This window comes from Lissotriton helveticus, chromosome 9, assembly GCF_964261635.1.
Source record: "Lissotriton helveticus chromosome 9, aLisHel1.1, whole genome shotgun sequence".
Lineage (NCBI taxonomy): Eukaryota > Metazoa > Chordata > Amphibia > Caudata > Salamandridae > Lissotriton > Lissotriton helveticus.
In genome coordinates, this window is record NC_136070.1 from 1281752830 (window position 1) to 1281824918 (window position 72089).

The window sequence follows — 72089 nt, forward strand, 5'->3', positions numbered from 1 at the left end:
TGATAAAAACATCCATCCTACCATTATGGGCAAAAATTGTAAACGCCTCCCTGAGGCAAGGCTCCATACCAGACTGTCTTAAAATAGGGCAGGTTACACCTATACTAAAGAAATCTGACGCCATCCCATCAGATCTCAACAATTACCGCCCTATATCTAACATCCCCACTTTGGCGAAACTGCTGGAGAAATGTGTACAAATACAATTATGCAACCATATTGAGAACTACAACCTCCTAGACATTCACCAATCCGGTTTCCTCCAAGGGCACAGCACAGAATCTGCACTCACACACATATTGGATGACATACTAATAATGCTTGACCGCAACAAATCCTGCCTAACGATACTGCTTGACCTATCCCCCGCCTTTGACACGGTTAAACATGACAACCTACTGTCACTATTGGAAGGAAGGATGGGCCTCTCGAGCACAGTGTTACAATGGTTCTCCTCCTTCCTTAACCCCTTCCATGCTGCCGTCGGCCATTGGCCGACGGCTGCACTACCTCGCTGGTGCTGCCGTCGGCCAATGGCCGACATGTCCCACCCGTTTTGCGGAAGTGTCGCACTTCCGCAAAATCGGCGGCGCAACGGAGGGGTTATAACAGGACTCAAAGAATCAAGATGAAGAATGCACTCTCTCAACCATCCGGGGTCGACATAGGCGTTCCCCAGGGTCAGCCCTTTCACCTATTCTTTTCAACCTACTAATGGAACCCCTGGCGAACGCATTGAAATCAGCGAATATCCTATATCACCTGTATGCGGACGACACACAGCTGTATTTGAAAATCTCCACTCCAGAAGACTTCATCTCCCTCAACGCTATTCTACAGAACCACCTCATGCTTAATACAAAAAAACTGAATTCTTTCTCATCTCCCCACCCAATCATACACCAAAGATAGATCAATGGTTGAAACACCTGACCTTCCTTGACTGTTCTCCCCTCATCATTGACTCCGCGAAATCCCTGGGAGTGCCCATAGACAATCATCTGAATATGCAGTCGCACATCAATAAGGCCACCAAGGAAGCCAATCACCAGATTAGTTTACTAAGGAAACTTAAACCCTTCCTCCCTCAGACCGACTTAAAAATGGCAGTGCAAGCCCTAGTGCTATCAAGATTAGACTTTGGAAGCACCCCTCTCTGTGGTCTCCCCAGATACAAGCTGGCTCCGCTGAGGGCTTCACCTAACGCTGCAGCAAGATTAGTATCAGGATCTAAAAGAATAGACACATTTCTCCGACCTAGTAAACGCTGAACTGGCTGCCTTATGAGGCAAGAATACAACTAAACGTTACCTGCATGATCCATAAATCACTACATAACAACACACCCAGTTACCTAGCCCTAAAGATTGAACGATCCGGAGGTTGCAGACAACTACGAAGCGCAAGTTCTTTACTTCTGAAACCACAATCCTTTCATAAAAAGAGTACTGGTTGAAGAACTTTTTCAGGGTACGCTCCAAAGATTTGGAACTCCTTACCTCTAGTGGTTCGGGGAATCTCTTCCTTTACCGGCTTCAAATAAGAGGTAAAAATACTCCTAATGAACAAATTTACGTCCTAAGATGATACGATCCTCAAATAACTGGTTACCTCGTGTGGATTGAAAGAGAACATTATATGTTTGTTTATTTCCACAATACTGACCTAAGGCTCAATAACTGTATAGAATGTAATGTTCTGTTGCCCTCTGGGATCATCATGTGTCATCCACTGGTCACCTATGTTATCTTATACCTATGTTAACTTATACATTTTACCTCTTTTGTAAGTAATAACAAATATCAAATGCATGTATACTACCTTGTTTCTTATGTCGTTATCTATATTCTATAAAGCGCTCTGATACCCTCGTGGGGCACGTTCGCGCTATATAAAAATGTATAAATAAATAAAAGGACCTACAGCTTCAGTTCACAGGGACCTTCCAAGGTCACACATTTGTTTAGCAAAAAAAGTTAGTAGCCCACCCAGATCTCGGGTTGTCTGTTCCCTTCTTCTGAGATTAATGCCAATAAGAGCAAACCTTTTTTTGACCAATTGAGCTTAAGACTACCTTGTCTCATCAAGGATTCCTCGTCATCCAATCTTGACAGAAAGGCAAAAAAGTAATCCCGAGGTCCCTTGACCCACAAATAAATGTGCGTCATCCACGTAGGAGTGATATTGTAAAATTGCAGGGCATATTACCAAGGGTGGAGGTAGGCAATTATCGCCAGTTTAGCGGCCGTTTTCGGCCGCTAAACGGCGATAATTCTATCGCTCTATTAGCAAGCTGTCGCTAACTGATGTTAGCGACAGCTTTTAGGCGATAGCGAGCGGTTTGGGGCCCACTTTGCATGTCAGCAATATTTATCGCTAATGACATGCAAAGTGGGCGTACCCAACCAGTTAGCGACTGTAAGCAGTCGCTAACGTCGGTATCGCCTATTAGCAAGGCAGGCGTAGCGATGGAAATATTCCCGCTATCTTCAAAAACCAACGCCTGCTCAGACCAGTTCTTAGCCATGTTATCCAATGGGAGGTGGATAACATGGCTAAGAGCATTTAGTCGCTAATGCCTGAATATCGCTGTATTCTCAGCGATATTCACGCACTTTGCCTGATTTTTATCGCTTTTGAGATAAACCTTGCTAATAGCAAGTTATCTCAGCAATAAAAACCGGTGATGCGCGGCGATAAAAATATTGCCGCTAACCCTACTTAGCGATAAATATCGCTATTTGTTGGTAATATGCCCCTACGTCTTTAAGGATTACAAAGAGGGGATTAAAGAAGATTAAAGATGGGACCCCTGTGGGCCTCCTGGCCTTACTTCTGCTACTTTAATTGGGCTTAATTTGATACATCGAGCTCTGTCTGCCAAAGCATCTGACGCATCCTAATGTCTTAAGCTGAGCTTGTTCCTTGAAATGCAAGAACCACAACGTGTCCTCTTTCAACAAACAAGCAAATAAAAAGATAGTTATGAAAAAGTTTGTATTGACCTAATGTTGAGTGCTATTTTATTACATTTTACAAAAAGAGGAATCGTCTGCATGACAAATATGAAATGTTTTCATAAATATTTACCAACTTTCACCTTCTTTCTGTGAAGGGGGTAAATAGTTTTATTAATAAATAAAGTTATTATGCATGGATAGGTTTTTTCAAATGTTCTTTCTAGCTTTTTACTAGACATTCGTATCATTTACAAACTTAAAATTGTTTTAGAGACTTGAATATAACGGAATTGTTTGGGAAGAGTTTTTTAGTTAACCATTCACAGCATTTTAGTTTGAAAAGTCCTTAAAGTTGTTACTTGTTTATGAATGTTATAAATATCTTTACAAAAGTTAATCACATTTGAATTACATGGTAAATAATGTATATGTTAGTCATGCCTTTTCCCAAACTGCCTCGGCGTTTTTAAAACGCATGAAAATGTTCCTTCTGAGGGCCACACATTAAAGCCATCTTTGTGATTGACTTTGGGCCTAAAAATTAATAACTGTTTATTGCTAATGTAGTGTTGTTAAAAAATGCCATATTCCTGATTTATGGGTTGACAATTTGAAACACAAGCACACAGTTTTATTCCATAATATCAAAGTTAAAACAAATCAAAATTCCATATTTCGTAACTGCTGATGTCTCTATTAAAGCACTTCTCAGGGTGCAGGCTACTAACACATGTTTGCACACATAATGAGGCAAAACACAGGAAATGACTTATTTTTATATGGCACTAAATGCCACTTTTTCTGCAGTTTCTCAGCAGTGAAATTAAGTATGTTACTATTGCATACATTATGGAGCGCAATTTGCCACCTCTGAAGGACGGAAACATCCCTTGCCAGACCCACAACTTTCAAAAAACAAACATTGCCAGAGTCAAGCTTTCATTACAGTGAGCCATTCTTTTTGCTTGCTGGTGTAGGTCACATAAGATTTGTATTTCTTTCATACAAAGTACAGTCCCAGAGAGGCCCAGGCGTGATAGATGCCAGTATTGAGAGCAAGCCGATAGGTTTCAACCTTTAGAGGAATATGACAATGTGGGCATTCATCAGGAAGTAAAGCTGGCATGGACACACATTCACAAGCAGCAATGGACGCTGAATGAATGCAGCTGCTGTGGTAAAACCCCAATTTGTCAACAAAAGAGAGTTGTAGGCGCAGAAGCTCAAAGGCGCTTTCTGCTTTTGAAGTGTGAGCTACAATGTCCGCCAGGAGCTGCCGCCTGCTCTTCTGAAAGGCAGGCTAATTGTGTAAATTAATCTATTAAATAGATGTTCGAACAAATGTTCAGATGGACATTTCAAGGAGAGGTCAATGCCAGGACTGACCAGTGTTGCTTATTTGACAGTGTTCCTTAATTTAAAGCTGCCAATAACTCATTCTTTATCTGAAAAAGAGCATGCAAATATAAATAAGCATTGGAAAAATGAATTGGCCACCAGCCTTTTTGCCTTTGTCAATGCTTGTTTTGATTTGTCATGGTTTTTGCAAAGCCTTATTGTTGAGGAATTTGCCAGCTCCTCATCTATCTCAAAATAAAATGTCTAGAAGTAAAAATATGTATTCAGTTTGTGGTAAATAAATAAATAATACCCTATTTTTGACTAGACATATATCATAACAGATAGCTCAATAAATAAGAGTCAAGATTCGAGGTAGTAGGAGTTTTTGCAGGTTTAATACAGCATAAGGACAGGAACAGGACAACCTGCATAGACAGGGGCCCAGCAGCTGCCGGGGCTAGATCTGGGATGAGCGCGCTAACTTTTAATAACAATACATGAGCTTATATACATAACGCAAACACATAGCATTACATTGCAGTAGGCGTAGCAGTGGGTGGAACAGAAGGCGTGACGCGTAGCAGTCGCGAGAGATAAGAGTAAAAAGAGGTGTAACTGGGCGTATACATAGACATGTGGTGCAGACGTAACAGAATATGTCATGAATGGGCGGAAACATTGGAGGGGGCTACCTAAGGAGCCGGGACCTCTAACCTGGTGGTGCGCGCAAACTGGCAATGACGTGTTACTAGGAGAAGCTGGGGGCTATGAACTCTGTGCTAGGAGCAGAGACTAAAGTCTGGAGGGTCGGAGCGACATGCACCTAAACCCTATCTAGTATCTGATGTTTGGAGAACATGTTGATATAAACTAGAAGTCAAGAGGGGAAAAGCTAACTTGATTCTAAGACTGGACCATGCATTATTCTACATGTAGTGCGTGATGAAGAATATTAAATGACCAGTAAATGCAGTATTTCTCTAACATGGAGCCGCATAGGCTAGACAATGACGGAAACTATTGATGCAGTTCAGTAGCTTAGGAATGCAGAGAAGGAGTACTGAACTGATAACTGGAATCATAACATACTTTTGGCAGACTCAGAGGCAGAACCAAGCTGCACCGGGCACTGCGAGGCAGGAAGTAAGTGAAGGGTCGAGGATACAGGTGGGGGCTGTATCGCTCCTCAGCGAGGCTTCAGGAGACAGGAGCTGAATCTGATGTCCGGGCCTTTTTGAGGCCTAGAAACGGGGACTTTATAATGGAATAACGTGCACACTGAGAAACGTGGCAACGTAACTTTACATAGGCCTGATATTCGTAGTATTCACGAGGACTGGAAAATGACATACCAGAGGTGGACACAACTGTAATTGCGTCATTAATCAGACATGGGGAATAACATATGCATATTTAATCATGCACACATAACATACGATGGATGAGGCGTAGGGACACAGAACATGACAAAATTTACTTTTCCACATTCCCTCCTTGTCACTACGTTTCCATCAGGAAACATCAATATTCATGATACCATCTATCATTTCATACAGTATCATTTGCTCATCTCGAATTATCCTGGAACGGGATTTAGAACGGGGCTTAGGACTAGGAATACAAGAGGTAGCACAAATGCCGCAAATCGCAGGGCCACATTGTATACAGAGGCAGCAGCTGAATATGATCGCTACTGCAATACCTAGAAAGGACAGGACTTTCCATCCCCATGCGGAAATTATATCCCAGAACCAACCGGACCATGTCCAGGTGCCTGGATTCTGGTGTAACAGATGGGCAATTTTATGGAGTCTGGTTATAGCTGAATAAACAGACGGCGCGTTATTTGGAATGAAAATGCAGCAACTAGATCCGATGACTCTACAGGCCCCGCCCCTATCGGCCAGTATGACGTCAAGGACGAGACGATTCTGGAGCACAACAATTCTCATAAAGGATTGCTCTTCAGTTAAGTTACCTAGAGCGGAGGCAGTCTCATCTACTACAGCTTCAAGGGTTCTTGTTAATCTACGAATTAGCTTACTGTTTACAACTGTGCCTAAATAAGGGAACACACCTTTATCAATATCAATGAATTGCTCTGCAGCAGTTTCAGTATAATCGACAATCGGGAGATTTCTCTTGTGTCTAGTATGTACTAGGAAGGAATTCCTATGGTAGTCAGGTGGGGCTAGAAAAACTGGTGGCAGTAGGAAGGCAATATAACAGGTTCCCTCCCAATCGAGGGGCAGATGAACATATGCGGTTTGACCACAAACAAAATATGAATGACGTGAAGCTTTGAAAATAGATTTCCCACTGTCACTATACTTGACAACAGTAGTACATTCACTATGTCCTACATGTACGGAACCCTTATTTCGGACACATAATTCGCCTTTGACTGGTAGTACTGAAATAGCAGGTAAGTCTGGAGTAGTATCAGACTGAACATTCAAGACCATGAAATTCGACGAATAGTTACCTAAATTATACACTTCATTTTCTAGATCTAAACCTGTTCTGTGGGGGAAACCTTGCTTGTCTGGGAAACATGTACTGTTAAGAAGAGACATATCTGTTGAGGATGACGTTAACGTGGACCATGCTCCACACGAACCATTATGTGAGAATGGATAAGGAAAGAGTGGCAGAACTCCCTTCGGTGTCTGAAAAGGGGGGAGTCGACCACACACCCAACAATTAGTGGCATTGCTGGTCTGGTGTGAGTAATGTAGCATGCGGATAAATGAGTTATTACGCATAGCGAGGCGGTAGGAATATTCGTGAGGAGGCAGATCACTAAACGTGTGCTCTACTGTAGCATTAGCAGACTTATTTACATGAAGAACTGGGAAATATAGGAAAAATGCATAACTGGTGCAGGAAATCATAATGCTGATGAATAATATGAAACTTAGAAAAACGATACATTGAATTGAGTTTTGCCTGACTCTCTCACTATGGGGGTCTATTTTATACATGTCAGAAACAGTCTAACCGTTTCACCTAGGGGAGGACTTATACAATCAAACTGACTGACTTATTTTACTAGACCGGAGCTTTAACTTATACTCCTGTTGCGGAGTTTTCTCTAACAGGGGAGGGGTTGTAGCAATGTCTTTTGCGGGACAGTCCTTGAGAGCAATATTCTGGCAAGTCTTTGTATCCTGGGAAATGTTCTTAAAGACGGGTTTCAGTCCTTTAAAAAGTTTAACGTGAGAAAGGTGTATCCATCCTTTTCGGCCTTCCAATTTCACGGCTGTACGGGTGGTGAGGAGGACCTGACGGGGCTCTTTCCATCGAGGCTCCAGCGGACTTGATCTGTCAAAGTTTCGGACCATCACCATGGAACCTGGAACGATTTCATGCGGTGCCACCTCGGTATTGTCTGGAAATGCGGCAGCAACCTGTGAACGACATGAGTTGAGGGCAGACATCAAGGAAGCTAGGTAATCTGTCAGCATATTACATGAAACATCAGTAATACTTCGGGGTCTAGGAGTACCCCACATGTTAGGGGGACGGCCGAATACAACCTCATACGGGGACAGACCTGATCTGGAATGTGCGACCATGCGCATATAAAACAAAGCGACTGGCAGAGCTACTAGCCAGTCCACACCCTTATCTTTACATACTTTGGCGATGCAGATTTTCAGAGTCTGATTATGTCTCTCGACTAGACCGGCTGCTTCAGGATGGCGTACACAATGAAACTTCCACTGGTACCCTAACAACAGGGAAACGTGCTTCATGAGTTCAGATGAGAATGGCTGACCGTTATCAGAATATACGACTCTAGGGAGTCCATATCGAGGGAAGAATTCACGAACCAACTGCTTGGCAGTGGTCGCGGCTGTGTAATCTGGGACTGGATATGCTTCTGTCCATCTGGACAAAGCGCATACAACTACAAGGACATACTTGAAACCTCGACATCGCTCCATCTGAATATAATCCATCTGGAGGACTTCAAAAGGGTGGTCAGGAGGCTGGAAACCACCTTGTTCCACCGGGACACTTTTACCTGGATTAAACTGACAACATATCATACAGGTACGGACTTTCTGCTTGGCTGCAGCTCGTAAATGCTTGTTGAACCAAATGTTCTGGATACTGTCTAACATAGCTTTTTCTCCTAAATGTGCTGGACTATGTGCGGTATTAATGATGACTTGAACCATAGAGTCGGGGAGAAACCATGTGGCTCTACCCTTCGTTAACCATCCTTGATCTGTCTGGACCCCTCCTTGTTCAGACCATTTCTTGATTTCATCGGGAGTAGCATGTAACTGGATATCTATGACATCTTGTGTAGGGTCCTTAACTGTCATACATGTAGCCGGATCTGGAGTATGTATCATGTTAACTGGAATGTCTAGAGTCTGTGCTGTAAGCTTGGCTGTGCGGTCTGCTAGATCATTACCTTGGGAAATAATGTCAGTAACTTTCGTATGTGCTTTGCATTTCATGATAGCAATGGATGTCGGTAAATGTATGGCATCTAACAGAGCTTGAATAAGGAGACCATGCTGAATCTTGGTTCCATGAGAAGTCATGAAACCTCTCTCCTGCCAGAGCACTCCGAAGTCGTGTACAACTCCAAATGCGTAACGTGAATCTGTGTAAACATTAACTTTCAGGTTCTTGGCGTGTATACAGGCTTGTGTCAGAGCAACTAGCTCTGCTGCTTGAGCGGACAGGGTATCAATACGGTGTGTTTCAATAACTTCGGTATCAGTAGTCACTGCATACGCGGCGACTAGTTCTCCTGTGCTAGTTCTCATACATGAACCATCCACATAAAGTGTCAGGTCGGGGTCTGGTAACGGAATGTCTGTCAGGTCTTGTCTTGGCTTTGTCATAATGTTAACTACTTCCACACAGTCGTGTGCGGCAAGATTTGAACTAACTGATGGTAACAGTGTAGCAGGATTCAGGACGTTGCAGCGTCTGATTTCTATGTGTGGCTGGAACAGTGTCAATTCATAACCTGTTAAACGTGCAATTGTCAAGTGCTGAGTTTGTGTTCGGTTTAAAAGAACTTCTACTGAATGTGGGACTTGTACTGTCAGGGAGTGTCCTAAGACTATGGAATCACTTTGTCTGATAGCTAGTGCTGTGGCTGCAACTGACTTGAGGCACGCAGGCAACGCCTGGGCGACTGGATCTAATGTGCTCGAAAAGTAAGCACAGGGCTTGTATTGTCCTGCTTGATCTTGTGTGAGAACAGATAATGCTGTACCTTCACGTTCAGTAACGAAAAGTGTAAAAGGCTTACTGTAGTTCGGTGTAGCTAGAACTGGAGCTTGGCATAGGGCTTTCTTTAACTCGTTGAAACTAAGTGTATGTTCAGATGTCCAAGGGAGGACAGTCGATACGGCTGCCTCCTGTGTCGTTAACTGTATCAGTGACTTGGCTAGAAATGCATACTGGGGAATCCATTGTCTACAATAAGAAGTAAGGCCAATAAAGGCACGTACCTCCTTCTGGGTTCTGGGCTGGGGAAGACTCGCTATTAACTGGATACGGTCTGGTTTCAACTGCCTACCCCTCTTGGACAGCAAGTGTCCTAAGTAGACCACTTGCTGGACACAGAATTGAAGCTTCGAAGGGGACACCTTGTGCCCCATCTCGGCTAGGAAATACAGAACCGTCAGTGACGCTCGCTCGCAATCACGTTCCGAACGGGCTGTGATCAGTAGATCATCGACATACTGGAGCAGGGCAGTGTCAATTGGCATGTGAATATTGTCTAGTTGTCTCTTGAGTGCTTGACTGTAAATACTAGGGCTTTCTGTGAAACCTTGAGGAGCGCGTGTAAACATATAGCTCCTTCCATTTAAACAAAATCCGAAAAGAAACTGGCTGTCTGGATGAATTGGAACACTAAAAAATGCATTCTTGAGGTCGATTACTGTAAAGAACGTGGCTTCGGAATCAATGGCTGTCAATAGAGAAGAGATGTCTGGGACAACTGGGTACTGAGGAATAATACATTTATTAATTTCTCGTAAATCAATCACTAATCGATATACTGGGGGTGCATTAGGATCAGTACGTTTCATGACTGGAATGATCGGAGAGTTACATACATTGGAGTCAGTTTCTACGACTACTCCTTGAGCGATGAGCTCGTCAATAATTTTGGATAAGGCTGTTACAGCCTCGGGTGGCAATCTGTACTGTCTGATTCGGGGTAACACTACACCTGGCTTGAGAGTCACACGATAGGGTGTGATTTGCATGTAACCTACATCAGTTGGACCTTGCGCCCATAAATGCTGCGGAACTTTAGACAATCTGGGATCAAAATCTCGTAATACATAGTGACCCTTAAAGTCACGTAGGAACAGACGTATTCCCTCTGGGGAACAGCATATGACTGCACCCAACTCTTTCAGTGTCTTAATGCCTAATAGATTTTCTGGACATGACTTAGTAAGTAACAGATCAGTAGTGCGGGACAATGGACCTACTTCTAGAGTAACTGGCTTTGATATCTCGTTAACGATAGGTTTTCCTGAAAATCCAAGGGAAACATTTCTTGAGCCTGAGAGCGGAGCCCCTGGAACTTCGGCATGACTAATTGTGGTCCTACTTGCCCCTGTATCAATCAAAAACTTTCTGTCTTTCCCTAATACTTGACTGTGAACATAGGGACCTTCTTGATCTACAGGTATCTCGATGAGAGGCAAGCCTACCTCCCTCTCTAGGCTGTTTCATGAATATGGCTGGTACTCTGGATACTCGGACTGTGCATACTGGTACATCTGCGATGTAACGTGCTGTGTTGCAGCAATAGGCTGCGGTGCTGGAACTGTCTGCGGTGCATTCTGTGGCTGAGGAGTCTGTGAAACTTGTTCTTGTCTAGGCGGATGTGGTCTTTCTTTAGTCTTACCAGTAGCTATGTTGTGTTTCAGGACTGCACACTCATTTATAAAATGACCTGGTTGTTTACAATAATTGCAGTTCCCTTTAACGGGAGCTGCAGGATGACTGGCTTGATTCGGACCCCTCTTCTGACTGTCTTGAGGAACAGATTGTGCAACTAGCACTTTCATTTTCGTGTCTTTCATACGTTTTCTTTCGTGTTCTTGCTCTTCCCTGATTCTATTCTGGTGATACTGGAGCATCTGGAGCATCTGGGACGGAGTATTAGCTTGCCAGGTGCTTTCGACTTTCAAAACTCGATTTTTAATTTGTGGGCTTGAATTCTCGACTAATTTAGTAACAAAAAGGTGAGGGTATGACTCACTACTTGTCTTGAGACCACTGTTAATACTGAAACATTTTTCAAATCTAGAATAAAAATCACTAATATCTTCATCTTGTTTCTGTTTACAGGCTGAGATTGCATCCCAGTCTTCTTTTCTAGTTGTCAATAATCTGGGTAAAACTTGAATCAATAATTCTGGTAATTCTTTACATTTATCTCCAAGACCGGTACCTGGTACTCGTGCCTTATCTTCAGCTTCTAGAGCTGTCCAATCGATCTTTTTCTCTCCCACCTCCCATTCTTTTTCCTTTAGCTTTTCATACACCCCTGCGGGCAACAGGACCTTTAACATTTTAATGATATCTGGGTAAGTGTATTCTCCCATACGGAGCATGTCTTTTAATTCTCTATGGAACCCTGCTGGATCTTTATCATGACAGGGAATTAATTTCTTCATTTCAAGGAGTTCCATCTTTGTGATCGGAGTGTATACAAACACTCGCTGCATTTCGCCACCCGTTCCTCTGACTGGGTGGACTTCTCGTAACGGATTCTGTCTGTCTATGTAGAATGATTTACTTTCTGGGGGTGAGACATGAACAAAATGCGGGTTCAAGAATGTTCTATATTTGTGACGCTGTTCTAGAATGACACTAATTAAATCGGTACCTAGACCTCTCCATCTGTACTGGAGTAACTCGTTCAGGATATCATGTAACGGGCCTGGATCAGAATGTTGACCCTCATACAGAGTAATGAGGTGCTGAATCATATACATACCCACCAGTCGCTGCTCGGCTGGGGGCATTTTCAGGAACATTTGTGCCACTATTTCGTCTGGAAAAGTGGTAGAATCAGTAATCCATCGGACTGCTGATCGGACTAGTTCTTGTTCATGCATATTACTTAACTCACTGTAACCGATTCGTGATTTCAGAATGTGATCGGTAGCTTGAAATACTTGTTCTAGGGAACCTCGTTCTGTTGCTGGATGATGGAAAATAGACTTGTGTTCTGGACGTAAATGGCGATCTGGAAATCTAGGTTTCCCTACATACGCTATTCTGGCAGTATTCTCGTCGTCTTCCTCTTCAGGATCAGAGGTACTTTCTTTCTCGCTTACTTGTGCTGCTTTACGCTGTTCGTGTATCTTTATTATCTCTCTACGGATTTTCTTGTACATACTTTCCATGGCACTAATGGTATTGTGCTTTCCTTCGGCTATATTATCACTCCACTTTGTCAGAGTTTTCATTTCGGCTGGATCTTTAGACGGGTAATCTTGTTCTCTTATTAGACAATTAATTAAAAACTTTAATATCATACGCTGAATCTCGGCTTTCCTTTGAGACATGGCATCACTAATACTTTCTGGATCATCCCCTGTACGGATGAAACGATATATTCTGTCTAGATCTTCTTTCATATTCGGCAAAGTGACTAGATACTCGGTCACTCTCCTTACGCGTACGGAATATAAAACCATATTAAATTCGCCTGGAACTGGGTCATAGACACATTCGCCAAGGGCTTGCCTGATTTCCGTAACAGACTTATTACTTTTAGGAGTACGCTGTGATGCTTGAGCATGTAATTCGAGTGCTGATAAACGCTTGTATGGCGGCGGGGTTTGAGGAAGACCTCCCCCTGCGGCCCCTAAACTGGAATCATCAACTGATGCTTTTCGTCCTGGCAGGGTCGGTAATTGTAACGTGGGCAGGACTTGTATGGCGGGCTGACCCGGGGGAGCTGTTAAGGGTACCCCGGTGTCTGGAGGAGCAGGATGTGCCTGATTTACAGGGACTGGCGGAGCGCGAACAGGATTTGCATATTCGGGGACTGTGTCGTCCAGATAGGACGAAATAAAAATATCAGCTGCGGTCGGTTTGTGACGTAGCTTGGTCGGAACTAATGGTGGCGGGAAATTACTGGATGCCTCTGGGGTTGCTTTTGGCAAGCCCTCGGCAAGAAGAGGATACATACCCTTAATGAGGGCATGCCTCTGTCTGTCTGACTGTTCGGCTCTAACTCGTTCACCTATCTCGATTAATTCTCTTTCTTGGGCTCGTTCTTGGGATTCTCTACTTAACTCTGACTTTCTGACTTCTTTTTCGGTTCTTTTATGAGCTTCCTTGCGCCATAACTCGATGGCATCTTTCTGTGACTGTCTGGCTTTCTTTTTCCATAATGCTTCTTCTACTCGCATGATACATTCGGCATCCCATGTACCCGATACGGGCCATCTATACTTTTCTTCTAACTGTTTGGTATAATCTACCCATAAATCTAGATATAATATGGCGCTTATGCCATGCTTCTGATACATAAAATGACCTGGACTGTCCCTAGGCGGAACAGGAACTGCTGCTTCCAGCAGACCCTTTCTAGTTTTTAGCTGACGTAATTTTGAGAAGAGCGGCATGACTGGACTATAATCTGGACATAATACAATACACACTGGACTATAATCTGGACATAATACAATACACAATGAAAACACGAAATCACGTCGCACTCATACCACAACATTAAAATACATGAAGAACATTATGAATAACAGTTCGAACAGAATATTACCTGGAATACTGAGAACAGAAACACAAGAATTTCTCGAGAACGGAACAGACTAGAACAGAAACTAGATGCACTGCTGAAACAGCACGAAACTTACCGGTCTCTTTAAAGAGACACGTCAGGACCCGCATCCACCGAAGTGGACACTTCGTTTGTGGGACTGTGTACCACCAACCCACAGACCAGAGTCAATTAGATTGACCCTGTCTAGATACCACCCTAGTAACGGTACTCACCGGGCAGCAAGAACGGAAGGCCTCGGACTGGACTGCACTGCTACGACGACGGACGACGAACTTCGGACCTCGGACTTCAGTTACGGGTGGACCTCCGGATACCTCGGACCTTGGACTCTTGGCTTGGGCTCTGGTCGGGACTCGCCGCGTTCCTCCACCGTCTCGTCTGGATGCTGGACCGCCTCCTCCGTCTCCTCCGTGGGCCTGAGGGATACTTGAGCAGAAATATCTGCCACTGCGCAGAAGAGTTCCGTCACGACTGCAGAGGGTCAGGGGGTCGGCGTGGCCTCACCGACGCGTGGGGAAAGGGCAAGTCCCTATTCGGGCGCCATTATGTGGTAAATAAATAAATAATACCCTATTTTTGACTAGACATATATCATAACAGATAGCTCAATAAATAAGAGTCAAGATTCGAGGTAGTAGGAGTTTTTGCAGGTTTAATACAGCATAAGGACAGGAACAGGACAACCTGCATAGACAGGGGCCCAGCAGCTGCCGGGGCTAGATCTGGGATGAGCGCGCTAACTTTTAATAACAATACATGAGCTTATATACATAACGCAAACACATAGCATTACATTGCAGTAGGCGTAGCAGTGGGTGGAACAGAAGGCGTGACGCGTAGCAGTCGCGAGAGATAAGAGTAAAAAGAGGTGTAACTGGGCGTATACATAGACATGTGGTGCAGACGTAACAGAATATGTCATGAATGGGCGGAAACATTGGAGGGGGCTACCTAAGGAGCCGGGACCTCTAACCTGGTGGTGCGCGCAAACTGGCAATGACGTGTTACTAGGAGAAGCTGGGGGCTATGAACTCTGTGCTAGGAGCAGAGACTAAAGTCTGGAGGGTCGGAGCGACATGCACCTAAACCCTATCTAGTATCTGATGTTTGGAGAACATGTTGATATAAACTAGAAGTCAAGAGGGGAAAAGCTAACTTGATTCTAAGACTGGACCATGCATTATTCTACATGTAGTGCGTGATGAAGAATATTAAATGACCAGTAAATGCAGTATTTCTCTAACATGGAGCCGCATAGGCTAGACAATGACGGAAACTATTGATGCAGTTCAGTAGCTTAGGAATGCAGAGAAGGAGTACTGAACTGATAACTGGAATCATAACATACTTTTGGCAGACTCAGAGGCAGAACCAAGCTGCACCGGGCACTGCGAGGCAGGAAGTAAGTGAAGGGTCGAGGATACAGGTGGGGGCTGTATCGCTCCTCAGCGAGGCTTCAGGAGACAGGAGCTGAATCTGATGTCCGGGCCTTTTTGAGGCCTAGAAACGGGGACTTTATAATGGAATAACGTGCACACTGAGAAACGTGGCAACGTAACTTTACATAGGCCTGATATTCGTAGTATTCACGAGGACTGGAAAATGACATACCAGAGGTGGACACAACTGTAATTGCGTCATTAATCAGACATGGGGAATAACATATGCATATTTAATCATGCACACATAACATACGATGGATGAGGCGTAGGGACACAGAACATGACAAAATTTACTTTTCCACAAGTTTAAAAAAGGCAGACATTGCCAAAGTGGTCCCTGGCATTTAAGGGAACTACTATTTTGTATATGGAGGACAGAGTGTCATCACTCACTCTGAAGTTAACCAATGACTGAAGTGGGCGGGCCCAAGGCCCCATGATGCATGCTGTAGTGGGCGGGAGAATAATGTGAATGACACATTAACAAGCGAATGGATGTCGAAGGCTGGCTAAACAGCCATAAAATTAAGTATATTGTACATATATTATTAGTAAAATTAAAATGTCTTGGGTAACACAAGAGCTAAACATGTATTCAAACCTTCCCGACATCAAACAAGAACCAACTCCATTCCATTAATAAAATATGCTCAACATTCCAGGGTGCCCGCCTGAACATTCCCAGGGGGGGTGCGCAGCACTGGCAGCAGCACATCAAGGCTGCCAATATATTTCACAGAATTGTAGACTCGAATAATGTTTTTTTTGTTTAAAAGAAATCTAAGCAAAATGTATTTGCAGAAGGAAATAAGGATTCTTGAAAATGGGAAACATCCTTTACAACGCAACTTTTACCATGCAGTGCCTTTACGACGCAACTTTTACAACGCAAACCATTACAACGCATTGCGCTGGGGGGCGCTCTAGGATAGGTAATAAGTTTAATTTACTATCCAACACCTTCCCTAGTGTCCACGGGGACTGGAGTTGGAATAGTAAATTAAACTATTCACTATCCAGCACCCCAAAGCGCTATGCGTTGTAAAGGTTTGCGTTGTAAAAAATGCGTTGTAAAGGCATGCGATGTAAAAGCATGCGTTGTAATGTCATACATCCCTGAAAATGAATAAAATAAATCAACAATTCAATAGAAATAGAAAATTCATCTTCTACAAAATCATTATTTTAATTGGAAGAAGAGAGCACAACTAAATTCTCCTGTGTCACTCCCATGAGTTTTGTGGATTCCGTTCAATTCCTTAGGAAGACAGTAATTAGCTTAAATTGTGCTATTTCCACACTGTCTTAGCATCACTGCTCCAACACATGGGAGCTCACACTGTGGCCACCAAAGACCCTGCATAGCCCATGGTGGCAATCTTAACTTGACAGTCTGTCTTCAGGTTCTACTAACTTCATAGTCTTTCATCTATTTTAATCATGGGAGAACCTCAGTCCAAGAAACCAAGGGTGGCGATGGCCGTCCTAATTCATAATGCTGAATTACAGAAAAACAAAAACTGTAAAAATCTGCTAATTATTCCATGTAATTATTGCAATTTTAAAGAGCAAGTGAGGTGTCCGAGTGTTACAAAATGTCCGAACACAGCTCCACCGGATCAAGGATTCGGAAACACAACTAAATATATTGATGGAGACATTCTTGTCTAAAAGGTATTTTGACAACAGATGGTTGACTGATGATGGCTGAGGCATGTCTCCTATTGCCGTAGGTCTCAAGCTGCACCTCGCTGACGAGGCCCGGTAAGGCTGAGGCATCTCTCCCATCGCCATAGGACTCAAGCGGCACCTCGCTGACGAGGCCAGTAAGGCTGAGGCATGTCTCCCATTGCCGTAGGACTCAAGCCGCACCTGACTGACGAGGCCTGGTAAGGCTGAGGCATGTCTCCCATTGCCGTAGGACTCAAGCCGCACCTGACTGACGAGGCCTGGTGAGGCTGAGGTATGTCTCCCAGTGCCGTAGGACTCAAGCTGCACCTCGCTGACGAGGCCAGTAAGGCTGAGGCATGTCTCCCATTGCCGTAGGACTCAAGCCGCACCTGACTGACGAGGCCTGGTAAGGCTGAGGCATGTCTCCCATTGCCGTAGGACTCAAGCTGCACCTCGCTGACGAGGCCCGGTAAGGCTGAGGCATCTCTCCCATCGCCATAGGACTCAAGCTGCACCTCGCTGACGAGGCCAGTAAGGCTGAGGCATCTCTCCCATTGCCGTAGGACTCAAGCTGCACCTGACTGACGAGGCCCGGTAAGGCTGAGGCATGTCTCCCAGTGCCGTAGGACTCAAGCCGCACCTGACTGACGAGGCCCGGTAAGGCTGTGGCTTGTCTCCCAGTGCCGTAGGACTCAAGCCGCACCTGACTGACGAGGCCCGGTAAGGTTGAGGCATGTCTCCCATTGCCGTACGACTCAAGCTGCACCTGACTGACGAGGCCTGGTAAGGCTGAGGCATGTCTCCCATGGCCGTACGACTCAAGCTGCACCTCGCTGACGAGGCCCAGTAAGGCTGAGGCATGTCTCCCATGGCCGTACGACTCAAGCTGCACCTCGCTGACGAGGCCCGGTAAGGCTGAGGCATGTCTAACATGGCCGTACGACTCAAGCTGCACCTGACTGACGAGGCCCGGTAAGGCTGAGGCATGTCTAACATGGCCGTACGACTCAAGCTGCACCTCGCTGACGAGGCCCGGTAAGGCTGAGGCATGTCTAACATGGCCGTACGACTCAAGCTGCACCTGACTGACGAGGCCCGGTAAGGCTGCGGCATGTCTCCCAGTGCAGTAGGACTCAAGCTGCATCTGACTGACTAGGCTCGGTAAGGCTGTGGCTTGTCTCCCATTGCCGTAGGACTCAAGCTGCACCTCACTGATGAGGCCTGGTAAGGCTGACGTATGTCTGTTATTCCCATAGGACTCAAGTCGCATCTGACTGACCAGGCCTGGTAAGGCTGATGTATGTCTCCAATGGCCGTACGACTCAAGCTGCACCTGACTGACGAGGCCCGGTAAGGCTGAGGCATGTCTAACATGGCCGTACGACTCAAGCTGCACCTGACTGACGAGGCCCGGTAAGGCTGTGGCATGTCTCCCATTGCCGTACGACTCAAGCTGCACCTGACTGACGAGGCCTGGTAAGGCTGAGGCATGTCTCCCAGTGCAGTAGGACTCAAGCTGCACCTGACTGACGAGGCCCGGTAAGGCTGAGGCAAGTCTCCCATTTCCGTACGACTCAAGCTGCACCTGACTGACGAGGCCTGGTAAGGTTGAGGCATGTCTCCCATTGCCGTACGACCCAAGCTGCACCTGACTGACGAGGCCTGGTAAGGCTGAGGAATGTCTCCCATTGCCGTACGACTCAAGCTGCACCTGACTGACGAGGCCTTGTAAGGCTGAGGCATGTCTCCCATTGCCGTACGACTCAAGCTGCACCTGACTGACGAGGCCCGGTAAGGCTGAGGCAAGTCTCCCATTTCCGTACGACTCAAGCTGCACCTGACTGACGAGGCCTTGTAAGGCTGAGGCATGTCTCCCATTGCGGTACGACTCAAGCTGCACCTGACTGACGAGGCCTGGTAAGGCTGAGGTATGTCTGCCATTGCCATTAGACTGAGCTGCACCTGACTGATGAGACCCTATAAGGCTGTGGCACGTCTCTCATTGCCGTAGGACTCAAGATGCACCTGCCTTAGAGGCCTGGTGAGGCTGAGGTATGTCTGCCATTGCCATTAGACTGAGCTGCACCTGACTGATGAGACCCTATAAGGCTGTGGCATGTCTCCCATTCTCGACCCCTCCCCATCATCTCAACGCTCTTCAACATCTATATGGCCTTTCTCGCCACCATCGTCAGACAACACGGACTCCGCATAGTATTCTACACCGAAAACACCCAGCTAATCCTCTCCCTCACCAAGGATCCAATCACCATCAGACTCACCTTCCAGGAACAAAGGAACAACATCACATCCTGGATGAGAAGCTACCTGAAGCTCAACTCGGAGAAGACAGAGGTCCTCGTCCTGGGACCCTCCCCCTCTGCATGGGACACCACCTGATGGGCCACCACTCTCTGCAGCCTCCCCACCCCCACGGACCATGGCCAAAATCTCGGCATCGTACACGAGTCCTCCCTCTCCATGACCCAACAGTTCAACGCTGTCACCTCCACCTGCTTCAATACCCTCTGCATCCTCCAAAAGACCTTCAAATGGATACCCCGGAATCAAGGAAGACTGTCCTCACGCACTCATAACCAGCAGTCTGGACTACGGAAACGCCCTCTATGCCGGGATCAACAAGGCTCTACTCCACAATCTCCAGACAATATAGAACACCGCCACCAGACTCGTCCAATGCATCCCTCAACACGAACACATCACCCAACACCTGATAAACCTCCACTTGCTCCCCGTCGAGAAGAGAGTAACTTTCAAGATACTCACCCACGCCCACAAATGCCTCCACAGCACTGGCGCCAATACCTCAACAACAGAATGTCCTTCCACGTACCCAACAGGGACCTCAGATCCGCTGACCTCGCCCTCACTGGACCCCCACACATATGCAGAGCAAGAACAGTTGGAAGAACCTTCTCCTTCATTGCGGCCAAGACCTGGAACGAGCTCCCGATCAACATCATACGTGCCCCCACCCTTCACATCTTCAAGAAGACCCTCAAGGTCTGGCTCTTCAACTGACCGGAGCTGCTCCCTCCTCCAGCGCCTTGAGACCTTCACGGGTGAGTAGCACACTTTAAAATTCCCTGATTGATTGATAGGACTCAAGATGCACCTGACTGACAAGGCCCAGTAAGCTTGAGCCATGTCTCCCATTGCCCTAGGACGAGAGCTGCACCTAACTGATGAGACAAGGTGAGACCAAGGCTACTCTCCCAGTCCCGTGGGACTCAAGCCGCGCGTGACAGGCGAGGCCCGGTAAGGTTGGAGCATGCCTGGGGTATTTGGTGCTAGCCTTCGGATGGAGGGGGCCTATCAGTTTCTGCATGCCTGTCCCTTTTAGGATGGGGCTAAGGCAGACTTGCATATTGTTGGGCTCTGCCTGTAGTGGCACCGGCAACCTAAAACTGATGGAACGGTGGAATGGAATGAGGCTAGAGTAATTACCCTAGTTTCGAATGAGTTAAGGATTTGCATCCGTCACTTTTCTGGTGTCCAGGGCGGTCACCATAAGAGCGTCAATGACTACTAAAAGTGTCAGAAGTGGTCGTGAGCATGTGATCCCATTCGGTTTGGTTCTTCTCTTTAAATTAACTGTTTGTCAGTCACTCAATCAAGTGCTTTAAGTGTTTTTGATGTCCTAACAGTCCATCAGCAGTATTTGATGGGACCACGAGCTCAGGCTGGTTTGCCACTGGAACTGGATTCCTGGGGCCTCATTTATGAGAAATAACGCATCGCTGCATGAAAGCAGCGATGCGTCACTTCTCAGTGCGCACTCCTTGCGTCATGATTGGTGCGTGTATTTACTGCATGACGCATCATGTCGCAAGGAGTTACAGATACGTCAGTATTTCTGACGTATCTGTAGGCGCAAAAGTGACGCATTGCTGGAGCGTGTCACAAAAGTGACACAACTCCAGCAATGTATCCTTTCACATGGGCAAGTTCCATGTTGTTAGTGCCTGCGTCAGTCTTACGCCTGCCATGAAGCAGGCGTAAGATTTTGACGCATTAACGGCCAAGAAATGGCGCAGTGAAATCGGATATATTTCACTGCATCACTTCCATGACCCTTTCTTGCGTCAGAACGCCCCCCTTCATACATTATACCTGACGCAAGTATAATGTGGCGCAGGGGTTTACAAAGTGACGCATCTACCTAGATGCGTCACTTTGTAAATATGGCGCAACAAGGTGCATTTTTTACGCCACTGGTGCGTCACAAACAGTGATGCACCGGCAGCGTAAAAGTGACGCACGGCCTCATAAATGAGGCCCCTGATGTCTGAGAGTTTTGTAACAGAGATTTTCAATGAGAATTGTCATGAGAATGTACTTCTCTTGTGAAAGGGTTTGTTGTGAATCTCACTTTGGCTGCTGCACAACCCTTCAGATGTAAGTAGTGTGTCTTTTAGGGGTGGGAGGATTCTTCCGTTCCACCAGTGGAATTGGCAGAATTTAAGCCACCCCGTGTTACTCTTTAACGTGAAGTTCTGGCCCTATTATGCCAATCGCCGTGGAATTTTTCTCTCCAAGGCTCCAGTATATGCAAGCAAGAAAGCAAGATTTAGCGCCCCCTAGCAATATTTTTCAATGCGGGCAGTTGCTGGGGATCACAAGCGGTCGCAGCCAGAGAGCTGCAGTTCGAGTAGAATTGCTGCAGTTCATGTCGATTTTCTACTCGAGCGGCAGCAAGATCTGCAAAAATGGTGCCGTTTGTTCTGTCTTTGAACCCTGCTCTCCCTACTGGCACTAAACTGCAGTGCGAGCTGCATATTTTCTGCCCCTTGGCGGAATTCCGCAGAATATCGCAGAGTTTTGCAGTAACTGCAGAATTCCGCAGAGTGAAACTCCGCAAGTTCCGCCCACCCCTAGTATTCATCAATTGGCAATCCTCACACGCTGTGAGCTGACCTCACGGCTTCTTTATTTTATAATAAAAAAACACACATACCAAAATACACAGGAAAACTGGGGTCAGATCATGGTCGTTGGGCCCTGCAAAATGGAACACCTGCGCCCTCGCTCGTCCTGATGAGACAAGACCTTTTTCATAGCTAGATATTTCTTGTGCGCATTGTGTAAAGTGTAAACATTTGGGGCAACATTTATGAGGCCGTGCGTCACTTTTACGCTGCCGGTGCGTCATTTCTTGTGAGCGTAAAAATGTGCCTTGTTGCGCCATATTTACAAAGTGACGCATCTAGGTAGATGCGTCACTTTGTAACCCCCTGTGTTTCATTATACCTACTCCAGGTGTAATGTATGCAAGGGGGGAGTATTGACGCAAGAAAGGGTCGTAGAAGTGACGCAGTGAAATCTATGAGATTTCACTGCGCCACTTCTAGGACACAAATGTGTCAATTTTTTACTCCTGCCTCACAGCAAGCGTAAGACTGACGCAGGCCCTTTCACATGGGACTTGCCCATGTGAAAGTACACATTGCTGGAGTTGCGTCACTTTTGTGACACACTCCAGCAATGCGTCACTTTTGCGCTTACAGATACATCAGAAATACTGACGTATCTGTAACTCCTTGCGACATGATGCGTCATACAGTAAATATGACGCATCATTGGTGTCGCAAGGAGGGCGCAGTGAAAAGTGACGCATCCCTGCTTTCACGCAGCGATGCGTCACTTTTCATAAATGAGGCCCCTGATTGGCTAAGGGATATCCTTCAGAATTGTGTTTAAAACTAGACATGTTTCGGTTATAGCTTGGAAAAGAGGCGCATTCAGCAGTTTTTAGAGGGGAGCTTGTCTTGCCCTAGTGATGAGTGACGTAGGGGTGGGGTAAGCACGGAGGGCTGTTCCGGTGCATTCCTTTGCACAAAACAAATGTCACTCAAGGGGTCAGGCCGTTTGTTTTGCATTAAGAAAGACATAAGTGTCTGCAGAGCAGCAGAGGGGTCAGCACATGCGACAAACACAGCATTCCATTGGGGGCCGGGTTGCTTCAGGCCCCGTGCCCCCCATCGGTGAAAAGCCACCGTGGGCTTTGCACAGGTGTACCCAGGGAGGGGCGCGAGCGGTCACCACGTGTTGTTTTTAGTTTGAAGAATAACACGTTTCTTTTCTACTGGGATGTGTACTCAACGGAAAACCCAACTGAAAATGCAATGAAAGCATCTATTCTATCGGAAAACACCAACCGCCCTTAAAAGGTCTGTGGAGAAAAGACACACAGCTGTGTGTTTTTATTCCCTGGTTTAAAATGTCTAAAGCTAAAAAAAAGGCAGGGAAACAGGATCATTTTGAAAATCAGATGAACACGCAGTGCGGTTCAGATCTTTCCTAACTTTGCAAAAATATTTGCGTTGTAAAAAAAGTTGTGTGTCTTTAGTCTAACATTTGTCATAAAAACGAAATGTAACTTAAATATTTCACCGTGCTGTTCGTGCAAAGTGTGTTCTATTCAAAGACCCCCCCAGACATAAATGTGCATTTGAAATCGTCAATTTGTAAAAAAAAAACAATGGCTAAAACGTGAACGACGTTAGTCTTAAATCAACAAACATTGCCAAAAGCCACACTTCAGCAAACAATGCTTCACATCCCACTCGACGTCTGCACCATCAGTGGAAAAGAATGTTGTGCAGTGATAGAAATATCAGATTGTTTTCTAAAGAAGAGTTTATGTTATATAAGGTTGTTATCCTCTCCTGGTGACCCTCAAACGTCTATCTCACCTGTAAAAATCTTTCAAAGACTCTTGTGTCCCATTTAAAGATCTGGGGGGGGGGATTTATAAAGGTTTTGAGTCACCCTTGCACCAAGCAATGGGTGCAAGTGCGACACAAAACCTACGTCGGAGTCTAGAATAACGCAACGCAGCGCAAATCACTGCGTTGTGTTACTCTTCCTCCTGGGAGGTGGTCCATGGGTGGGGCACGGGTGTGCCAACGCTTTCACCCATGGGTTCTGAGCATTCCCAGACTTACCATTACCAGTAGACCTGGCAGTGCATTAGAATGCTGCGCCTTCCCGGGGGGGGGGGGGGGTAGGGGGGGTGGAAATAACAAGGAGAAATATGTTCATTTCTCCTTGTTTATTCCTCTTTCTGTTTGTGTCGCATTCTGCAGCACACACGGAGAGAGGCATGTACCTCGGGGATTGTTTTTGTGCAGGAAGGTCTCACTTTCAATACTATGGTGCCAGGGTGCTGGTGTTGGCGCTAGACACCACGATGTGCGCCAGCGCTGGGAAATGACAGCGACGCACCGTATCTTGTTAAGTACGGCGCATTCCTGCTCTTTCCCCATCTTTCAGTGCAACTCAACAGGTGACTTGCCGCGCGATATCTTAGTAAATATGCCCCTTGATTGCATATATGACCCAATCCTGCCGCCTGCTTTTACCCCTCCTGTCCAGACAATGACCTCTCACCTCTTTAAAAGGTTTGTCTGACTTCCAACACACTCGAAAACACTGTGTGGGATGATATAACCCCGTGTGGTATTGGTGCTCACTAATACAGTTATTCAACTATTACATAATGCCTATTTTAGGTGGTCAAGGGAGGAGGATTCTTCTGCTCCTCCAAGTTTATGACCCCCGGGTGATCTACTAGGGGTGGGCGGAATTTGTGTAATCGTGTTACGCAAATCTCCGCGAAACTGTAAAAAATCTCCGCAAACACGCTGAATTGCTTGTTCGGGATGTTTTTTTACTGTTCACAATTGCTGTTTTCGTGCCCGGGGGGAAATATCTCGCGAACACGCATTTTGAGAACGCGAACAAGCAAAAAATTTTGCGGAATTGCGGAACACAGAATTTGGGACAATTTTGCATTCTCTGCAGAACGCGAAATTACCAAAATTCCGTGAGCAGAACCGAATTTACCGCCCAGGCCTAGGATCTACCTAATACTTAAACGCAAGCCCAAGCACACATACAATATTTTTCTTTCTGTAGTTGCTCCAGCCAACACGTGTTTCGTTGTCCGGGATTAACCCACGACTTCCTCTGGGCAGGAAACACAATTATAGAAACACATTGTAATATATTACATGGGAACATCTTCCATTTACATCCGTGATTTGGTGGTACCCACATTTCAATTCATATCAATATACACTGATACAATGGACCTGTAATGTGTCACAGCAAATAATAGGACCTTTTCTTATTGCTACTTAGAGTTCTACAGCACATTTCAGTTATTGATTGAAGAAGTGCATTCTATCAATATCACTGCTGGTGCAGAAACGTGGTTGAGTCCAAAATCCTAGAGCACATTGTTGTATCAAGCTTGAGTGCTCTTATCCATATCCTTGCGGGTGCTAAGAGATAGTACACCTGGCACATAGTGGGGATATAATAGTTTATATAGCTAGAAATTCTAACTTATATAATCTCACCTTTCGTGCACGCACGTATTGTGGCGTCCAACACCGGCTCCCAGTAAGGCCGCTGTGTATGAGAAAACGCAAGTGATTCAGTTACATATCCGGTGGGAGTGAACGCTGAACCGTTTTTTGCCAACGGATCAGGCAAAAAGCATCCACAATGTTGGGTGGAGGAAATCCACAATCCACGCCATATAGAGTGGAATCAATTAGAATTCCGCCCCATACACATAGTCATACAGTTGGTGAATAAGTGTCCGCCATGTTAGGTAGTTTAGAACCACTAAGTGTTATGTACATTAATGTGGGACATACTTTAATACGTCGTTATGGTTCCACCAATACTGGGCAAGTCTCTGATGTCATTGCATATGTCTGAGCGCTACATTCATTAATACCTACTACTATATGACCACTCTTCTATAACTACATTACGACGCGATACGGGGTAAATGTTCCATTTTTTAAAATAACATTAGGATGGATCATGCCCACCTTAGCTGCTGTTTGACCATTAACTCCTGTAAACTGTGCCTTTTAATCACTGTGATCTCTATTGACTCATATCTGCCAGTAAACCCGTGTTCTGTATTTTATCTTGTACTTTTATGGTTAAACCAGGTCTCTGTCAGGTAGGCGACGTCCGGGGATGTTGTGGCTGAAATAAAGTTTTACTACTGCAAAGAGTGGGGTGGTCGAATGGGCTGTCTGCCAAAGATATGCTATGAGCATGTTTACATTTGTATACCTTTTTTCTGTATTAACAATTGCAATGTAGCATTTTTACCTGCTTAAAGCACACTAAATCCTGAGCATTATTGAAATTGTACACATATTTTACATTTGTTGCCTATTTTTATCCTGTGCTGGATACTGCACGTTTAGACTTACTGTTCTAGCAAGTCCTGAAGTTGGCACAACAAAGCCAGAGCTGCACACAGCTGACTCTGGCTGACTGTAATTCTTCGACGTATTCCCACAATCTTCCCACGAGAAGTGCCCGGCACCCGCTCGTTAGTGCCTATCTGTAGTTCCCATTGTACATCATGTTCCTTCCTCTATTCAATCGCATTCAGAAAAGTGTATAAAGGTGGCACTAAAATGTATGGAATTTAGAATTACTTGTTCCAGCTGACCAGGAGGCAACACTCTGGTCCGTTGAAATGTCAAGCCACGTGCAGCACGCCTTTCATGATTGCTGGCAAATTTGCATTAATCTATGAGCTTTCCAAGTGTTTGTTTCCTTGTACAGTACCTGGTGCGTTGTGTGGTGGGAAACGCCTTTGCTGCTTGAAGAGAAGGCAGGCGCTAGACTGCCCCCAGTATGGCGAGTTGGCTACCCAGGGTAGGAGTTAAAGGAGATATTTTTCCATGGGGCTGGGGTAGAGCATGGTACAGTGCTGGGTTTGCTGATTCAGCGTGCCAGTGTAAGTATGTTAAACTAAAATGAGGTGGAGTCTAACCATGTTATCATATTGTTTTGTGCTCCCTTCAAATGTATTGTTTTGTGCTCTCTGTGCTGCGTTAAAGCGTCCAAAGGCGTTGTCTGGGTAGGAGACAATGGGACAATAGACTGCTTGAGTAGACAAGAATGGGAGGCGTTGTATAGCAAACACAGTGGGGCTGATTCTGATGCGGGTTTGAAATGGTTTCCAACCCACTCGAATCGGCAAAAGTCCAACCGACGGAGTACAATGCATCCGGATGCTTCCAGATACGATTTGGTTGGACTCCCATTGACTTCAATGGGAGCATATGTTCCTAACCGCATCATAATTGGGCCCTGGGTCGTTCCCGATCCGATTTGGAAGGAGCAAATGCCATCAGGAGGCCTTCTTAACCTCATCAGAATCAGACCCAGTGTGTGTACAATCCATGGCTTAGCCTGAGCAGGCTCTAAAATACTGCAGGAGCAGGGATGAGAGGTATGAGTACCAGGACCCGAAGCACAGACCCTTGAAGGATGAATGTGTGTGAGAAAGAGACCCTCTGATCCAGCCACCTCAGCTCCTTCATGAGCCACTATAGATGCACGACTGAAGACTGACCAACCAGCAGGGCTCACTGGGTGTGAGCGTGCAGCAGTGTGAGCGTGCAGCAGTGTGAGCGTGCAGCAGTGTGCAGCAGTGTGAGGCGTGCAGCAGTGTGAGGCGTGCAGCAGTGTGAGGCATGCAGCAGTGTGAGCGTGCAGCAGTGTGAGCGTGCAGCAGTGTTAGCGTGCAGCAGTGTGAGGCGTGCAGCAGTGTGAGGCATGCAGCAGTGTGAGCGTGCAGCAGTGTGAGGCGTGCAGTATCTTTCCTTACTCCTTCCACAAGATCAGTTAGCGAAATAACCAAGCTACCCCTTACTCTGCTTCCCAACCCCAATTCCAAGGGGTGAGCTGTGGCCACAAGGTTAGGAGAACCTGTTTAGTTTACCGTGTATGAATGAAGGATCAGTGGGGAGGGCACATAGATCTAAATGAAGTGAGCCCCCTGCTGAAAGGATTCCTGCACATGCTATGTACCATCAGTATGGCAAAGCCACACGCAAATCTTTGGACCGGTGGGTGGGGCTCACTAATGAGGATGGGGAAAAAACCTTCCCTGAACATGGTACGTTTGACCTGGATTGGTTAGTCAAACTACAATAGAAGTTGAAAGATCACACAATTAAAAAAGAGGCTGAATAGTCTCCAGAAATTGTACATTTGCACAAGAAAACCAACAACAGCAAACTAGAATCCTAAAACTGTGGCATGAAACAGACCCTGATGTGGCATAAGACAGACCTTGAAGAAACTGTAATATCAAGCAAGCCAGACAGAACAAAGTTAAGTATTTAGGTAATGGGATTTCTAGTGAAGGCATCAGGCCCAAACTCAGTCATGTGCAGAGCATTTCCAATGCACCTGAGCCGGGGACTAAAGAACAATTGTTGTTGTTCATAGGGTTGACTGAATTCCATGGTAAATTTGTACAGGATTATTCTACGAAAGTCCATCCATTACCACAGTTAATGAAAAAAATGCTACATTTGTGTGGGGTAAAGATCAACAGTTAGCATTTGGGGCCAGATGTAGGTAAAAAATATTTACCGATTCTTAATTACCGAATTTTACCGAATCGGTAAATAAGAATCGGTAAATAAGAAGGGGGGGTATGTAGGAACATCCAGATGTTCCAATTACCGATTCGGTTAGAATCGGTAAATAAGAATCGGTAAATATCGAATCGGTAATCACCGATGGGTATTTACCGATCGGTATGTCCAATGCATTCCTATGGGGCAAAAGTCCCATAGGAATGCATTGGAAATACCGATCGGTAAATACCGATCGGTAGATACCGATCGGTAAATACCGATCGGTAAATACCGATCGGTATTTTCCGCTTCGGCCAGCAAACAAAAGTGAAACTCAACACAACAGCCAATCAGGTGCAACCACCCTCCCCCTTCCTGGCAGGAAGTGTGCACACAGGCAGCTGCAACTAATTAGAAGGTTCTGGAAAGGCAGTTGGAGCAGAGAGACTGGGAGCAGCAGCAGCAGCAGGCAGAGCTCGTGAATTGAGAACACTTTAAAATGGAAAGCAGCAGGGAAACTGAGCAGGCAGAAAGGAAAAGGAAACTTAAATTCAGTAGTACTGAATTACAGGTGCTTGTTGAGGAGGTGGTCAAGGTACACCACAGACTTTTTGGAAAACTGTCCCTCACTGTGGCAGAATCAACAAAAAGGAAAATATGGCTGGACATCCTAGATAAAGTGAATGCTGTGGGAGTGACCACCAGAGTGACTGAAGACTTAAAGAAGAGGTTCTATGACCTAAGGAGCCTCACAAAGAAAAAATTGGCTGATCACCACAAACAGTCACAGAAAACAGGTGGAGGAAAGAACACTGCACCCCCACTCACCGAGCTTGAGGAGCTGGTAGCCACAACCCTGGAGTCTGAAAGTGTCCATGGACTGGGAGAAGTGGACAGCTCGGCTAAATCTGCAAAAACAAAAGGTAAGATGCATGCACAGCAATCCCCCTCCCACCCCCATCCATCCCTCACCCCTTGCAGCTCAGTTACCCCAGTCCCATGGTGTGTGTGCAAAACTGTAGCAATGCATCATGGTACATGTAGTCAGTCATTGAAAGAATATGTGACATAGCACTGTAACGAACAAGAAATTTAAATGATTGCAGACAAAATGAAGGGCAGGCAGCATGTTCAAAGTGCAAATTGATATGTTTAATTGTAGCGGCTGTGACACATTTGCACCTAGCTGATATGTGCCCATATGTCCACAGGTCACACATCCAGAAGGCAGTCCGAGGAGGCAGAAGGCACGGCACCCCAGAGGGATGACAGTCAGGATCCAGGGCCCAGTGCATCCCAGGACACAGGGGTTCCGAGTGGGCAGCCACCCTCCCAAGAAACAGACATCAGTGAGGAAATGCAGGGATCCCCAATTCCCTCACAGTCACCACTATTGGTGTCATCACCAGAAATGCCTGCATCCCTTGAATTGGTAACACCTGTTGCACACCCTAGCAGGAGGCATGTTGTTTCCCCACTGCTGGAAATGGAGACAGGTGCTGAGGAAATGGTGGGTGTAGAGTCACATGACTTGTCTGAGGCTAACATCTCTGTCACACTGCAGCCCGGCACAGAGCCTGTACCACCTACCACTAGAAGGCGCACAGTCCAGGGAAGGGGTGTAGGTGCACGTGGGGAGGGGTCCAGTGTCTTCCAAGGCCTGGAGGGATCGATGGTCAGGATTCAGAGGATGCAGGGCAAGGGCATCATGGCCTGTCAGAGACAAATGAGAAACATGAACATTAACATTCAGGACATTGGCAAGGGCATACAAGAGCTTGTGGAGGTGAACAAGTGCATGGCAACAGGCATACAGCAACTGTGCACTAAACTTGACTCTGAAATTGCTGCAAGGCGCAGGGACAAGCAGCGCGCACAGAGAGCAGAGAAATCCTTACACCGCCTGGCAACAGCCACATCCCTGCTATGCAGGCGTAGCATCAATAGTCAGGAAGTCCTGACTAATAATAGCAACCAGTTAACAAGGGGCATAGCTGGAATGACCGGTGCGCTGGAGGCCCTACTCAATGCACAAAGTGCACGAAGTTCTGCTCTTGACGTGCCGGACAGTGAACCTAGCACCAGTAGGAGCAGCACAGCTAGCCCACATGGTGTTGAGCCAAGGAAGAGCAGCAGGCGACAGGGTGAGGCTACAGGCCAAACGCCCAGTGAACAGGCTAAGCCACAAACACCTGGCAGTGCAAAGCGTGGCCGAAAATGAACAGTTTTTACTATGGCCTACTGCCTGTGGACATTTGTTTCATAGTTGTTAAAGTTTCATTTGCACATTTGTGCCATTTAAACAAGCCTAGTGACAATATGCAACTACGGTGGGTGGGTTCAAGACCTGTCTGAGTGTGTTTGCTCACTGTGAGCATTGATGTCAAATGCTTACTGTTGCTCTTTTTTTCTTTACCATCTGTTTAAGGAATCTAAATAAACAGAAGCTTGTGCTTTGACTATAGCTCAGTGTCTTCACTTACTCAGAAATAGTTGTGTGTAATCTCCTCACGTCTGTATCTGCCATCACTTGGTGTTGACACTCCTGCAGGATGTCTTTCAGGCACAGCATTGTCGTCGTCGTGATCCTTATAGTCAGTTAACTCCACCTCAGTCCCCTTCTTAACAGCCAGATTGTGCAACATGGCACAGGCAGCAATGCTCTTACAGCATGTGATGGGGGTATACTGCCTTGCACCTCCACTCTTGTGCAGGCATCTAAACCTGCTTTTCCAAATTCCAAATGTTCTCTCAACAACATTGCGTGTGCGCTTGTGTGCCCGGTTGTATCTCCTTTGGCTGGGTGTTGAGGGGTTGAGGTAGGGGGTTAGTATGAATGAGCGAAGGGCATATGCACTGTCTCCTGGAAAGAAAAGGGAATAATTTACTCACATGCATACATGTACTGCTAATTGCAATAGGTCTAATAGGTGTTGCACACTGTGTCTTACCTAAGAGGTAGCCTTCACCAAATTCCCCTGCAGTCAGCCGTTCATAGATGCCACTGTTCTGAAATATATATGAATCATGGGTACTTCCCGGGAATTTTGCTACAAGGTCTGTGATGTAGTGCTTAGCATTGCAAATCACCTGCACGTTGATGGTGTGGCTTGACTTCCTATTGCGGTAAATGTATTCTGTGGCAGCAGGGGGACAAATGGGGATGTGCGTGCCATCAATGCATCCGATGATATGGGGAAATCCTGCCATCTGGTAGAAGTCCGATTTGGTTTGTACCAGTTCTGCATGGGTGGATGGAAAAGAAATGTAATGGTCCATCCTGTGCAACATGGCGTCAAGGAATCTGTGAAAAAACCTTGAGAGGCTGCTCTGGGTCACCCCTCCCACCGCAGCAACCACGCTCTGGTAGCTCCCTGACGCCAGCAGGTGGAGGCTGCACAGCACCTGTACATGTGCTGGTATTGCATGTGCCCTTGGGGTGGGGTGCTCCAACAGAGGTTTGAGGTCCCTGATGAGCTCAATGATGGTGTCTGGAGCCAACCTGTACCTTTGCAAAATCTCTTCCTCTGTGAGCATGAACAGGGTCACCCTCTGCCTGTAGACCTGCTCCTGTCTCAGCCATTCCCTCTCTCCTTCCTCCTGTAGCCGTAGCCGTCTTGCAAATACATAGAATGCCGCCATTTTGCAAACAGATTTGCATTTTGGGTCCATTTTTATAGGCTGTACCTGGTTTACACCTGATTTGAATCCATGGTAAATACCGACTCTTAAATACCGATTTTGGCCCAAAATCGGTATTTCAGAGCCTCCCTACATCTCAAACTTCAATTTTACCTATTCTTAATTACCGATTCGGTATTTTACCGATCGGTAACTTTACCGATCGGTAACTTTACCGATGGGTAACTTTACCGATCGGTAACTTTACCGATCGGTAACTTTACCGATGGGTAACTTTACCGATCGGTAACTTTACCAAATCGGTATTTTACCGATCGGTAATTTTACCGAATCGGGAAATTTACCAATTCGGCCTATTTTCTGTCACCTACATGCCGATCTCCAAATACCGGTCGGTAACGGCCGAATTCGGCCGTTACCGACCGGTATTTGGCTACCTACATCTGGCCCTTGATGTTCTGAGAAAGAAGATCATTTGTGCACCATTCTTGAAATCATATGTCTTTGTCAGGGAATGTATTGTATCTGTAGATACCAGTACAGTGGGATTGGGCGCTGTGCTGATGTGGTGTCATATGCTTCAAGAATGCTGTGTGACTCTGAGTGTAATTATTCCACTATTGAGAAGGAATTACTAGCTTATCCATGAGCGGCTCAACAATTTAGTCAGTTTTTATGGAGAACCAAATTTCGGTTAAGAACTGATCATAAGCCATTGATTAATATTCTAGCAGCTGGTGGGGGGGGGGGGAGAACATTAACAGCTCGCTTAGCAAGACTGGCCGCTAAATTGCAGGAATACCAATGGGTGGTTGAATATGTTCCAGGTCATAATAATGTTCACGCAGATTGTATGTCACATTTACCTTTATTGGATGTTACTGAGATTAAGGATATGGAGGTCTGTGATGTAGCTCATACCATGGATGATGTAAATCGAGGCAGGGTGGAGGTACATTCCACTAAAATCATTTCTGAAGAGAAATGGAAAGAAGGCATGCAAGAGGATTGTCTTTTGAGTGAAGGTCAGACGTTTTTACAGAAAGGTTGGCTGGAAGAAAAGAAGTTGAGTGGAGAATTGGCCTCATTTTTCAAAATTAGTGAGGAGCTTATGTTTTTGCATGGTAAAATTGTTCCACCACGGAAACTTAGGGAAGTGATTTGTGCTGTGGCCCATGAAGGACATATGAGAATGACCGCTACTAAAACAAGCATTGGAAATGCAATAGGTCTCGGATTTATTTGAGTTAGAGCTAATGGCATTGTAAATGGCAATGTCTTTTAGCCATGTGTTATGGAGTGTATGCATGTGGTGTGTAGTGGAATTATGTGGTTTGGATTGGAATTGTTCACCCTACACACTCACACACTGTTTACCCTGCACACTCACACACTGTTCACCCTGCACACTCACACACTGTTCACCCTGCACACACACACACTGTTCACCCTGCAAACACACACTGTTCACCCTGCAAATACACACTGTTCACCCTGCAAACACACACTGTTCACCCTGCACACACACACTGTTCATCCTACACACACACACTGCTCACCCTACACACTCTCACACTGCTCACCCTGCACACTCACACACTGTCACCCTTCACACTCACACACTGCTCACCCTACACACTCACACACTGCTCACCCTACACACTCACACACTGCTCACACTCATACACTGCTCACCCTACACGCTCACACACTGCTCACCCTGCACGCTCACACAATGTTCACCCTGCACGCTCACACACTGTTAACCCTGTATACTCACACACAGCTCACCCTGCACGCTCATACACTGCTCACACTACACACTCACACACACTCTGCCCTCAACAGCACTCTGCCCTCAACTGCACTCTGCCCTCAACAGCACACAGCACTCTGCCCTCAACAGCACACAGCACTCTGCACTCAACAGCACACAGCACTCTGCACTCAAAAGCACACAGCACACTGCCCTCAACAGCACACGGCACTCTGCCCTCAACAGCACACAGCACTCTGCCCTCAACAGCACTCTGCACTCTGCCCTCAACAGCACTCTGCACTCACACAATGTTCACCCTGCACGCTTACACACTGTTAACCCTGCATACTCACACACTGCTCACCCTGCACGCTCATACACTGCTCACACGACACACTCACACACTGCTCACCCTACGTAATGCGAAAAGACCTAGCTCTGCCCTTTGGCCTGTGCTTTAATCGTACAGTAGGTTGTGAGTAGTTGCGCTTTATTGGTTGAGGCGTCCCCTCCTTGCTGCTTCCCTCACAGAGGGCCGGCTGCCTCAATGAAGCTCCCAAGACACGTGTTCAGCTGTTCTTTGTTTTAGCTCCTGTGTGTCAGTGCACCGTGTAAGCGCACAAGCATACCCTGCTCTCTCTGGAACAGTCACTCTGCACTCTGCCCTCAACACTCTGCCCTCAACAGCACTCTGCCCTCAACAGCACTCTGCCCTTAACAGCACACAGCACTCTGCCCTCAACAGCACACAGCACTCTGCACTCAACAGCACACAGCAGTCTGCCCTCAACAGCACACAGCACTCTGCACTCAACAGCACACAGCACTCTGCACACAACAGAACACAGCACTCTGCCCTCAACAGCACACATCACTCTGCCCTCAACAGCACTCTGCACTCTGCCCTCAACAGCATGCACTCAACAGCACACAGCACTCTGCCCTCAACAGCACACAGCACTCTGCACTCAACAGCACGCAGCACTCTGCACTCAACAGCACTCTGCCCTCAACAGCACTCTGCCCTCAACAGCACTCTGCACTCTGCCCTCAACAGCACTCTGCACTCACACAATGTTCACCCTGCACGCTCACACACTGTTAACCCTGCATACTCACACACTACTCACCCTGCACGCTCATACACTGCTCACACTACACACTCACACACTGCTCACCGTACGTAATGCGAAAAGACCTAGCTCTGCCCTTTGGCCTGTGTTTAATCGCACAATAGGTTGTGAGTAGTCGCGCTTGATTGGTTGAGGCGTCCCCTCCTTCCTGCTCCCCTCACAGAGGGCCGGCTGCCTCAATGAAGCTCCCAAGACACGCGTTCAGCTGTTCTTTGTTTTAGCTCCTGTGTGTCAGTGCACCGTGTAAGCGCACAAGCATACCCTGCTCTCTCTGGAACAGTCACTCTGCACTCTGCCATCAACACTCTGCCCTCAACAGCACTCTGCCCTCAACAGCACTCTGCTCTCAAAAGCACACAGCACTCTGCACTCAACAGCACACAGCACTCTGCACTCAACAGCACACAGCACTCTGCACTCAACAGCACACAGCACTCTGGCCTCAACAGCACACAGCACTCTGCCCTCAACAGCATCTGCACTCTGCCCTCAACAGCATGCACTCAACAGCACACAGCACTCTGCCCTCAACAGCACACATCACTCTGCACTCAACAGCACACAGCACTCTGCACTCAACAGCACACAGCACTCTGCCCTCAACAGCACTCGGCACTCTGCCCTCAACAGCACTCTGCACTCTGCCCTCAACAGCACTCTGCACTCTGCCCTCAACAGCACTCTGCACTCTGCACTCAACAGCACTCTGCACTCAACAGCACTCTGCACTCAACAGCACACAGCACTCTGCACTCAACAGCACACAGCACTCAACAGCACACAGCACTCTGCACTCAACAGCACTCTGCACTCAATAGCACTCTGCACTCAACAACACTCTGCACTCAACAGCACACAGCACTCTGGCCTCAACAGCACACAGCACTCTGCCCTCAACAGCACACAGCTCACTGCACTCAACAGCACACAGCACTCTGCACTCAACAGCACACAGCACTCTGCCCTCAACAGCACTCTGCACTCTTCCCTCAACAGCACACAGCACTCTGCCCTCAACAGCACTCTGCCCTCAACAGCACTCTGCACTCTGCCCTCAACAGCACTCTGCATGCAACAGCACTCTGTACTCAACAGCACACAACAATCTGCACTCAACTGCACACAGCACTCTGCCCTCAACAGCACTCTGCACTCTGCCCTCAACAGCACTCTGCACTCAACAGCAGTCTGCACTCAACAGCACTCTACACTCAACAGCACACAGCACTCTGCACTCACCAGCACACAGCACTCAACAGCACACAGCACTCTGCACTCAACAGCACTCTGCACTCAACAGCACTATACACTCAACAGCACTCTGCACTCAACAGCACTCTGCACTCAACAGCATACAGCACGCAACAGCACTCTGCACTCAACAGCACACAACACTCTGCACTCAACAGCACTCTGCACTCAACAGCACTCAACACTCTGCACTCAACAGCACACAGCACTCAACAGCACTCTGCACTCAACAGCACACAGCACTCTGCACTCAACAGCACACAGCACTCTGCACTCAACAGCACACAGCACTCTGCACTCTACAGCACTCTGCCCTCAACAGCACTCTGCACTCAACAGCACTCTGCACTTAACAGCACTCTGCCCTCAACAGCACTCTGCCCTCTACAGCACTCTGCACTGTACAGCACTCTGCACTCAACAGCACACAACACTCTGCACTCAACAGCACCCAACACTCTGCACTCAACAGCACACAGCACTCAACAGCACTCTGCACTCAACAGCACACAGCACTCTGCACTCAACAGCACACAGCACTCTGCACTCAACAGCACACAGCACTCTGCACTCAACAGCACACAGCACTCTGCACTCAACAGCACACAGCACTCTGCACTCTACAGCACTCTGCCCTCAACAGCACACAGCACTCAACAGCACTCTGCACTCAACAGCACACATCACTCAAAAGCACTCTGCACTCAACAGCACACAGCACTCTGCCCTCAACAGCACTCTTCCCTCAACAGCACTCTGCCCTCAACAGCACTCTGCCCTCAGCAGCACTCTGCACAATACAGCACTCTGCACTCTAGAGCGCTCTGTACTCTACAGCACTCTGCACTCAACAGCACTCTGCACTCAACAGCACTCTGCCCTCAACAGCACTCTGCACTGAACAGCTCACAGCACTCTGCACCCAACAGCACACAGCACTCTGCACTCAACAGCACACAGCACTCTGCACTCAACAGCATACAGCACTCTTCACTCAACAGCACACAGCACTCTGCACTCAACAGCACCTAATGCTTATAGAGTGGTCTGTATTCCGGTTTGTACGGAGGACACATGGGTTGTCGACAAAGGGAAAGAATGAATGGAAAGCAACAAAAGTGCCCAAACGCCTTGGATGGCATCCCTATGAGGCAAAAAGGGGCCTCGGAGAGGCTCTGTGGCACTGGCATACGTATAGTGTACAGGGGCCACTTTTTACAGACGCCTCACCTTGAATCCAACTGGTACAGAGTTTGAGGAGGATAGCATAACCTCACAGCGATCACACAATGAGCCAATGGAGAGCCCAGGATTGAAACTGAACATGGGGCCAACACTGGGGTTTAAGATGCCAAGGAAAAAGGCACAGGTGGGATTAAATGCACAGAATGCTCGTACATTTATTGTTTAAGCGCTGAGGTATTTCACAGGTACGGAGTAAGTGTTAGGAGGCTCAGGCAGGAAGGGTAGGGTTCACTTCATCCAGTGGGTTCTCTACTGTGTAACCCAGACACCAGGCTAGAGGTAATTTGTTAAAGCTTTTGCAATAAATTATAAGAAACACACCTCTGAGAAGCACCAACATTTTTTTTTTCATTTGAAGCACTGATACCCAGTAAATACCCAATACAGGAGATAACAACAATATTGAAGTAAAGTAAAGGACTGGGATGCGGCCGTGCAGGAGGGACTAGCACAGAGTTCAGGTCTGGGAAGGTTATTGACGGAGGACGAGTGTCTGCTCACAATTTGGAAGGCGTGTGGGGCCCTTGGGTTTCTGTGGCTGAATACATGATTTTGTTTAGTTGTGTCTAAATATGTTTTCCTGTCCGTAGAGCCTCCCCCTGCACCCGAACAACGCACGCAGAATAAATTATTATCTTGAAATAATATCACTGTAAGTAATCTCTGTGACCCCCCCCATTTCTCACATGTGGTCCTGTTTTAGATCTAAAATAACCTTTTTTTATGGATGTTACGTTAAAGCAAACATATTTCTCTGCAAATTGTCTGTAATCGACACTCACACACCACTCAGAAAATTAAATCAAAGGAAAACGCAATTGAAAACAATCTGTTTAAAGAATTTTTCTGGGGCATCAGGGCAAGGTCTCTGCAGAACAAAGCTGGGTGGAATCAGTGTGCGCAATATATAATTGTACTACTGTGACTGGTATGGTAGAATTGCTGCAGCTGATACAGTGGAATTCTTGATCCGGAGTTCGTCCGGCTTCTTGCCCCGTTCACCTTTTCAGCAGTGTTTAAAAAGCTCCATTTGTGCCCGTGCCGGGTGGCAGAGGGCATCTAAATACCACGCCTACTTGCCTCTGGCAGCTTTGCCGAGGGGGTTGTGTCTCCTCCCTGCTGCTTGTCGCTATCAGCTGCCATTTGTTGGAGGGCTGCCCACCCAGCTGTGCAGAACGGGATCTGACAAATTAGGCTTGGAAGGAGCCACTCATAGACGGCTGGGGGCTGCTTGCTGCTGGGCTCAGGCACACTGGGTGCGTCGGTGGGGCCGTGCAGGAGGGACTAGCACGGAGTTCAGGTCTGGGAGGGTTAGTGACGGAGGACGAGTGTCTGCTTACAGGTTTAAAGGCGCGTGGGGTTCTCTGCTTTCTGTGGCTGAATTGCAAGATTTTAAAACAACACAGTATGATAAAATGTAATCTTCAAAAAACCGATAAAATATAATCTCGAAAAACGGACATACATTAAGCAGCTGCTAATACAACAAGGAAGCTGCGCGCTGAGCGCTGCAGAATTGTGAACGCGCCCGGCCATCTGGATTCACTAACGGGCCACCCTGACAGCTCCTAATTATAATTTATGTACTTCTTTGCGCGAGCACGAACGAAATATGCCCAAAATGGCGGAACAAAACTACATTTACCCTATCACTTCAAGCCTATTAAAACGAAAACACAAGGAAGACGAATCACTGACCAGATGACAGAAAACGCTAAGGAATGTGTGGAATTCCTCTCACCAAGGCCCTAGGAGATACTTCTTTTTTTTCTCCTTTAACATTAGTTCTCGAAACTCCTCCCAGTTTCACTGGGGAGGAGTCCGAGCCCTAAAAAGGATAAGAGAATTCTACTGGTGGCCTGGTATTGATGGCATGGTTGACAGATGGGTCAGGGTATGTGCTCCTTGTGCAAGGAGTGACAAGTCTGTCAAACCGTTATTCGTTGATGTTACTCCTATTGAATATTCTCTGGACTGATGGAGGAAATTAGGAATTGACATTTTAGGACTGTTTGGAATTCATCCTGGCAAGGATGTGTATGCTTTAGTGCTTGTGGATTACTTTTCAAAGTAGCCAGAGCTGAAAATAGTAGAAAAGATTACCTCTGCGCAGACAGTTGAGTTTTTGGATTACATTTTTTGTCGTGAAGGGTTACCTGAGGAACTTATTTTCGACAATGTTCCACAATTTGTAAGCAAGGAATGAGAATTGTTTCTTAAACATGTGGTGTTCTACATTAGAGGGTGTCTAATTATCATCCTCAAGCAAATGGTCAAGGGGAACGTTTCAACAGGGTCATTAAGCAGCCTATTCAGCTAGCTATTAAGAATGGTATGTTGTGGAGGAAAGCATTACGGGTGACCTTGTTGACATATCGTCACCCAATTCTGTTACAGGGTTGTCCCCGTTTGAGATGTTGCGAGGTAGGAAACCAGTATCTAAACTTATGCCCTGGTGGTTGAAAGAGAAAAATGTGTATGATACTGTTATGGATTTTACTAAAGTCAGGGCATGTCAAGAGGTATCAGGAGAAGATGAGGGGTGATAGTTCTAAGAATCAGTTTAAGGAGTCGAAATTGAGAGTAGGGGACATGGTCTGTGTTAAACTGGGCGTATTAATAAACAAGAAATGGTCTAAATAAGTCTGATCCCTTGAGTGTAGTTGAGGTTTTTAGTGAGAGTAGAAGATGGGAAAATATTAAATTTTAGACGTATTTCTGTGTGTAAATTTCAAGGAAAAGTGTCAGGAATTCAGATGTGCGCCTACATTGCTGTGTGCTTGCTCATGGGTCCTCGCGCTATAGTAAGGCGAGAGAACAAGTCTTGAATACAAAACTACATCTCCCAGACTCCTCGGTGGAGGGGAGGTATTATCTGAATGCACGACACGCTTCCTGTTGCGTGTAAATCTTTGGACTCCTTGTCGCTGCCTGCTAGTGGGGAAGCTCTCTGCACGTCACCTTGATCCTGGCTTCTGATGAAGTGAAGCTGCCGTCAGGTCCACCGACTCAAGGTAGGACCTGGACTCTCCCTTTGGGTTCATTCAGTAATGGAGCGCGCTGCCTTCCGCCGCCCTGCCGTTTGGAGATTAGCGTTTCCTTCTTTTGGCATTGGAGCGGAGCGCGGTAGTTTAGGCTTTATAATGGCTTCAATGGAGGATGTACTTCAGGCCTTAGTTATGGTCCAGCAAGAGTTAGCCTCTTCTAAGGCAGAAACAGCAGCGTTAAGGGAAAAAGGCAGATAAGTTAACTAGTAGAAATCCCTTTGATGCTTCCTCCCCTCAGATACAGGTTACAGTACCTCCACCTATCCCTTTGGCTAGCCCAGAGCGTTATTCTGGAGATCCAGCTAAGACACAAGTATTTTTAACTCAAATCATGCTTTATTTTTCATGCAAACCAGCCTCCTTCCCTAATAACCACTCACGAGTGGCTTTAGCTATATCTTACTTAATAGGAGATGCGGCCAACTGGGCGGTACCCCTGGTAACGAAGTACGACGCCATATTGTCAGATTGGTCGGCATTTCGCACCGAGTTTGAAAGGGTGTTTGACCGACGGGCCACCACATTTAGTGCAGATAGAGAACTTCTCACCCTTAGACAAGGGAGACGTGATTTAGTGACCTATCTTACTGATTTTATTAGATTGGTGGCCGAGACGGCTTGGCCCGAAGAAAAAGAATGTCTCTTTTCTATTAAGGGTTAAGAGACGGACTAAAAGATATCATCGCTCAAATTGATCCACAACCGGTCACATGTACCGATATGATCAATTTGACTCTGCGTTTGGAGGGTAGATTAGCTGAAAGAGGGAGTGAGAGGAGAAGGTGGGACAGGGGTTCCTTTGGATCTGAAGTCAACCCTCGTAGAGCTATACCCTCTTCAGAACCAGGCACTGAGCCCATGGAGATTGGTGCAGTAAGGGCACCATTATCCAGAGAGGAGAAAGAGAACCGTAGAGCGTTGGGGTTATGTATGTACTGTGGGAAGAAGGGGCATTATGTAAAAGAGTGCCCCACTAAACCAAAGACCTCGGGGGTATGGAATCGGAGTAAAAAGTTAGCAGTCTCTGTTATAGGAACACCCGAAATTAAGCCAGAGACTCCTCAGGAAGGGGTAAAAGAGATACAGCCTTTGAAAATTCCTTCTTTAACCATTCTAACCTTGCAAGACACTGAGACACATATCATTCTTCCCATGAGACTTGAGAGTCAGCTACAGGAACATCAGGTCAAGGTTATGATAGATTCCGGGGCCACTGGTAATTTTATAGACAGTGGGTTGGTGTCCACCTTATCCTTAGATAGAGTGCCCCGAGACACACCTGAAGAGGTATTGGCGGTAGACGGGAAGCCATTGAAATCTGGTCTTATCACAGAACAGAAGGATTTGGTGGTACTGTCTGTTGAAGTACCTGAGGGTAGACATAGAGAAGAACTGTCATTGAACATCATAGAGGCACCTCAGTATGAGTTCATCTTGGGAATGCCTTGGTTAAGTCATCACAACCCTATGATCAATTGGAAGGCCAAAAAGTTTCAGTTCTTGTCGGATGAATGCAAAGAGCACCTGGAAGCTCATAATACATATCATACAGCAGCATTATTGTTTCCAGTGGTGGTGGCTACTGCAGCTGAGAAAATGGTTACCTTACCTTCTGAATATCTGTGTTACAAAGACGTGTTTAGCGAAAGCAAGGCAGAGCAGTTACCACCACATAGAATGTATGACTGTCGCATAGACCTAGTGGAGGGTACCACCATTCCATTGTGTCGTGTATATGCTTTATCAGTCCCATAGACTAAATATTTGAAGGAATACCTGGATCACTATGTGGAGATTGGGTTTATTAGACCGTCCAGATCTCCTGCTGCCTCTCCTTTGTTTTTTATAAAGAAAGCTAATGGGGATCTCAGAGCATGTGTGGACTACCGCCTGTTGAATAAGAATACTGTACAAAACAGGTACCCCTTACCCCTCATTTCAGTCCTCCTGGATCAAGTGATGGATGCCAAAATATACACCAGGTTGGATCTCCGAGGCGCGTACCATTTGGTGCGCGTTCGTGAGGGGGATGAGTGGAAAACTGCCTTCAAGACACGTTATGGGTTGTATGAGTATACTGTCATGCCATTTGGGCTATGTAACGCCCCATCGGCATTTCAGTACTTCCTAAACTATGTTTTGAAGGAGTTTGTGGACATCTGTGCAGTAGTATACATAGATGATATCCTGATATACTCGGAAAAGACTGAGATACACAGGCAGCATGTTTCTAGTGTTTTACAGAAATTGAGAGAACATAGACTTTTCTGTAAACTGAGCAAATGTGAATTCAGCATGCCCGAACTGGAATTCTTGGGGGTTATGCTCTGCCCTAAAGGTTTACAAGTGTCTGACAGAAAGGTGCATGCAGTACAAACGTGGCCTGTTCCCACCTGTGTGAAAGATGTCCAGAGTTTCCTGGGGTTCGCGAACTACTATCGCAGATTCAATCTTCAGTTCTCCCAGGTGGCAGTGCCATTGTCAAGACTGCTTAGGAAAGGGGTGTCTTTTCACTGGTCTAGTGAGGCCGCAGAAGCTTTTGAGAAACTAAAGGAGGCTTTTACTACAGCTCCGATACTTGCTCATCCCAAACCCGAAAACCCATACATAGTAGAAGCTGATGCCTCTGATGAAGCGATAGGGGCTATCCTGTCTCAAAGAAATCAGACCACAGGGCAATAGCATATCTATCCAAGAAACTGAGCATGGCAGAAAAGAACTACACGATTGCTGAAAAAGAGCTGTTAGCAATAAATAGGGTTTTTCAAGAGTGGCGACAATATCTGTGGGGGGCTGCTTTCCTGGTCACAGTATTTTCTGATCATAGAAACCTTCCATTCATGAAGACAGCACGACACCTCACTCAGAGACAAATGAGGTGGATGCTTTTCTTTTCGGAGTATGACTTTTTGATTACTTTCAGACCTGGGGTAGACCATCGGAAAGCAGACTCGTTATCCAGACAGGATCATGTGGACAAGGTTAGTAGCAAGGATGCTTTGGAGGCAATAGTGGATCCTGTAAAAGTGATTTGTGTGATTCAGGCAGATAGCTTTCTGGACATGATCCGCCGATCAAAAGACCAGGATGCATGGGTAATTTGGGCCACAAAAGGAAGTGGTCGTGTAATAAAGCAAGGGCTGCCTTTCCAGGACAACAAACTGTATGTACCCACTACGGCATTGCAGAAGAAGGCTTTTGAGTGGTGCCATGATTCCCCTTTAGCTGGTCATCAAGGTGTGAGCAAAACTGTTCAGTTATTGCAGCGTCACTTCTGGTGGGAGACTGACAAAAGTGATGTTGCCAACTGGGTAAGGCAGTGTGAAGCCTGTGCTCGGGCAAAAAATGAGACGGGAAAGAAGAAGGGACAGTTGATGCCTTTACCCACTCCTAAAAGACCATGGCAAACCATCAGTATAGACTTCATTACGGGACTACCACCTGATCAGGGGAAGACAGCCATATTGGTGGTTATTGATAGTATCACGATATTGGGGCATTTCATTCCTTGTGTGAACCTACCCACTGCTGGACAAACGGCACAATTACTGTTGAGTAACGTTATACGTTTACATGGACTGCCAGAAGTCATTGTGTCTGACAGGGGGCCACAATTCATTGCCAGGTTCTGGAAAGTATGGTGTCAGGCGATGCACATCCAACCCTCTCTCTCCACCAGCTTCCACCCACAGACGGATGGGCAAACAGAACGATTAAATCAAACCCTGAAAAAATACCTTCGGTGTTACGCTGGGGACGCTCATGACTCGTGGGTCTCTTTGTTATGGATGGCTGAGGTGGCATATAACAATGCCTTGCATAGTTCAGTGGGTGTATCTCCTTTTTGTGCTACCTATGGATTTGATGCCCGAATACTTCCTGTCAGCATCCCGGAGGGGGTGGCTGATCAACCTACGGTACTGGGGCAAATGCAGAAAATGCAAGATATAAATAGGAAGGTCAGATTACATCTACAAAAGGCAAAACTTGAGTACAAGAGAGGGGAGGATAAGCATCGGAGAGAAGGGCCGTTGTATCAGGTGGGCGACAGGGTATGGCTATCCACCAGGAACATCAGGTTTAAATTACGCAGTATTTTTCATCCTCGATATATCGGACCTTATGTCAACCTGAGGAAGATCAATCCTGTGGCTTACAAATTGAAGTTACCTGGTACTTTTCAAATACATCCTGTGTTCCATTGTAGTTTGCTGAAACCCGCCTTCTCGGCAAGGCGGCGTGCACCTCCTCCTGTGTTCTGTGTTGGGGGTTTTGAGTATGTGGTGCGTACCATCAAGGACTCCAAGTTGAGGAGGGGTGTGCTGTGGTATTTGGTTTCCTGGAAGGGGTACTCGGCGCAGGACGATTCTTGGGAACCTGTGCATAACATCCATGCCCCTGAGGCTATCCGTTCCTTTCACTGTAGATTCCCTACGCAGCCTGGTCCTAGGAGGCGCTAGGTGGGAGGACATATTGTCAGGAATTCAGGTGTGCGCCTACATTGCTGTGGGCTTGCTCATGGGTCCTCGCGCTATAGTAAGGCGAGAGAACAAGTCTTGAATACAAAACTAAATCTCCCCGACTCCTCGGTGGAGGGGAGGTATTATCTGAATGCACGACACGCTTCCTGTTGCGTGTAATTCTTTGGACTCCTTGTCACTGCCTGCTAGTGGGGAAGCTCTCTGCACGTCGCCTTGATCCTGGCTTCTCATGAAGTGAAGCTGCCGTTAGGTCCACTGACTCAAGGTAGGACCGGGACTCTCCCTTTGGGTTCAATCAGTAACGGAGCGCGCTGCCTTCCGCCGCGCTCCCGTTTTGAGATTAGCGTTTACTTCTTTTGGCATTGGAGCGGAGCGCGGTAGTTTAGGCTACGCGTTAACGTTCTGCTCCTTGGTAGAAGTGACTTTCTAACTTCTATGAGCATACTTTGGTTCTACATTTCTGGGCATTCACTGTACTATGGATACCAGCGGAGCGCTGTAGTGGTCACAACTACGCGCTACCCTGTGGGCCGTTTTCTTGCATCAAACTATAATTAAGGAAGCGGAGTGCTGTGGGAAAGGTCTCCTCACTACCGTGTTCCTTACTCCAGGAGCTTTTGTTCCGGACTAGGATAGTGCTGTTCTTACGTTGTGGTATTCTTTCCCCATATGTACTTGAACCTGTTACGGTTTACTATAAGAGAATTCTTTATCTCTATCGTTACCAGAGCGGAGTGTTGTGGTTCTTGCTCCCTACACACCACCGTATCTGTAAAGCCAGGGTGCTACTATTATTTTTCATTCTCCTCCTCAAAAAGGATTGATTTGCTTTTCATTTATTATTTGGAACTCCTACCAGAATCCAGTTTTTTCAACACAGTCCTCTTCTTCTTGTCATGGTATGCTAGAGGGTTGTTTTCATATTACACAGGTGTAGGTCATATGTGTTTATGTGTGAATTCTGAGTAATGTTTATGTTTCACTAGGCGAAACAAAGTCAAGACTGGTGGTGAATGAGGAGGACTTCAACAGAATTGTATGTTTCCTTCTTTAGCAGGTATATTAGATCATCTAGTGAGACCATACAAGAGTAGCCAGATATTATATGTTTTGTTTCTAAGTGTATGCTTTGTCGTTTCAGGTTTTCTCCTTTCCCTGCTGTCCCTTCCCTTTCCCTTCCTTTTTTCCCTCGCCTAATGGCTCAAATACTCTGTGTAGTTATAACGAGAGTGTTTGTGACGTTTGGAGGTGGACCATTATATACTACAACCGGATTCTGTGGAGCTAATCCTGACAAAAAGAGAAGACACATGCTTGTACAAGTGTTAGATACACTGTAATCTCGAAGCCCGATGAGGATTATGAATGGAGTGCTGGTTTTTGGGACACGCATGATGGTTTGAATGTTCCGGGTATTGGTGAATCTGATGTTTGTGGTAGCAGGACAGTTGTTGAGCAGGGCTCTGCTCCAACCACTGGTTTAGGTAATCAAGAGGAACAATGTGATATCCAACCTGTGGTTGAAGAACATGTGGTAGATGTGAGAAAAAGTTCATGTTTTAAGTGTTTGCCCATGAAATTGAAAGATTTAGTTCAGTTTTAATTTAATTAATTGTGAATTTATCTTCTATGTACTATATGTTCACTATCATTTTGTACATAGTTACTTATTATGCTTAAGTTTTTTTAAAGTACTTTTCTGGTTTTTTTGTTTTTAAAAGGGGGAAGGTGTGTAGTGTTCTAGTTAGTAGAATGTCTATTAGGAATGTTGGGTAAAGATTCCTTTTGGGCCCTTCGGTAACATCTGTTAGAGTGGGGCCGACGGTTTCTTTGAAGGTGGATGTTTAAGCTGTCTTCGTGAAGATTTAAATCTTTGTCTGCTACCCACTAGGTGTCTTGAGTTGTTCCTACAGTGGTAAAGTTTGACGTTGTATTTCTGAATCTGGATCTGGGTATGGGTGATGGGTGGAGTAGGGCCACTCCCAGGGAGGTATTGTTTCAGATGCAGAGCTTGAAAGCAGGTGTTTGAGAGGGTCTCTGGGATTTATGGATGTGCTGGAGCAGTTGATACTTTTTTAGTAAATGATGGCTAGCCCTCCTCATGGCTTGCAGGTTCTGTCCTGTCCAATGGTGGCTGCCCATAGGCTGGCGGGCCACTGTGCTCTCTGAATAAACTTACCTTATGGCGGCCAGTACCCTCATATAGTCTTCCCCATTATCACTCCTCACCACCTATGGTTCCTATGTGGATGACTTCCAGCTTCGCCCCATTACCTGGTGCATTCTTCTTCCCAGAATCTTTGAGTGAGTATTTGGCGGAAGAATGACATACCCATTCCAAGATGGATGCCACATAACTGAATCCTCTGTATCCCTTCCCAATTCAAGATGGTGGCTATGGTTCCTCTGATGTTATTTCCTGTTTCCTGCCTATAAAATTGGAAGGATTCTTCCTACCCTTGTGTTGCAAAGGTTTGTGTAGCGTTCTTGTCATGTTCCTTGATCCTGGCTAGTCCTGGTGTTTCCTCCTGCGTCTGCACAAATGGGCTTCTCCCTTACTTTGCTCATAGCTCAGTGTCTGGATTCCTGTTATTCTTCTTCTGCTCATTCTCAATTTTCCTCCCATTTCCCTGGAATCTTGCTTCAGCCATCTCCTTCCTGCAGAGACTCTGGTGGCAGCATCCACCGTCTTGTTCTTCTACCGGCAACGGAGCCCTCAACTTTTTTTACCCATTGGATTTTTCATGCTTGGGGCTCCTTTCTTGGGGCACTTACTGCGCTGCTCTTCTCTGTGTTGGCAGCATCGTGGCCACTGGAAGGGGTTATCGTTACCTCTGGCAGATAAAGTCTGTGAAGACCAAGAAGTGCCTTGAGTGCATCCAAAGAGACTTTTAGGCGTTGAATCCTTGACATGTAGAGCAGAAGAGGAAGAACGTGAAGACAAATGCAAGAGTGAATGTATGAATATCAAAGTCTGAGCAATGGAGCAAGAAGGTGCTCAAGGTGCAAAAAGCAAAATAGCAGAAGAGCAAAAGCAAGAGTCAGAGTAAGAGTGGCAAAGAGGCCAATGGAAAGTGAGACTCGAGAATATGAGGCAGAGGCAGAGTACTGAGCAGCGATGGAGCGGGATCCAAAAGAAGATGAATCGGGCAGAGGTAAGTAACACTGGGCGGAACTGGCGGAGCTGGCGGAGATGGCGGAGATGGCGGAGCTGGATTACGTGGAGGTCCACGGAGTTAAGAACAAACTCTGTGGAACTCCCCTCCGCCACCTGCCTGCACCCCCCCATTAAGAATTCATTAAAAATACATTAAAGGTAAAATAAAAAAGACTTACCTTGACTGTGGCGTCCCCGGGCTGCCGTCCTCTTCTTCGTCACACAATTGAAGATTAAGTTCAGGTATTCACCAAATCTATGTAGTTCCATTGGGTCACCAGTTGTTAGACAAAAGGCCAGGGTGTGTTTACATGTTGCAATCTCGTGTTTTTAAAACACTGGGGCTGATTCACAGAAATAATCGGAGCTAAAGTCCTAACTTTACTACTACTAAATCCCTTCAGTGAATACTATAAGTAGTAGGTTTAGGATTTCATCCCAGTTTAGTAGTAGTACAGTTACGAGTCCTAACTTTACTACTACTAAATGCCTTCCGTGAATACCAAAAATAGTAAGTTTAGGATTTCATCCCAGTTTAGTAGTAGTACAGTTACGAGTCCTAACTTTACTACTACTAAATGCCTTCCGTGAATACCAAAAGTAGTAAGTTTAGGATTTTATCTCAGGTTAGTTCTGTGAATCCGCCCCACTGGTTTGAATGAAGTTCAGCCTGCTTGTAAGAACTGTGGACAGGAGCAGAACAGATGTGACATGGACTCTCTCTAGTAAGTAGAGAACCTACACTTTGCTATAGTAGGCACATCATACAGTCTGTTCTGGACTCAATAATAGGAAGCACCATCAGTGTTGCCGGAAGGATTTTTTTTTTCACATTCCATATTTAATGTCACTTTTAGATATTCCTATTCCTGTATCTTCATTCGTTTGCATGATTTTGAAATTAAATTTGCATTGTTGGCTGATTGTAGGTTTCCCGGCTCCATCTCGCAGTCTTGGCTTGAATGTGATAAAGCACTAGCGGACCAAAATGGATGCGTGTATTAGGGGCGGCTCCTCCATTAGGGCGGAGGAGCGTCGCCCCACTGCTTTCTTGCAGTGCGAGAAGCAGAAACATAAAATGGTATTTTAAATACCATTTTATGTTTCTCTGTTTGGTCGGCCCTCTGGGGCCGACCAAACCAGTCATGCGCACTCTCCATTTTCTCTATGTAGGCTGCATGCAGCCTACATGGAGAAAAAAGCCTCCCTATAGGCGCCCATCTGAGCGCAGTCCCCACCAATCAAAACGCTGCCATTGCAGCATTGTGATTGGCTTAGGGGAGGAGAGGGAGGATGCCTGATTCGTGTTCCTGCCGGAGGCAGGAGAGCAGAAATGCAGCAGGGAAAAGCGAGACCCGACCAGGAGCTGAGGCGGCGCCGGACATGGTAAGGTATGTTTTGTTTTTTTAAATCCCCCCAGCGCAATCCCCCGGGCGACCCCCCCACCCACCATCAGCTAGTCATGAGACCCGCGTGGATACATATAACGCTACGAAATAGTGCTAATGAAACAAAACATGCACTAGTTAATTTTGGGCAGTCGCGGCCTCAGGCCAGGGATATCAGTGGGGCAGCACGGGGGAAAATAAAAACTAACAAAAATTGCCTGCAGCCATACAACCGCCACCTCTCCGCTACTTCAGCTCCAGGCTCACACAGGCTCCAAAACTCCCCTGCTCCAATCCAGACAATACTCTTATGCTGGTATTAACCAACATGAGAGAAGCGTAGGGATTGGGCGGGTTCCACGCTCCAGCAGGGACGGGGAGCCTTTGCTCCTGAGCCTTCCGATATCTCCAAGCAACAGCCCAGAGATATCCAAGTGCGCATGTCGGCTTGGCCGGCTGTGATTGTCAGTGCGTGCCCGGAGCCCACCATTCCTCCTGCTCCTGATGGCCCCGCCCTCAAGACTCGGCTGAGGGAGTAAAATAAAATGATGATAAAACAATTTTATAGCTGCTATATTGTTTTATTTTACATACGTCTGCTGGTTCCAGGAGTGGGGAAACGCTTCTCCACCATAACAGAGGAGCCGCCCCTGCTCTTGGGGTAGGACTTACTACAAACTAATTCCCGGCATTTGACACTATTTTCTTAGTGCAGAATTCACGCCGATGCATCCAAAATGGAAGCAAGGATGCATTTTGTGTCAAGAAATAGCACTAAATGCAGCAGAAAATAAATAGCGAGCAGCTGTTCACACTGGCAAAATGTGCTCTCACTGTAGGATTGTCCCCCTCAATTCAGCCATAAGTGTGCGAGCAGGGTTAATCATGTCATCAGCAGCCATTTCATGCTAAGGAGTAACTTAGAATTAAATAAATGACTCCTGCATAATCTAAACTCTACTCAGGAATATGAAATTCCCAAAATTACCCCATCATGCCACTTGAAATTACCTACCATTTATGGTGAAAATGTGTCAGGAATGTGCAACCATGGTAAAAAAAGGGGAAGACACCCAGGCATCCCTGATCAAATCTATGTATTAAGACCACAACCTCTTACAGCGCGGCACACTGCCAGCCCCGGGCTCTAACACACGGCTGCGGGGCAAATAAAGGGGCCGCCAATGGCGGACAGAGGTCTACTTACGGCACTGATGGCCACAGGTCTAGCTACGGCACATGGCAGCCATGGGTCGAGCTACGCTGGTTTAGTCTTTGTTCGCCATAAGTGTGGCAGGGTATGCTCAGACGTGAGTCCCTTGCTCACTTTGCCACTGGAGTCAAGCAAGCCGGGCCGACGACGGCTGAAATGCCAGAAACCGGTCCTCGGAAGCTTGTTTCCGGTCCAGGGAAGGGATGGCTTGGCAGTTCGGGATGGACTGTTCCCATGAGGCACAGGGTCAGACTGATTTGCATGTGGCCATGTCTGAACTGGGGTGGCTGAGTGGGCTAAAGAACGTGATGGATTAAACCCAGATCTGTTGACTGGGGGTGAGTGTTTGATTGGTTCAGATGCTCCGTCCATCACCACCCCCTTTTGTACCACAGGTCTAGCTGCAGCAATGGCATCCACAGGTCTAGCTATGACACTGACGGCCACAGGTCTAGCTATGGCACTGGCGGCCACAGGTCTAGCTATGGCACTGGCGGCCACAGGCCTAGCTATGGCACTGGTGGCCACAGGTCTAGCTATGGCACTGGCGGCCACAGGTCTAGCTATGGCACTGGCGGCCACAGGTCTAGCTATGGCACTGGCGGCCACAGGTCTAGCTATGGCACTGGCAGCCACAGGTCTAGCTACACCACTGGCGGCCTCAGGTCTAGCTATGGCACTGGCAGCCACAGGTCTAGCTACGCCACTGGCGGCCACAGGTCTAGCTATGGCACTGGCGGCCACAGGTCTAGCTATGGCACTGACGGCCACAGGTCTAGCTACACCACTGGTGGCCACAGGTCTAGCTACGGCACTGGCGGCCACAGGTCTAGCTATGACACTGGCGGCCACAGGTCAAGCTATGCCACTGACGGCCACAGGTCTAGCTATGACACTGGCGGCCACAGGTCTAGCTATGGCATTGGCGGCCACAGGTCGAGCTATGCCACTGGCGGCCACAGGTCTAGCTATGACACTGGCGGCCACAGGTCTAGCTATGGCACTGGAAGCCAGGGGTCTAGCTACGCAACTGGCGGTCACAGGTCTAGCTATGGCACTGGCAGCCACAGGTCTAGCTACGGGACTGGCAACCACAGGTCTAGCTACGGCACTGGCAGCCACAGGTCTAGCTACGGCACTGGCAGCCACAGATCTAGCTACACCACAGGCGGCCTCAGGTCTAGCTACACCACTGGCGGCCACAGGTCTAGCAACACCACTGGCGGCCACAGGTCTAGCTATGGAACTGGCGGCCAAAGGTCTAGCTATGGCACTGGCGGCCTCAGGTCTAGCTATGGCACTGGCGGCCACAGGTCTAGCTACGCCACTGGCGGCCTCAGGTCTAGCTATGGCACTGGCGGCCACAGGTCTAGCTACGCCAATGGCGGCCTCAGGTCTAGCTATGGCACTGGCGGCCACAGGTCTAGCTACGCCACTGGCGGCCACAGTTCTAGCTATGGCACTGGCGGCCACAGGTCTAGCTATGGCACTGGCGGCCACAGGTCTAGCTATGGCACTGGCGGCCACAGGTCTAGCTATGGCACTGGCAGCCACAGGTCTAGCTATGGCACTGGCGGCCACAGGTCTAGCTATGGCACTGGCGGCCACAGGTCTAGCTATGGCACTGGCGGCCACAGGTCTAGCTACGGCACTGGCAACCACAGGTCTAGCTACGGCACTGGCAGCCACAGGTCTAGCTACGGCACTGGCAGCCACAGATCTAGCTACACCACAGGCGGCCTCAGGTCTAGCTACACCACTGGCGGCCACAGGTCTAGTTACGCCACTGGCGGCCACAGGTCTAGCTATGGAACTGGCGGCCAAAGGTCTAGCTATGGCACTGGCGGCCTCAGGTCTAGCTATGGCACTGGCGGCCACAGGTCTAGCTACGCCACTGGCGGCCTCAGGTCTAGCTATGGCACTGGCGGCCACAGGTCTAGCTACGCCACTGGCGGCCACAGGTCTAGCTATGGCACTGGCGGCCACAGGTCTAGCTACGCCACTGGCGGCCACAGGTCTAGCTATGGCACTGGCGGCCACAGGTCTAGCTATGGCACTGGCGGCCACAGGTCTAGCTATGGCACTGGAGGCCACAGGTCTAGCATTGGCACTGGCAGCCACAGGTCTAGCTATGGCACTGGCGGCCACAGGTCTAGCTATGGCACTGGCGGCCACAGGTCTAGCTATGGCACTGGCGGCCACAGGTCTAGCTATGGCACTGGCAGCCACAGGTCTAGCTACACCACTGGCGGCCTCAGGTCTAGCTATGGCACTGGCGGCCACAGGTCTAGCTACGCCACTGGCGGCCACAGGTCTAGCTATGGCACTGGCGGCCACAGGTCTAGCTATGGCACTGGCGGCCACAGGTCTAGCTATGGCACTGATGGCCACAGGTCTAGCTACACCACTGGTGGCCACAGGTCTAGCTACGGCACTGGCGGCCACAGGTCTAGCTATGACACTGGCGGCCACAGGTCAAGCTATGCCACTGACGGCCACAGGTCTAGCTATGACACTGGCGGCCACAGGTCTAGCTACGGCATTGGCGGCCACAGGTCAAGCTATGCCACTGGCGGCCACAGGTCTAGCTATGACACTGGCGGCCACAGGTCTAGCTATGACACTGGCGGCCACAGGTCAAGCTATGCCACTGGCGGCCACAGGTCTAGCTATGACACTGGCGGCCACAGGTCTAGCTACGGCATTGGCGGCCACAGGTCGAGCTATGCCACTGGCGGCCACAGGTCTAGCTACGGCATTGGCGGCCACAGGTCTAACCACTGCACTGGCGGCCACAGGTCTAGCTACGGCATTGGCGGCCACAGGTCTAGCTATGACACTGACGGCCACAGGTCGAGCTATGCCACTGGCGGCCATAGGTCTAGCTACGGCACTGGCGGCCACAGGTCTAGCTACGGCACTGACGGCCACAGGTCTAGCTATGGCACTGGCGGCTACAGGTCGAGCTATGCCACAGGTCTAGCTATGGCACTGGCGGCCACAGGTCTAGCTATGCCACTGGCGGCCACAGCTAGCTATGGCACTGGTGGCCAGAGATTTAGCTACGCCACTGGCAGCCACAGCTAGCTACGGCACTGGCGGCCACAGGTCGAGCTACAGCACTGGCAGCCACAGATTTAGCTACGCCACTGGCGGCGACAGGTTGAGCTACGGCACTGGCGGCCACAGGTCGAGCTATGCCACTGGCGGCCACAGGTCTAGCTATGACACTGGCGGCCACAGGTCTAGCTACCGCATTGGCGGCCACAGGTCTAACTACTGCACTGGCGGCCACAGGTCTAGCTACGGCATTGGCGGCCACAGGTCTAGCTATGACACTGACGGCCACAGGTCGAGCTATGCCACTGGCGGCCACAGGTCTACCTACGCCACTGGCGGCCACAGGTCTAGCTACGGCACTGGCGGCCACAGGTCTAGCTACGGTACTGGCGGCCACAGGTCTAGCTATGGCACTGGCGGCCACAGGTCGAGCTATGCCACTGGGGGCCACAGGTCTAGCTATGGCACTGGCAGCCACAGGTCGAGCTATGCCAATGGTGGCCACAGGTCGAGCTACGGCACTGGCGGCCACAGGTCGAGCTATGCCACTGGCGGCCACAGGTCTAGCTATGGCACTGGCAGCCACAGGTCGAGCTATGCCAATGGTGGCCACAGGTCGAGCTACGGCACTGACGGCCACAGGTCTAGCTATGCCACTGGCAGCCACAGGTCTAGCTACGGCACTGGCGGCCACAGGTCTAGCTATGGCACTGGCGGCCACAGGTCGAGCTATGGCACTGACGGCCACAGGTCTAGCTACGCCATTGGCGGCCACAGGTCTAGCTATGCCACTGGCGGCCACAGGTCTAGCTACGCCACTGGCGGCCACAGGTCTAGCTACGCCACTGGCGGCCACAGGTCTAGCTACGGCACTCGCAGCCACAGGTCTAGCTACAGCACTGGCGGCCACAGGTCTAGCTATGGCACTGGCGGCCACAGGTCGAGCTATGGCACTGACGGCCACAGGTCTAGCTACGGCATTGGCGGCCACAGGTCGAACAATGCCACTGGCGGCCACAGGTCTAGCTACGGCATTGGCGGCCACAGGTCGAGCTATGCCACTGGCGGCCACAGGTCGAGCTATGCCACTGGCGGCCACAGGTCTAGCTACGGCATTGGCGGCCACAGGTCTAACTACTGCACTGGCGGCCACAGGTCTAGCTACGGCACTGGCGGCCACAGGTCTAGCTACGGCACTGGCGGCCACAGGTCGAGCTACGGCACTGGCGGCCACAGCTCGAGCTATGCCACTGGCGGCCACAGGTCTAGCTACCGCATTGGCGGCCACAGGTCTAACTACTGCACTGGAGGCCACAGGTCTAGCTACGGCATTGGCGGCCACAGGTCTAGCTATGACACTGGCGGCCACAGGTCGAGCTATGCCACTGGCGGCCACAGGTCTAGCTACGGCACTGGCGGCCTCAGGTCTAGCTACGGCACTGACGGCCACAGGTCTAGCTATGACACTGGTGGCTACAGGTCGAGCTATGCCACTGGCGGCCACAGGTCTAGCTATGGCACTGACAGCCACAGGTCGAGCTATGCCACTGGTGGCCACAGGTCGAGCTACGGCACTGGCGGCCACAGGTCGAGCTATGCCACTGGCGGCCACAGGTCTAGCTGCGCCACTGGCGGCCACAGCTAGCTATGGCACTGGCGGCCAGAGATTTAGCTACGCCACTGGCGGCCACAGCTAGCTACGGCACTGGCGGCCACAGGTCGAGCTACAGCACTGGCGGCCACAGATTTAGCTACGCCACTGGCGGCCACAGGTTGAGCTACGGCACTGGCGGCCACAGGTCGAGCTATGCCACTGGCGGCCACAGGTCTAGCTATGACACTGGCGGCCACAGGTCCAGCTACGGCATTGGCAGCCACAGGTCTAACTACTGCACTGGCGGCCACAGGTCTAGCTACGGCATTGGCGGCCACAGGTCTAGCTATGACACTGGCGGCCACAGGTCGAGCTATGCCACTGGCGGCCACAGGTCTACCTACGCCACTGGCGGCCACAGGTCTAGCTACGGCACTGGCGGCCACAGGTCTAGCTACGGTACTGGCGGCCACAGGTCTAGCTATGGCACTGGTGCCCACAGGTCGAGCTATGCCACTGGCGGCCACAGGTCTAGCTATGGCACTGGCAGCCACAGGTCGAGCTATGCCACTGGTGGCCACAGGTCGAGCTACGGCACTGGCGGCCACAGGTCGAGCTATGCCACTGGCGGCCACATGTCTAGCTATGGCACTGGCAGCCACAGGTCGAGCTATGACACTGGCGGCCACAGGTCAAGCTATGCCACTGGTGGCCACAGGTCGATCTATGGCACTGGCGGCCACAGGTCGAGGTACGCCACTGGTGGCCACAGGTCTAGCTATGGCACTGGCGGCCACAGGTCGAGCTATGCCACTGGCGGCCACAGGTCTAGCTATGGCACTGGCGGCCACGGGTCGAGCTACACCACTGGTGGCCACAGGTCTAGCTATGGCACTGGCGGCCACAGGTCGAGCTACGGCACTGGCGGCCACAGGTCGAGCTACGCCACTGACGGCCACAGGTCGAGCTACGGCACTGGCGGCCACAGGTCTAGCTACGCCACTGGCGGCCACAGGTCTAGCTATGCCACTGGTGGCCACAGGTCTAGCTATGGCACTGGCGGCCACAGGTCGAGCTATGCCACTGGTGGCCACAGGTCTAGCTATGGCACTGGCGGCCACAGGTCGAGCTATGCCACTGGCGGCCACAGGTCTAGCTATGGCACTGGCGGCCACAGGTCGAGCTATGCCACTGGTGGCCACAGGTCTAGCTATGGCACTGGCGGCCACAGGTCGAGCTATGCCACTGGCGGCCACAGGTCTAGCTATGGCACTGGCGGCCACAGGTCGAGCTACGCCACTGGAGGCCACAGGTCTAGCTATGGCACTGGCGGCCATAGGTCGAGCTATGACACTGGCGGCCACAGGTCTAGCTATGGCACTGGCGGCCACAGGTCGAGCTACGCCACTGGTGGCCACAGGTCGAGCTACGCCACTGGTGGCCACAGGTCTAGCTATGGTACTGGCGGCCACAGGTCGAGCTACGCCACTGGTGGCCACAGGTCTAGCTACGGCACTGGCAGCCACAGGTCTAGCTACGCCACTGGTGGCCACAGGTCTAGCTATGGCACTGGCGGCCACAGGTCGAGCTACGGCACTGGCGGCCACAGGTCGAGCTACGCCACTGACGGCCACAGGTCGAGCTACGGCACTGGTGGCCACAGGTCTAGCTACGCAACTGGCGGCCACAGGTCTAGCTATGCCACTGGTGGCCACAGGTCTAGCTATGGCACTGGCGGCCACAGGTCGAGCTACGCCACTGGTGGCCACAGGTCTAGCTATGGCACTGGCGGCCACAGGTCGAGCTATGCCACTGGTGGCCACAGGTCGAGCTACGGCACTGGCAGCCACGGGTCGAGCTATGGCACGGGCGGCCACAGGTCGAGCTACGCCACTGGTGGCCACAGGTCTAGCTATGGCACTGGCGGCCACAGGTCGAGCTACGCCACTGGCGGCCACAGGTCTAGCTATGGCACTGGCGGCCACAGGTCGAGCTATGACACTGGCGGCCACAGGTCAAGCTATGCCACTGGTGGCCACAGGTCGAGCTACGGCACTGGCGGCCACAGGTCTAGCTACGCCACTGACGGCCAGAGGTCGAGCTACGGCACTGGCGGACACAGGTCTAGCTACGCCACTGGCGGCCACAAGTCTAGCTATGGCACTGGCGGCCACAGGTCGAGCTATGCCACTGGCGGCCACAGGTCTAGCTACGGCACTGTCGGCCACAGGTCGAGCTATGACACTGGCGGCCACAGGTCAAGCTATGCCACTGGTGGCCACGGGTCGAGCTACGGCACTGGCGGCCACAGGTCTAGCTATGGCACTGGCGGCCACAGGTCGAGCTACGCCACTGGTGGCCACAGGTCTAGCTATGGCACTGGCGGCCACAGGTCGAGCTACGCCACTGGTGGCCACAGGTCTAGCTATGGCACTGGCGGCCACAGGTCGAGCTACGCCACTGGCGGCCACAGGTCGAGCTATGGCACTGGCGGCCACAGGTCTAGCTACGCCACTGGCGGCCACAGGTCTAGCTATGGCACTGGCGGCCAAAGGTCGAGCTATGCCACTGGCGGCCACAGGTCTAGCTACGGCACTGGCGGCCACAGGTCGAGCTATGCCACTGGCGGCCACAGGTCTAGCTACGGCACTGGCAGCCACAGGTCTAGCTATGACACTGGCGGCCACAGGTCTAGCTATGGCACTGGCGGCTACAGGTCTAGCTATGGCACTGGCGGCCACAGGTCTAGCTATGCCACTGGTGGCCACAGGTCGAGCTACGGCACTGGCGGCCACAGGTCTAGCTATGGCACTGGCGGCCACAGGTCGAGCTACGCCACTGGTGGCCACAGGTCTAGCTATGGCACTGGCGGCCACAGGTCGAGCTATGGCACGGGCGGCCACAGGTCTAGCTATGGCACTCACGGCCACAGGTCTAGCTACGGTACTGGCGGCCACAGGTCTAGCTACACCACTGGCGGCCTCAGGTCTAGCTATGGCACTGGCGGCCACAGGTCTAGCTACGCCACTGGCGGCCACAGGTCTAGCTACGGCATTGGCAGCCACAGGTCGAGCTATGGCACTGGCGGCCACAGGTCGAGCTATGCCACTGGCGGCCACAGGTCTAGCTATGGCACTGGCGGCCACAGGTCTAGCTACGCCATTGGCAGCCACAGGTCGAGCTATGGCACTGGCGGCCACAGGTCTAGCTACGACACTGACGGCCACAGGTCGAGCTATGACACTGGCGGCCACAGGTCTAGCTATGGCACTGGCGGCCACAGGTCGAGCTATGACACTGGCGGCCACAGGTCGAGCTATGACACTGGCGGCCACAGGTCTAGCTATGGCACTGGCGGCGACAGGTCGAGCTATGGCACTGGCGGCCACAGGTCTAGCTACGACACTGACGGCCACAGGTCGAGCTATGACACTGGCGGCCACAGGTCTAGCTATGACACTGACGGCCCACACTAAGGGCTCTGGCCGGGACCTACTTTTCTTAAAGATAGATCACATACAAACCTCTATCCCTTTAAAATTGAACTCTCACCCACCTCTTTATTTCTGTGCCAATCCTGGCTTCTTAATGCGCCATCCCCGTGACAAACTGGAAACGCAAACGGTAACATCCAGAGATGTCATTGAACACATTGATAACAGTCCTTGGAAAAGGCAACATGACTGTTTTTTGTGTTGTTGTTGTTTTTTTACAGAGTTTTTTATAGCGCGAACTTGACCCGAATCGGGTATCAGAGCGCTTTACATAGCACCAGTTGCATTACATGAGGACACACATATTAATGAGCTAATGCTTGTGAACACGTGCACGCATGCTTGCACAAGCGTTGACTGTGCCAGTGCTTGTTTAAATCCGGTTCTGTGAGTCCCTGCATCCCCTCTCACCTCCCACTGCCAAATCCGGTTCTGTGATGAAAAGCATCTTTGTGTGATTTCGGAGGCGGGACGTCCCCGCCCCCCTCGTGGTCCTTAAGTGACCCCCCCCCCCTCCACCCCCTCCCCCCCCTTGAGTGTCCTTTGCCACCTTTGAAAGTCTCGCCCCCCCCCCCCCTCCAAGGGACCTGTTTCTGTGCGTGAACGGGGTCGCTGCCGCCCTCCTCCACGCACCCACGCACGTGCACAGTGCCCCGTGCAGGGCACGTTCACCCTTCTGCCCTCTGCATGGGCGCTCTACACCCGTCCGGAGCACCATTTGCGCCCAACAACTGGCACAAGGTGGTATTTGAGCATCAGTCAGTCAGTCAGTCCCACCGCACGTGCCAACGTCACGGAAATATCCCGTGCACCGATAGGAAGTGTCTGGAACCCCCGGAAAATCAAGGAACTGCGGAGGGGGTCACGGGACACAGCGGGATATCTTTATTAATGGGTCCTGTCCTTCCTACCGCAGACGCAGCACAGACCCCCTGGTGGCTGCCGGGACAACAGATCAATGGGTTCAGTGCGTGCTGCGGAGATCAGCTCGCACCTGGCAGGACACGGACTAGAATACCTGCAGGGCTGACTCAGCCTTTCATCCTTCTGCCTATTTAAGCACAACAAGCTGTTAACATAAACGGCTCATATTTAAGCCCCTGGAGACGCATCAGTTGAGGGGGGGGGGGGGAGCTACACAAATAACCCCCAGTATCCTTTTCTAAGGCTGCCTTCTCCTGTGGGGCGTCACCTCACACGTGCCCCTCCCCCGGCGCCTGACCCCCCCCCCCGCCCTTCCACTGCAATGAATGTAAAACACTCATGTTGTGTCTTTGAAAAGCGTGTGTGTAACAGAGACTCGTGTTTAACAGGGGCCTTAGTTACAACAACATGAAAATTACCGCTGCCGTCATGTACCACGGTGCACAAAGGGGCTCTTGTGAGCAGTGCTTTAAATGGGAAAAAAGTGCAGGGACTCATTCAAATATGGTGAGTGGGCGGGGCTAGAGGCGTGGCCAAAGGCAAGCCATACTTATTGACTTCTATAGTAGTTGTAGCACAAACAAAAACACACGAGAACTGGTTTCTAAGAACAAAATAGGTTACATGAAATTGTTACAAAAGACAAAAGACAAATGCAGTGATACTTAATTTCCTTGATTTGTAATATTTGCAGCTTAAAAACCGTTATTTGCTGTTACTTGGCACAATACTATATACACTTAAGCATGCACACACACACAGAAAGAAACAAGCAGACGTCCACACACAAAGCATCCCACACATTTCCTTTAATATTCCCCCAAGAGTGCCTTGATGTCCCCCCTCTTCTCTCACACGAAACACACACATAGTCACTTCAGGGCCACAGGACCCCCCGCCCCCAAGATACCCAAAACCCGCAAATGACACACCAACACAAGTGTACGTTTGGGAAAATTTGCTGCAGGTTTATTACATACAACATATGTAATGACGGTGGGTTATCTTACGGGCGATCAAAGGGCAGGCCGCATTCTCGCCACCTGCCCGCCTGTTGAGCCAATCAGCATAGTGGCGAACCACCCAACTGCTGCACAATTATTATAATTATACTACACACGCCCCTTGCAGGGCGTGACTAGGCAAACCCCCGGCTGCACAGGCCCACAACCGCCCGAAGGACTACTGGGGCGCCGACACGAGTTCCTGCGCCTCCCATGAGGTGACAGGTTAGGCTCTGGCACCCCTATGTGCCCGCTGAAGTACAGTTTTGCACCTCGGAGTGTCCCGACGCTGTAGTGCGACGTCCGGAGCAGCAAAGAGGGCTCCAAGATGGTGCCCAGGGGTCAAATACCCCCTGAGGCTCCTCCTAGCCGCCCCGGACGTGCGTCAGCAGCCCGCCTCCTACTGGGCGATTCCTGCCCGGCGGGGAGTGGCAGGCCACAGGGGGCGGGGGCAGCCCTCCGCGACTAGGAGCCCGCCCTCCTGATGGCCACTGCGTGGCCTCGGGCAAGCGCAGTTCAGCAGACAAACATAAGCAGACACACACACACAAGAATCGGGTGGGATTGAAGCCATTTTAACCTCCCTACCTGCATGGCTTTCTTCATTGCGCTGCCCCTGTGCTGCCTCCGTTCCTTGCAGCGCAGCAGGATGGTGAACACCTGGATATCATGCAAGTGAGCCCCCGATGAATAGTGCAGCAGGGCTCGGCTCAGGGCTACAGAAGTGTTTTGACTGTCGTAGACAGGTTACCAGCCCTAGCAGCCAATGCGCCTATCCTTTCATGAGTACCGGTAATCTCCTCAGCAGTAGAGGAGTGCCGGTACTCAGCCTCATAAAAATAAGAAGTGCCAGTACTCAGTACCTGTGAGTACCGGCCCCTTTAAAGCACTGCTTGTGAGGCTGGCCTTCTGTCACTCAAGCAGGCCACAGAGTCCTAAAGTTAGGAGTCCTAACTGTACTACTCCTAAACTGAGAAAAATCCTACCTTTAAGACTTTCGGTATTCACAGAAGGGATATAGGAGTCCTAAAGTTAGGACTCCTAACTTCTGTGAATACCGAAATGAGTAGGTGCCTTCTGTGACTACAGAAATAAGTAAGTGCCTTCTGTGAATACCAAAATGGTAGTAAGTTAAGGATTTTGTCTTAAGTTAGTTCTGTGAATTGAGCCTTTGATTTTTTGTTGTTCGATGCGGTCCGAGGACCGACTTTTGGGAAGATATTGGTAAGTCACGGAAAAGCAAATTTGACTCTCGTTTTCGAAGATGCCCTGCCTTAGCAAGTTCTGCTTTTTGGGGGTGCCGTTGTCGCTCTGCTGATGCTCGATCGGAAGAGAGGCAGCCTGCGCCTCCGGAAAGCACCCCGAACTATGTGACACGTACTATGATATGTATGTTAAGAACGGCCATGGCCTATTATATTTAGTACACACGGGCAGGGTAGCGACAAAACACGTGTTGGCTAGGAATGTAAGGAACCGACGAGGGTGTTAATAGACAGCGCCCACATAACAGAAGAGATAAAAATACTAGGAAAATAAAGAATACGATTGTTATCTATATTATTGCCAATTGTGCATATACTCTCCGCGTGTGCAGGGGACAGATGTTGTCGAAACCTGTATTTCTCTCAGTTAATTATCTCATCAGCCCTACAGTATGAAAATAGTACACCATCATTATCACTCCTGCACGATGACGTAAGTCCTATGTTCATTGCACCATTACACAGTCGCATTCCTTCAAACCGGTATTAATTGCGCCCCAGCCCTGCATTTAATTGTGTGGCTGTTCCTTGTGTCTGTCTGTTAAAAATAATTCGAAGTTGCCTTCCTGATGACGTCAGTTTCTCTAATGGTGAATCGCCGTGACCCCTCCCTGGGTCACCTGTGTCCAGGAAATTCCACTGTTCATTCCAAAAGTCTTTCTAATACAATAATCATGTGCTCGCCTCGCGGCTGCAGAGACATGTATGCAGTATACACTACCGGGGGGGGCTCTGTGGTACACCACACTGCTGCAACTATCAGTGGTGCCACACCAACAACGAAGCCTATCTCCACGCCTATTAACACAGAACCATGGAGAGATCAGACACCCGGACCCGGCTCATGGGGTGTGCCCCCCCCTGTACTAATTGGAATGCTCTGGGGTAAACCTTCATGCACCGTGAGAGCAGGGGGGGCAGAAGCTCCAGGCAGTGCGCGTGCGCTGGACTTTCAGGTGAATAGTGGCGCCCCCCCCCCTAACAGCCCCGCCTGATCGCCCCGCCCCACCCCACCGCTTTTAGGGTTCGTGGCCGGGTCCCTGCCACATTTTTTACCCGATTTAAATATAATTTTCTCTCTAATTGATCTGTTCATAGTTTGTAAATATATGCAGATTCTTTTTCTGAACACTTTGCTGATTTTTTTTGTCCTGCACAATGGCTCTGGGCTTAGAAATGTGCTCGCTGTGTGTCTTGTGCAGAGCCATCTGTGAGAGTTAATTAAACTAATTAAAGGACTCCTCGTGTACCTTGCGCAGGCCCATTCTGTTGAAAGTTGGGCTGAAACCGTCAACATTATCGGCGCCCTCTTGCTCTCCTTAAACCTTTTGTGCGCGTAAAACAGCCGCCATTTTGAGCACCATGGCTTCCCTGCTCTCGCCGAGTGCCAGCGCGCCTCTCTCCCCCTCCTAGCCTCGCTGACAACCTCCCCCTGCCTGCACCTGCCGCGAATCATAAAACCCCTCTTCGTCGCTGCTCTGCCCCAGGCCCTCGTCCTGTTCCCAGCGCAACACCTCCCTTCTTCCCATTCATGATCCCCGGCCCTTTGATGCAAACCCCTTTTCCCCGTGTGCCCGTTCGTCTTCCTCGTTCCCAGGCCGACACCCAGCCCTGCCGATACTGCTCCTTGCCCCTCCCCGTACAATAGAAAGTTTCCCCCCAGCATGATCAAAGCCCCCCGCCCTACGAGATCCGATCGAACCCCACACACTCCGTGAATCGGCGGAATATCCAGCTGCGCGATGATCATCACCTGTTGTGAACGGGGCGGGGACTTCCACTGTAACCTTGCGTGGGAACGGGCTGGGAAGGGGGGATTCTGAGGATGTCTTTCCGTACATCAAAGTATCGACGAGAATGTGTTACATGCAATAAAGAGATAAACTTGTGTATAAGAGGCCAGGCCTCAGGGATGCAGTTAGAGCACCTCAGAACGATACCTTCTGTCTGTTTCGTTGTGTTCTCCTCCGGAGAGAATAAAAACCTTGTTTCCTGCCTTCCAGTCTCCAGCGCCTGCCTCTTCAATAGTTTAACTTCTTTATGGGTTCAAGAGGCGACACCGCCGGGCAATACTTAAGGATCTTATATTCTGATTGGTAGTGTCACCCTTATTTCAACAATTGGCGTCCCAAGCGTGGGGCCCATCAGCGACCCATGGATCCAGTGGGAGAGGTCCTGACGACAAAGTGAACGACTGCAACGATCGGGAACGCGTCTGTCCGATAGACCCTCGTCTGACAGCCGATCATCCGAACTTCACTGGTTCCGAACAGACCTCTCTCGAGTGATCTACGGTCCTGACTGGGAACCATCAGGAGTGCCGCGAGGATAACGGAGAAGAGAGGATGATCGGGCGCTGGATTCGGAAGACAGGAAACTGTCCATGCGGTCCGGGTAAGGTCGTGTAACCACGACAAGTTGCGAAATGATTGCTTGATTGCTTGTTTGTTTAAAAATACTAGTATTGCTCTTTTTATTTATTTGGAGATTCACTGTCTGCAAACGGAGAAACAACGGGCTCTCTCTTTGCAAGCAGTGGAGGATAGGTAGGGCAGCAGCCGTGCTTATTTTTTCTCCCCCACTCAATAATCACTTGAAACTGAACTGTTGTTCGCAAAACTATTGTTTCCTGGAGATTCCCTGTCTGCAAACAGGGAAGAGACCACCCTTTTTGCAGATAGTGAAAAGGGTAGGTAACGCAGATCTTTGCGGACCTACTCATTCTCCCCATTGTTATTTATTGGTCTTTTGTTATTTTGATCCATGAGGTATTCACTGCCTGCAAACAACGTAGAATAGAAATATTCTGTCCAGTCTTTGCACCTAGTGATAAGATAGGCAGTGCTGACTTTTTAGTCCCTCGTTACGAGCCGTCATGTCTGTCTTCTCCCCACTGATTAGTAGCCTGTTTAGCCCGGACCGCCTATTAGAGATGGACCATCCAGCCCCACTGGAAGGCACCCCTAATAAGGACATGTTCATGAAGCATGGATTGACCGCTATAGCCTATAGTAAACTATGGCATAAATATACGAAAAAGGGTCAAGAAAGTCAGTGGCCCCTGATAGGATCCTTCGATGATGATAAAATAAAAACGCTAGAAACTGCCCTGGGTAAAAACAAGACAACACCCACTATGCTTGACAGTTTCGGCATGTGGCGAAAAGAAACTGAACAACGTAAAAAGAAAACTGAGAGTAGGCTGGAAAAAGAGCTGCGAAAAGCAGCCCACCTAGCTGCCCAGAACTTAGAAAAAGAGATAAAGGAAAGAGAGAAAGCTAAACAGAAACTAGAAATGGAAACGCCAAGCCAGTGTCCGGTTAGAACTCCCTCCATGCTCTACCCTGATTTACCCTCGAAACAACGAGCCAATGAGGACCTGCTGTTAGGTCCTCCTATCATCTACATGCCCCCTCCATATGCCCCTTCTCAACCCTTGGCGCAGCACGCGCCACCCCCAGGTACAAACGAAGGTACCGCCACAGCGTCCGCCCCAATGGCCTCTGTGCCAGCCGAACCCCTTGTATTAAAACCCGCATCAACAACAACGTTAGACGACCATGAGACTCGAGGGGCTGGCCCTGCAAGAACAAACAGACTAGACAAAGATGAGCGAGCGGGGATCGACAAAATAGCAAGGACACTGGTAGAAAGAAAGGAGGATGAAGAGTACATCACGGATGTGTTCAGCTCGTATACAGGGAGTCACAGACGACATTTTACTGTACGACTGTGTTATCATGTCTTGAATGCATACGAGGACCGATATCGAGACAAAGGTCCCGAGAGCCTAAGGACTCTGTACCGGAAGGTCGATATCGGGGATGAGGGCGAGTGTGATGTGTCGGACCTCCTTACGCGTACGCTTGAGGTTTTCCGCCACCTCACTGAACGAAAGCCGGGAGCTAAATCCACAGCCTCCGTAGTGACCGAACCACCAACCGAGCAATCTAACACCATGATGCCGATACGAGAGGCTGCCCCTTACTGGGTTCCTCCTCGGGGTACAGGGACTCACGATGATGCAAACAACCAAGATGCGAAGGGAAGGGTAGTGTACAACTGGGTCTACCAGCCGTGGGACCGGCAAGAGATACTGACATTCCGGAAATCTCTACCCGACCTACGAAAAAACCCCACTGCCTTCTATACTGAATTGGGTACAGCCCTGGGCTCAACGATTATGACCCTGGCTGACATCGACTTGTTCTTCGGGTTATGTCTACCAGCTGATGTGTGGAAGCAAATCCGGAAAGTCGACCACCTTGAGCTGTTTGGACATACCTGGTCACAACTCGATGATCTGGATAAACAACGGGGACCAGGACAAAAGCCTTTGAAATCCATTCTAGACCTCCCAGATAAAATCGTAGAGAAATTAAAAACCCTAATCCCAGAAAAGAAAGTGGACTGGTCGATAGTAACAGCCTGTCGCCAAAAACCCCAGGAGGATGTATCGGAATACTTCTCCCGGTTTGAAACGGTGTTCTCCGATTACAGCGGCCAGGACATGACCACTGCAACCGGACACCATCTGTTTGTCCAGAATTATGTTAAGGGCCTATCATCGGAAATCTCCCAGAAACTACAGGCCAGCGAGAGTAGTTGGGCAGCCTCCAAACCTACAGCGATTCTCCAAATGGCCCAATATTATGAGCATCAGAAAAATGAAAACGATAGGGCGACAGAGAAAAAGAAGAAGGACTTAAAAGAGAGGGTGATGATTGCCAAACTGCAAGGGGTGACTATAGGACGAGACCAATACCGGGGAAACTACCAGACAAACGTCCCTAAGACTACATTTCCCCAGGACCGCACTCTGACTTCCTACAGTGGACGCACAGACCTTAGAGAAAATCAGTGCGCTTTCTGCAAAGGGACTGGCCATTGGAAATCCCAGTGCCCAGTTCTTCTGGAAATGATCAGAAACAAAGACCCCAGGGACGTAGCAAACGGACCGAGACCTAAGGGACAACAACGAGGGCCCCCAAATGACGCGACTAACGACAGATCAAGCAGACCAAATACGTTCGACCGACCCAGGCAGAACCAATATCAACAATCTGACTATGACGATACTCACACCTTCGCATAGGACAGCCAAGGGCGAGGGAGGGATCCAGTCGAGCTCTATGTTGACCAGCAGGGCCCTTATGTCACTGCTAAGGTCCTGGGTACCAAGTCTCCATTTCTGGTAGACACTGGCGCAACACGTAGTGCGTTATCTAAACGACTGATTCCAAGGGCACCCTTGTCTGGCTCACTCATAACATCGACAGGTTTCGATGGTACGCCCTCCACCAACCCTTTGTCTGCCCCGATTCTCTTTGACGTAGAAAACAACACCACCGACACCACGTTCTTGCTTTCCTCCAATAGCCCTGACGCCATTATGGGACTTGACTTACTGAAACACTTCCGAGCGACGATCAGGTGTTCCCAAGATGGAGTTCGAGTGTTTCTTTACGACAACCCCGTTCTGCTTAGACATTGCTCCCCCCGACACATGTTTTCCATCACCGACGTTGACGCGTCCCTGCTTGACACTCTACCTCCGTATCTGTGGGCCAAAGCGGATTCGGACGTAGGGCGTATGTTAATTGACCCAGTGCACATTACTGTCCGACCAGACGCAACACTCCCAAAACTCCCACAATTTCGGATATCGCCAGAGGGCGAGAAGGCATTGGTAATGATTTTCCAGTCACTGATAGACGCAGGAGTGGTAGAGGAAGTGGTTAGCAACGTTTGCAATAGCCCTATCTTGCCCATTATCAAGAAGCAGGGAGAGGGAGATGAGAAAGCATACCGTTTCATCATCGACCTCCGAGAGATCAACAAAGTGGTGGTACCCCAGTACCCTGTGGTCTCAGACATCACCACCATCCTGACCTTGATTCCATCCACTGCCACCACCTTTTCCGTCATCGACCTCAAGAACGCATTCTTCTCCATCCCCATCCACCCAGACAGCCGATATCTCTTCGGCTTTACCCTAAAAGCCCGCTCATATAGGTTCTGCCGAGCGCCTCAAGGCTACACGGAAAGCCCTAGCATTTACAGCCAGGCCCTCAAAAGACAACTAGACCAAGTCCAGTTACCCGACGGAGTGGTGTTGGTACAATATGTCGATGACATCCTTTTGGCAGCCGACACCACCCCTCTAGCGGTTACCGCCACCATTCAACTCTTGCACTTCCTTGCGGAAAATGGCCACAAGGTCTCCAAGAAGAAGTTGCAATTCTGCCTACCCCAGGTCACTTACCTAGGCCACCTCTTGTCCGAAGATGGAAGAAAACTCACCCCAGATCGAATCCAAACCATTCTAGATACCCCTGTCCCCAAGACCCAGAAGCAGGTTCGCTCCCTATTAGGCCTCACCTCCTTCTGCCGACAATGGTTACCAAACTTCAGCCTCGTTGTAAAACCACTGCTTTCTCTGCTAAACAAAGACGTCCCTTTCCCACTCCCTTGGACCCCTGAGTGTCAAACTTCCTTCACAGAACTGCGAGATGCCCTTTGCTCAGCCCCTGTCCTAGGTACCCCTGATTACAAAAAGCCCTTCTCCCTTTACACTCACGAAAGGGAGGGGTGCGCTTTATCTGTCCTGACCCAGGCCATCGGCCCTAAGCAACGACCGTGCGCCTACTTCTCTGCCACTCTTGACCCTGTCGCCAGAGCCTTGCCTGCCTGCCTTCGAGCTGTAGCTGCTGCTGCAATCTCTATCCGACAGAGTGAGGGGATTGTACTCTCGAATTCCCTCACGGTACTGGTACCCCATGCAGTCGACACCCTCCTGAACCAAACCAAGACGCAACATCTGACGAGTGCACGACTGACTGGATACGAACTGACCTTGCTTGCCCCCCATATCACCCTGAAAAGATGCACCACACTGAACCCAGCAACTCTGTTACCCTTGCCAGAGAACGATCCCAATGTGCACCCCGTACATGACTGCGTGACTCTTACGGACGAACAGACCAGGAGTAGGGTCGATCTCAGAGACACGGCTTTCCCTGACCCCGACGGGGAGCTGTGGGTGGACGGTTCTTGCATCAAACTCTCCGATGGTACCACTTCCGCTGCCTATGCAGTCACCACGGCTCGAACTGTAGTAGAAACAGCCCGCATCACCCAGCGATCTGCCCAGGCAGCGGAACTGATTGCTTTGACGCGAGCCTGCATCCTGGCAACAGGAACCACAGCGAACATTTACACCGACAGCCAGTATGCCTTCGGGGTGGTTCACCATTTTGGGCTCCTCTGGAGAGAGAGAGGGTTCTTGACCTCACACGGCACACCCATTTTGCACGGGGATTTAGTCTCCGCCTTAATCGAAGCTGTCCTCCTCCCCAATAAACTGGCCGTTATCAAATGCCAGGCACACAAGAAAGTGACAGACATTATTGGACAGGGAAATGCACTAGCCGACATCACCGCCCGAACGACAGCTGAAAATAGAACGACAACACATATGTACGTGACCAGGTCACAAGCAGAAAACTGGACTGACGCCAAGGACACAATTAGAGACATACAAACGTCTAGCACACAACACGAATTGACTGAATGGACACGGGTGGGATTGAAAGACGATGAAGGCTGCTGGCGGACAAAAGACACGAACAGATGGTTGCTACCTGATTCGTACTTGATTCCCATATTAACCATGGCACACTCCCCTGCCCACATAGGATCAGCCCCCATGATCGAACTTGTCTCCAGGGTTTGGCACAATGACAAGATCCCAGATTCCGCCAAACGCCTGGTCCAACAATGCTTAATATGCCTGCAACACAACCCCGGGAAAGGAACTGTAGTACCCCGGGGGGGATTTGGGGTCCCAAACCACCCATTTGAAGTCCTGCAGATGGACTACATCCAGCTAGACAGATGCCAAGGCTTAAAATATGTGCTCGTCGTGGTGTGCGCATTTAGCAAGTGGGTGGAAGCATATCCAACCCGTGACAACACCGCTATGGCCACTGCAAAGGTTCTGTTAAAGGAGTTTTTCCCCCGTTATGGCCTCTGTCGTGTTTTATGGAGTGATAATGGCCCCCACTTCGTAGCCAAAGTTATCCAGCTCATCCTAAATGGGCTGGGTATTAAACAGAAATTCCACGCAGTCTTCCACCCTCAATCTGCTGGGCTTGTCGAACGACACAATGCCACACTAAAGCTTAAACTGGCCAAAATAGTGGCTACCACGGGCCTGAAATGGCCAGACGCCCTCCCATTGGCACTGCTATCGATGCGCTCTACCCCCACCCGACATCACTTAACCCCTTATGAAGTTGTCTTCGGTCGACCCATGAGCGTCTGGTCTGCCCCGAAACCAACTTCCATTCATGACGTTCCGGACGTCCTAATGTCTGATTATCTGTACAAATTGACTGAAACTTTGTCTGTCCTTCATCAGCAGGTGCAGCAGGCCATCCCCGATGCTTCCAGGGGTCTGGGTCACGCCATCCAGCCGGGGGACTTCGTGCTGATCCGGAATTTTCAGCGATCAAAGAGTTTGGAACCCCGGTGGACGGGCCCCTGGCAAGTGCTGATCACCACTCGAACCGCACTTCGAGTGGAGGGGAAGAAACACTGGCTGCACGCTCATCACTGCAAAAAGGTCTCTCCAGCCCTGGCCACAACAGACACCGTCAACACCCAGAAGAGCTCCTGAACCAGGACCGACCATCGTTGAACTGCTATCCTGATACCGAGACACTCGAACTTTCAAAACATCCTGACCCCACTGTGCCATCTCGAGAAGGGTATTTCCTGCGTCGAAAGGAGGGAGCTTCGGCTAAGTAGGCCACGGACTAGGTTAAAGGATCTCAGAACGGTGACCCAAACTACCAAGGGTTACCTGGAGAGAAGCTAAAACTAAGTCTGTGGTCCTGCCCACTACCGAGCACCTTGAAGACGAAGATGATGGAAGCGCCAGATAAGAAGATGATGGAAGCGCCAAATAAGAAGCCGACGGAGACAGCAGGAAATACCCACTACAGAAATCCGAGAATAGACAGACTCCATAGCTCAAAGACAATTGCACTCTTCATCGTAATCCTCTTCTGCTTTCTCCTCATGACCACGCTCTGGATTATGGAAGAACACGCACCTGCTCACGAAACATTCCTAACCACTGCTCAGCCTACCACCATGAAGGAACATTATCTAATTTCGCTCTCTCCTCAACTAAGAGAGAGGCGAAAGGAGTTTTGGAACAACTCTTTCGTGCAGCTACTTCACCAGCACAATCTTGCCACCAACACCACCAACTGCTGGATCTGTGGGTTGCTACCCCATGCCACTGGACATTCAATACCATTCATCCCTTCACCCTTCTCTGTCCACGGCTCCTGCCTTGCCTGGCTGATCCTCCTGCAAGAGAGCTATACGGGCAATGCCACCTCCAGCAGAACTGCAGCACATTCTTCTCATGGGGCCGGGCGAAACAAGACAAAGACACACTTCTGCCCGCTGACCCCCAGCGACTCGATCCAAATGGACATCCCAGCTAAAGAACGAATCGAAATGCAGGTGTTCAACAATCCAACCAGACCCACCTTCTCCTATCTGCGGAAACGAACGGCTGCCACTCTGACTGTGGCCCTGTCGGTCATCAACGTCACAGGCCACATGTGTGTAGAAGGACTTGGGACACAGCTGGTGGGTCGCAGCGCTTGCCGCTTTACCAGCACTCTGGATTCCACGGATCCACCTTCCTTTGTGTCATCCCCAAACATGTACTTCATCTGCG

At 49.1% G+C, this 72089-nt stretch overlaps 1 protein-coding gene across 1 annotated transcript; it reads left to right on the plus strand.

Moving 5' to 3' along the window:
- The first annotated feature begins 15175 nt into the window (after nt 1–15175).
- LOC144783422 (uncharacterized) lies at nt 15176–39908 on the plus strand. The gene is made up of 3 exons (XM_078662408.1): nt 15176–15867; nt 35400–36880; nt 39777–39908. The coding sequence occupies exons 1-3, from the start codon at nt 15822–15824 to the stop codon at nt 39906–39908; spliced, it is 1659 nt and encodes a 552-aa protein (XP_078518534.1). The 5' UTR covers nt 15176–15821.
- The last annotated feature ends 32181 nt before the right edge of the window (nt 39909–72089 follow it).

Coding starts and splice junctions, on each gene's coding strand:
- LOC144783422 (XM_078662408.1), top strand. CDS start 15,822: ATGAGGCGTAGGGACACAGAACATGACAAAATTTACTTTTCCACAA. Junction 15,868..35,399: donor CAAAATTTACTTTTCCACAA/GTTTAAAAAAGG, acceptor GAAGCTCCCAAG/ACACGCGTTCAGCTGTTCTT. Junction 36,881..39,776: donor ACAGCACTCTGCACTCAACA/GCACACAACACT, acceptor TTTTCAAAGTAG/CCAGAGCTGAAAATAGTAGA.